Genomic DNA, 56040 nt, shown 5'->3' on the forward strand with positions numbered 1-56040 from the left:
AATACTACAGATTAACTGTCTACATTATTTAGATCCCTTTAGGTGAGGTATGTGTGATATACATGCCAACTAAGCGCAGACAACTTTTGTCATAGGATGGGTGATATAAATGTGAGTATATTCCACTTAGGTTGTTGTCAAGGACATCATACGTATTGTTTCTGAGTATGCAAATATCAGCTTCATTTCTTCTTCCTTCTCAAGACACATTAAATTAAAGAATCCTCCAATCTGAACATACTCTTTATTTAAATAAATTTGTATTCCAGAAAGAACATAAAACAATTTACAAAAATGCCCAAAATAAGATAAAAATTAAGTTAATGGGGGAAAGTAAGAAATAAATACAAATGAGGGTAGATAAAATAAGATTATACCAGGGAGAAAGTGAGGACACAAAACTCATTCCCGGTGTCTGCTTAGGAAGATTACATGATTCACAACAGACAGGAAAATTCATCCTGTGGGTACTCCAGGATGATATCCTGTAAGCTAGAAAACTAGTCTTTAACAAAAATCTTTACAGCAAACAGTACTCAACTTCATGAGGTTTTTTCTTTTAATGCCAATGAGAAAAACTACTCCACAGCTGGAAAATGATAAAATGGGGATTACTTGTCACAGGTTGTTTGTTGTTTTTTTTAAAATTAATAGCACATATTTGGTAGAAGTGACAATTTACAGCCCTGCAGGTGAGAAGTTACATTGTGGAAACTGATAAAGGATTAGGATTTTATAGCCCAGTAGAAATGATGTTACAATTTAGCCTGAAGAAAGTTAACCAGGAATATTATATTGAGGGGGTTCAGAACAAGCCACCTCAGAATGTCCTGCTTTGGTATGTGGATTATTTTGAGCTGAAGATAACCAAGGCCTACAGTCTCAGGAAAAGCTTTTTACCACCTTCTTTTTAAAAAAAATTTTTTTTTAAATTTATTTTTAGTGTTCTAGAATTCATTGTTTATGCACCACACCCAGTGCTCCATGCAATACATGTCCTCCTTAATACCCACCACCAGGCTCACCCAACGTCCCACCCCTCCAAACCCCTCAGATTGTTTCTGAGAATCCAGTCTCTCATGGTTTGTCTCCCCCTCCAATTTCCCCCAGTGCACTTCTCCTCTCCATCTCCCCATGTCCTCCGTGTTATTCCTTATGCTCCACAAATAAGCGGAACCATATGATACCTGACTCTCTCTGCTTGAGTTATTTCACTCAGCATAATCTCTTCCAGTCCTGTTCATGTTGATCCAAAAGTTGGGTTCTTAACTACCTAAAAAAATTAGAAAAAGGACTTAACTACCTAAAAAAATTAGAAAAAATTAGAAAAAGGACCAGGAAGAAAGCTATTACCAGAGAAAGCTTTTTCATCTGAGAGACCTACCTGCATGGCACGGCAAACAATTGCTTCCTCCCCTTCGAAGCCCCAGACCTCTATTCTTTTCCTTAGCTCAGGATGGTATGTAAGTCTCAATTGCCTGGTGGGCTTTAAGTCTCGTATCTTTGTGGGGCTCCCTTATATACGCAATTAAAAATTGTTTGTTTTTCTTGTTAATCTGTCTTTTATTACTGGGGTGAGAGTGTTCTCCGCCAAGAACCTAGAAGGAGGGAGGAAAATTGTTTTTCCTCCCCTACAGTATTAGCTATTTTACTTAAGAATCCCATGGGCGCCTGGGTGGCTCAGTGGGTTAAGCCACTGCCTTCAGCTCAGGTCATGATCTCAGGGTCCTGGGATCGAGTCCCGCATCGGGCTCTCTGCTCAGCAGGGAGCCTGCTTCCCTCTCTCTCTTTGCCTGCCTCTCAGTCTATTGTGATCTCTCTGTAAAATGAATAAATAAAATCTTTAAAAAAAAAAAAAAAAAAAGAATCCCCTCCTCTCCAAGTATTTAAATGACTCTTCACATACATGCCAAACTAGGTCTCAATACCACTGGAGTTTCTCTACTATATGCCAAAGGAAGGGGTGAATTAATTGAGTCGTATCAGTCAGTCGATCATATTGCCTGTGGCTGCTCTCATGATGTATGATGGAGATCCCAAAGCCTGAAATATTTACTCTCTGACCTTTAAAAAAGTATGTCAACCCCAAGCCAAATAAAACTTTGATCCTTGTACTTATGTCTTAACCTGTATGTAAATTTTGCTTTTTAACATCAGCTAATGTTGGTAGATAAGGTGATACCAAAAAGTACTTGGCAGAAGCAATTCTACAGAGGGCCCAAATACTACTGCTAAACACCAGAGACTCAGAATCTCTAGCGGCTGGCCCTTAGAATAGGGGTTTTAACGTCATAGTCTCTGGGTGACATTTACGCATCTCCAAGTCTGAGACACCCTGGAGCCCTCTGGTCCTGGCCAGAGGTTTTGTCCGGCTTCTGGTTCCACAGGCCTGAAGTGGGGCTCATGATTCTGCATTTCTAACGAGCTCCTCAGTGACACTGATGTTGGTGGTCCAAGGGCCTTAGTTTCCTCGCCTGTAAAATGGAGAGGACAAAAGTCTGTATCACAGAACTGGGAGTATTAAGTGAAGTAGTGTATGCTTATATCCTGCTCCCACATCTTTCAAGCTATATACTGTTTGGGCAAGTTCCTCCATGTCTTGTTCCTCTAAGTAGTGATAATAATAATGATACCCACTTCACAAGGCTGCTGGAAGGTATAAACAATATGTGCAAAGTACCTAGAACTTAGTAAATATAGTAAATAGTAAGATGTTGTTGTTACTGTTACCATTTAAGGCGTCTGATACACAGCCGATACTCCATCAGCTCCCTCTCCATCCCCTCCCGTTTGGTCCCTCTAGTGTCTTCTGTTGATTCCTAACATGTCTGATTATAGAACCTCTTCAGGGATGTTGATGGAGAAATACTCAAACCAGTCCAGAGAGCACCACACAAATGGGGACCCAAGAGTGGCGTGGATATGGCCCAAGGTGGCCAGGCCCACCTGCCCAGCCTCTGCTGGGCGGCCTTGTGGCAGAGTTGCCTCCAGACAGAACGGGCAGTGGGCTCACCAGTCTTTCCCACCTCACAGGAGTCCCTGCAGGAGTCCCTGCAGGAGTTCCCAGGGTTCCTGCATTCTTACTTTGTAGCACATTCATCTCATCATGTGGCACCAAGTTTACTTTCTTGAGGACATCATTTGGGACAACATATGGTAAGCCTGAGAAGTCATTTCTCTTTGGCAGCACTGCCCTCTGTAACAAAGAGAGTGTTCTGAAGGGCGCCTGGATTTTGTTTCTGGCTTCTCTTTGCTTCCTTGGGGTTTAAGTGTTGTCAGGAACTGCCTTCTGAGAATTGCTTAGGAAACCTTAATTTCGGGATTCAGGGTGGCGTTAATGGTCACATCTTTGCTTGAAATGACCAAATTAGGGCCCATCCTGTTCACAAGGGTGCACTGGCCACCAGCAGTCCATAGCAGTCCTGTGGCCACCTTATCTCCAGGCCTGCGGAAGACAGTCACTGGTCATGATGTGCCTTCCATGTCCGAGAGCAAGACTGAGTGTGAGGTACACTTCCCTCTACAAGTCGGGTATGCGGTCTCTGCCAACACCAACAGTATCAATAAATCCAGTATAGATACCATGTCTTAAGATCAGCTCCATGGAACCCCAGCTTGTTTGCTGTGAGAAGATTCTGTCCAAATAAACACGCTGCTAGGACTAATATTCCCAACATAGGACCTAGGATAAAAGAAGTTTCAGTTTTCTAGAGAGAATAAGCAAATGAAAGACAAAGAAGGGAAGGACAATAACTAATGATATTGAGCAACTATTCTTTGCCAAGCACTGTGCTACTTGGGATCATTTAGTCTTCAAGAAAAAAAAAATTTTTTTTTTAATTTTCTTTATTTGTCAGAGAAAGAGACACCGGGGTGGGGCGGGGGGCGGGGTGGCGCACATGCAGGGGGTGTGGGAGAGGTAAAAGCAGGCTTCCCGCTGAGCAGGGAGCCCAATGTGGGACCATCCTGAGCCACCCAGAAACCAACTGAGCCACCCAGTCACTCCTAGTCTTCAGGAAAACTTGTGATAAACCTATTACCACTGTAGTTCCCTCCCTCCCTCTTTCCCTTCCTGTCTTCTTTTCTCTCTCTCTGAATAATTCAGTCAAAAAGCCATCTTACAGCCTCCCCCTTCTTCCCTTCCCTTGTTCTGGAGGCCAAAGGGGCTATGGAGGCAGCAGCAACAGGGGTGGGCAGACAAGGAGGCAATGAGTGTGCTAAAGAAATAAGATTAGAGGAATTGGAGGCAGGGTAGAAGGAAAGGTAAAGAGAAAAAACTATCTTGAGAATAATGGGAGCCAAGTTTCTTGCTGTTGGAGAAGAGATTAACAAATACAACAAAGGGAGAGGCTAGAAATAACTGATATGCTGGACTTTGGAATTGAAAGTGTTGATGTGAACTCTTAGAGAGACATAGAGCTACTGAAAAAGATACAGGAGTATGTCTAGTCATAATGACATAGCATACTTACTGCCGAGATCTTCATTTTTAAGCACTTCTTTACAAGAAGAACCAGGGCTCCTTGGGGAAAGGTCGGCTCTATGTCTGGTTCAGGGAATGTAGAAAATGAATTCTGGAGCATCTTGTTGCACTAGAATGTAAGGAAGTGCTCAAAGACTTATAGGGATGTGTCGAAAGGATAAAAGAGACAACTTGAGGATTTCATCAAATATGGGACAATTTGAGCACTAAAATAAATAACAGATTACAGCTCATTGAGTAAAATAGAGAAAACAAGTCCATACAGGTATGAATGAATGAATGAATGAATGAATGAATGAATGAAGAGGGAAAAACTCTTCCTTATTATAGAATGACAACTATATGTAGGAGAAATGATGGAAATAAGAAATCACAGCTAGACAGCCATCACAATGGTGGTTAATTCACATGGGAATCACCAACAGATGCTAAAGTTGGTATGTGGAGGTTTAATGGCTATAGGACATTGGTGTAACTTGGGGGATTTCTCTCCACAAAATACTGACCCATTACAGAGGAAAAGATAATGACTTTGTTAGTGACTTTAGAAATTTGACCAGTGCTAACTTGCCAGGTGAACAAGGCTGGTGTCACCATGGCTGGGATATGTGAACACTGAGTTGCCCCTGATGTGATCCATGGAAAAAAAGAGCAGACTATCACTTCTGTGGCATTCCTATCAAGAATGGATGGCCTGAGTCTGGTTGTGAGGAAACATCAGAATGATCCTGGTGGAGAGGACTCTTAACAGTATGAAAAGCCTAGAGCCTTTAAAACTGTTAACGTTGTGAGACAGGAGGAAGGACCAAGGAAATGTTCCAGGCGAGAGGAAAATAGCAAGGGTCAAAAAGTGAATTGGGATGGGATACTGAACCAGAATGGAAATGACTCATGTTGAAACACTTCAAAATTTGAATGTGGATTGCCCTGTAGTGACCAATCAACGCTGATTTCTTGTTTTAGACTGTTGGATTAGCCTGTGTTAGAGTGTCTTTGTTCTGGAGGAATATATACTGGAGTTTTTTAGCTGGGGGGGGGGGGGATTGGGCATAGTCTCTGTAGCCTGCTCTTTTTTTTTTTTTTAAGATTTTATTTGATACAGAGAGAGAGAGCACAAGTGGGCAGAGAGGCAGGCAGAGAGAGGGGGTGGGAAGCAGGCTCCCTGCTGACCAGAGAGCCTGATGCGGGGCTAGATCTTGAGATTATGACCCGAGCTGAAGGCAGAGGCTTAACCCACTGAGCCACCCAGGCGCCCCTGTAACCTGCTCTTAAATGACTCAGAAAAAGAATGGCGTGGGGAGGTGTGTAAATGTAACAGAAAGAGTAACAAAAAAATGGTACAAATGTGGTAAAATGTTAGAAACTACAGATTCTGGAAAGGGGGATGTGAAGTTCTTTGCTCTGACAAGACATGAAGTAGCAGGCAAAGTATCCATGATTAGTAAAGCCAATTTACTAATATCGCATTGTTGTTGAGATACCTGCTGAACCTGCCTTTCCAGCATGTCTCTGAAACAGGATTATGCATCCCATCTCATGACATGAGATTTGCTCTAAGGGTCATGTAGTTCTGCTATCTTTTTTTGCCTGCCAGGAGAAAAGAATATCCAAAGGCTGCTCCGTTAGCTTGGATCCCAGAGCCAATTCACAGAAAGAGTGCAGTAGCATGGAATTTGAGCCAGAAGGAAACCTTTGCTGTGGCAAGCCACTGAGATTTGGTGTGTATTTGTTACCCACAGCTAACAGAGTCTCAGCTAACTCATAGCTAACTAGTAAACAGCTTGGGTGGTCAGAGATGTCAGTTTCTCTATCTGACTGCAAAGTCCATGTTCTTTCCATCGATTGTTTATTGATTTTTAAAACCATTTTATTGATTAAGCTAGCCTTTGTTGTGCTCACTTGACTGAGCTTGTCCATGTCTAAGCACTTAGGTAGCATTTGTCTTATACTCCTTTTTAGTTTTTATTCTTCTTTGCAGCAGAACTATTATTTCCAGTAATACTGTAGACAGGATAGCCCAAACAAATTTGTTACAAAGCACCCAAAAATGCCAGATAAAATATGGCTGAACTAGCAAGAAAATAAAGGAAACAGAATATTTAAACAACTCTGAAATACTAAAGGACTGAAAATGGAATGAAAACAGCAATCTAAAAAGAAGGAAGTGAGCAACAAAACTAATAGTTTTTCTAGGGGTAGATTTTACTCATAGAGATTAAAGATAATTAATATATTGTATATATTAAATAATCACATATATACATATATATAAGATACAAATATCTTTTTTAAAAATTTCTCTATGAAATACCTGTTAACCATTTCTCTTTGTTTCTTAATCATTTGTAAGCATTCTTTAAATATTCTGGATATTCATTCTCACTTGGGAGTGTGTATGATAAATATCTTCTTCTGTTTGCCACTTGCCTTTTCACTTACTTCATTATGTCTTTCAGTGCACAGTTTTTCATTTTAAAGTACCAAACATACCAATAATTCTCTTTAATGGGTGGGTTTTATATCTTAGTATCTTTATAAATGTCTTTCCTACTCAAGGTTATAAAATATTTTTTAATATTTCCTCTAAATATCGTAAGTTTTTCCTTTGACATTTACATTCACATGCATGTAGAATTCATTTTTGTGCATTTAGTGAGGAAGGGACCCAATTTTATTTTCCATTTGGATAGTCAGTTAACAGCAGCACTATATCCTCATTGATATATAAGGTCACCTGTGTCATATCAAATTTCTATACACATATGAGTCTGTTTGGGGGCTTTGTATTGCCTATCACTTGTTTATTTACCTCCCTTCCCCCCCAAAAGATCTTATTTTCTTCAAGAATATCTTGGCTATTCTTGGCCCTTTAATCTTCTATGTAAACTTAGACTCATATTGTCACATTCCTCAAATATCCCACTGTAATATAATTAAGGAACTATAAGCCATACCTATTATCACCAAAGTACTACCTCAGTCCTTTACAAAATGATGCATTTTTGTAACTTTCAGCTTTTGGTTTCGAAAAGCTGTTTTTATGTCTTGATATTTGTCAGTATTTCAAGTTGTGTATTGGGTTGGTGAGGGAAACTGGGCTCTGAGTCACTAGCGAGGAGTTTCATTTTGAGTCATGCCTGGGACACTTAACAAAATAATCAAATGCACTGGGCACAACCCTACAATGTCAATATGGCACTCCCCATATTTTCCAGGTGCCACTTGCTACTTCTTCCCACCCCCACCTTTCTCATAATCACAGTTGAACTTTTTTTTTTTTTTTTTAAGACTTCATTTATTTGAGAAAGAATCTGAAACAGACCACGCTGAGAGCAGAGTCCGACAAGGGGCTCGATCCCAGGACCACGAGATAATGACCTGGACTAAAACCGAGAGTCCGACTGCGCCATCCAGGTGCCCCTACAGTTGGACTTCTTGAGGTGGTACGTTTGATGAGCAGCAGAACGTCCCTATGGTAGTCCCTGGCACTGAGTTCCTAAGGACTGGCCAATATCTGACGGTAACAACCACCTGCACCGCCCAGCTCCCACCTCCCCGACCCCGCCTTCCCCTTCTCTAAGATCGCGGCTGTGACAGATGGGGCGGCGCTTCCATTTCAGTTCCCCTTCACTCTTCTCACCAGAAATCTCAAGTCTGCGCAGGCCTCCTCACTCTGTCAGAGGCCGCACAGCCTGCGACTTCCAGGCCAAAAACATCGACAGCTGAAGTCAGGCCTGAAAGTATTTAGTGCGCCGGGCTGTTCACCCATGCAGCCGCCGCCAGAGGGGCAGCCCTGCGCCACGGCCTCCACACCTCGCTGATAGGACACACAGGGCGCCCGGAAGTGGCGGTCGGGCTCTTACGTCACTGGCTGCGCCGAGTTGGCGGTTGCCGTACAGTTGCTGGGAGGAGGCGGGAGGTGGAGCCGCTAGGGCCAAGATCATGCCAGATAGCCAGAGGTATTCTGGGCAGCAGAGGCCGCTAGGCTTGGGATGAAAGAAGCAGGGCAGATGCAAAATCTGGAGAGCGCGGGGGCCGGGCGGTCAGTCAGCACCCAGACTGGCAGCATGACTGGTGAGTGCCTCGGACCCTGCCGCTGCCACCCCAGCCTTTCGGCTCTGCCCTGAGCCTCTGCCTCCACGTAACTCCGCTTTCCCTGCCTGCCCCTCTTCGCCCGCGCTTCTGCCCTGGGATATCGCATTCCCGCCCTAGACGCGTTCTCAGCTCGGTTTCCAGGAACCCCTGGCCTGGCAGGACCTGCTGTTGAAGTCGCGCTCATTCCCCTTTTCCCCCACCCCCCGCCCTTTACTTTTCCTCCCAGGACCTAGAGCTGGGATCTGGGGTATTGAGCCTGAAAAATCCGCGCTTTTGACTTGATTTCCGAATTAACCACACACGACGCTTCCCTGTATTTCAGCTGCCTTACCCGCGAAGGTCACCGCACTGCCCTTCTTGCAACACCACAATTTAAAGCTTGCTCCACCATGACCTCAGACGCAAGGACTTTTCATAACTTAGTTTGGATTTTTTCCCATAGTTACATGTATCAGATGTACCATTTTGTTTTCCTTGCCATGTGAGGGCTGGAGAAAGGGCCCGACTTTGAAAAGTGCCGGAGGAGGTCGCTGAAAGTGAGGTTGTAGCCAGACTCCTGCCCTTTGGTTATCTTGTCCTCTTATCGTTTTTTCTCTGCTTCCTACGAAAGCAGCCAAGTTAAGGCTGCAGCACCCAAATGGCATTGAGGGTGAGTTCCTGTTTTCATCTTTAGTAAAAATTTTTAAAGTGTCTGCCCTCTCTTTTGTAGGTCAAATACCAAGGCTTTCTAAAGTCAACCTTTTCACTCTGCTCAGTCTCTGGATGGAGCTCTTCCCAGCAGTGAAAGCCCAAAGACAAAAATCTCAGGTATATTTGGTTTCCTTAGTCTTTCCCACTTAGAAGTGGTTTAAATTACGCTTTTCCAGTTTCTGCCACACTTAAAAGCAAACTCAAAAACCTTAAAATTCGCAAAATATTTCTGTGGTTTAGTGTGATATTTGTAACTTATAGCTGTAATAGCTCATCTTTCTAATCTAAAAATAGAATTGTTACTCTCTCAGATTGTGCCATGTTTATCAGGTGTTAATGGTACTTATATGTTGGTTTGGACAATTGGATGGCATAATCTATGACCCAGTTGTGTACTATTGATGTTTCATGTGAGTAGTTATCCCCTTCTACAGAACTATAAATTACATGAAAATGGAGATCATGCTTTATTTTACCTTATTTTTATTACTGTGTCTTATTTTATCTTATTTTACTGTGTATTTTTTTAATCCCCCTTTAGCATCTATTCTTATAGTAGGTAATCTGTGAATGCTAATTGGTTTCTTGTTCCATGTAAATAGTCTCTTTTTTGGATCTAAAAGAGGTGATCAAAACAGGTTAGGAATATATAGAAAGAATAATCATAAAAGCCTGCATCTTCACTTTCTCCAACCCTTGGGCACCAAGGTGCTTCTCATCTTTTTCCTCCATGCTTGGAGTGGCATGGTCTTAGGTTCTTACCATTTGGTTTGATAGATTAGGAAGTTTAGAGTGTTTTTAGGGGGCCAAGGCCATATAGGGAAAATAGTATTAGGTTGTTTAAGCATTGAAGACATTTTTTGAAAAAAGGAGAGGGGGGGAAATTACCCATGGCTTCCCACCATTCTAACAACATCACTTTTAACATTTTGGTACTTTCCTTCAGTCTTTTTTTAAGCGCAGGATTTTTGCTTGTTTTTCTCTTACAAAATCGTGCTTGCATCCTGCCTATGCTTATGCAAGTTTCCAACTTGCCAATAATTGTGCTGTAAGATTGCCTCACATTTTCCACAAGATGACTTTTTGTAAATCCTTAAACACAACCATTCTCTTTCTCTTTTTTCTTTTTGGTGTCTTCGTTTCAGTGGATAAGGTTGTGTGCTTGGCTTTGGAGATACAAAAGAAAGATTTGGTTCTTATTTTCTAATGGAGACAAAAATTAGGTATTTAAACAAGATGCAGGAAGCAGAGATGCTACCGAGACTGAAGACTGCAGGCCAGGCTCTGCGTGGGGAAGTGAGAGAAGGATGCACAGGGGAGGCTCCATTTGCACAGAGACGTGAAGAATGAGTAGGTATTTACCAAGCCAAGGGACTCCATATGGAAAAGCTTGAAGGAGTGAGAGAACTTGTGGTCCTCATGGGGGAGGGTGAAGTTGGGTGAAGGGAAGAGACTGAGATGATCTTGGAAAGGTATACAGGAATCAGAAAATAAAAAACATTGTATGCCTTGCAAGGGAGTTTAGATTTTCTAAGTAGGGACTACACTGAAGAATTTTTTAACAGGGAATTAAGGAATTAACTTTTTAATGATTAGGACTTTATCTTTTTAAAGCACTTATAGGTTCAGAGCTAAATTTCCAGGAAAGTACACAGATTTCCTGTATACTCTCTGCTCCTCCCTACATGAATAGCCTCCATCACTAACCACATCCTCTCCAGAGTGGTACGTTTGCTACAGTTGATGAACCTTCATTGACACATCATGATCACCCAAGGTCTATAGTTTACACTACAGTTTAGTCTTGGTGCTGTATATCCTGTGTACATCAAATGTATAATAGCATGTATCCATCATTATGGTATCATACAGAATATTTTCATTGCCCTAAAAATTCTCTGTGATTCACCTATTTATCTTTTCCCCCACCCCTCCCAACGTTGGCAACCACTGATTTTTTTTTTAACTGTCTCCATAATTTTGCCTTTTCCCAGAACATTGTATAGTTGGAATCATACAGTAGTATGTAGCCTTTTAAGGTTGGTTTCTCTCACTTAGCAGTATGCATTTAAGGTTCTTCCATGTCCTTTCATGGCTTGATCACTTACTTCTTCTTACTGCTTAATAAGATCCATTGCCTGGATATACCACATGTAATTTATCCATTCACCTGCTGAAGGATATCTTGGTTGCTTCCAAGTTATTGCAGTTATGAATGAAGCTGCTATAAATATCTGTATGCAGATTTTTGTGTGGATGTGAGTTTTCAGCTCCTTTGGGTAAATACCAAGGAGCATGATTGCTGGATTGTATGATAAAGAGTGTATTTAGTTTTGTCAGAAACTACCAAACTGTCTTCCAGAGTGGCTGTCCCATCTTGCATCCCCACCAGCGATGAATGAGAGTTACTGTTGCTTCACATTCTCTCCAGTATTTAGTTTGTCAGCGTTCTGGATTTGGGGCATTCTTATGGGCATGTAGTGGTAACTTGTTTTAATTTGCATTTCTCTCAAGACATGTAATGTGCAGATTTTTTCGTATGCTTATTTGTCATCTGTATATCTTCTTTGGTGAGGTGTCTGTTAAGGTCTTTGGCCCATATTTTAGTCAGGTTATTTTCTTATTGTTAAGTTTTAAGAGTTCTTTGTATATTTTGGATAACAGTCTTATATCAGGTATGTCTCTTGCAAATATTTTCTCCCAGTCTGTTGCTTGTTTTCTCATTCTCTTGGCAGTGTCTTACACAGAGGAGAAGGTTTCAATTTTTATCAAGCCCAGTTTATCACTGATTTCTTTCATGGATCGTTCCTTTGTGTATCTAAAACACCATCACCATACCCAGTGTTATCTCGGTTTTCTCCTATGTTATTTTTTATGGAGTTTTTTAGTTTTATGTTTAACATTTGGGTCTGTGATCATTTTGAGTTGATTTTTGTGAAGGGTATAATGTCTGTGTGCATATAGGGAATTCACTTTTCCTGATAAAATGATATCTCTTGGAGTAGTTTTCTTCTCCGATTACTATGTGAAGTGTTTAATAAGTAGTAAAACATTATTTAAAATGTTTTGCATGTTTACTTCCTATTAATCACTCCCTCAGCCCCACCCTGGCTTCATGTATTATTAATGGCTTTGAGAAAGTCTTCACTTCCTTCATGATTTTAAGTTTTTTATTCTTTCTGTCTCTTAGTAGCTTAATATTGTTTTATGAAAGTGGAAGATTTTCAAACCCATTGGGTTTTTGGGTTTGTTTTTGTTTCTTTGCAGATAAAATTGTCTTGAAGACACAGAAGCAAATGCTTAAGAGATTTAAGACTTTTTACTTTTTTTATTTTAAAGATTTTATTTATTTATTTGAGAGAGAGTGCACCTGCACATGAGCAGTGGTAAGGAACAGAGGGAGAGGGATAGAGAATCTCAAGCAGACTCCCCACTGAGCATAGAGCCTGTCACATGGCTCTGCCCCAGGATATATGTGAGGTTTGATCCCACCTGAGATCATGACCTGAGCTGAAATCAAGTCAGTTGCTTAACTGACTGAGCCACCCAGGTGCCCCGAGATTTAAGACTTTTTAAAAGCACATTTGAAAAGCTGGGCTTATTAGAGATTGTGTACTAATTTTGAAGACTTTTTCTTAATATGAAGATTTTATCTCATTTTAATTCATATATATATAGATATATATATATATGCACATATATATTTCTGTATATATATAATATGTATCTCAAGAATAAATCCTCTGCTGAAATTAAGTTCTTTCTCAACAGAGTTGTGTATTAAATTAAAATAAATTCAGTATTAATCGCACAATATGTTCATAGGGTTGATACGATCTTTTTCCTTTCAAGAGAAGAAAAATGTTCTTTAAGCTAAAATAATGTTTGTTTCACTTAAATTTTTTATTCTGCTTTTTCTATAAAAAGTAAGTCATAGAAGTCCTAAGATGCAATTTGACATGTAATTAGATTGGAAATACTGCCTTTGACACTTAGCCAATCTTTTATCTTCTAAAATATTTTTATTTTACCCAAGTAATGTATGCTTATTATTTATAAAATGGACTAAAGAAAAATTTTTTTTTCATAATTTCATTGTCTAGTGATTACTGACATTATTGTGTTGTTTCTCAGTCTTTTCCTTCTCTCTCTTTTCTCTCTCTCTCTCGTGATGTTTTTTGAGATCATTCACTTCCGGATTCAGCCTTTTTCACTTAACATAGGAAAATGATTATGCTGTAATACTGTTATTCCCCCTGGAGCAGGAAGTTAGTCTAATGGTTTAAAAGGAGCAGTGGTTTTGTAGTTAGCCTACCTGGGTTCAAATCTGGACTCTACCTCTGAGTAGTTGTGTAATATTGAGTAAGTTATTTTCCCTCTCTCAACTTCCTTATCCATGAAATGGAATGTTACTGGTACATACTACAGGGGGCTTTTATGAAAAGTGAACGAGTTTACAAGCTCATGGATAGTGCCTGGCACAAACTATGGACTATATGTGTTTGTTACTATGTTTTAATATTGGCATAACAGTCCATTGTATTGATGTACCATGTATATTCCCTTAGAACTGGACATTTAGATTGTCATTAATTTTTACCAGCTTCAATATATTTTAACTTAAAACCACTTCTATTTTTTTTTTTTTTAAGATTTTACTTATTTATTTGACAGAGACCACAGTAGGCAGAGAGGCAGGAAGAAAGAGGAGGAAGCAGGCTCCATGCTGAGCAGAGAGCCCAATGCGGGGCTCGATCCCAGGACCCTGGGATCATGACCTGAGCTGAAGGCAGAGGCTTTAACCCACTGAGCCATCCAGGCGCCCCTTCTAAATATGACTGATATCTGAGATTTTCTGTGTTGTAAAATATTTATACTGTATGGATGCTCTTTGAGGATTGTTCAGCAGAGTTTACATTAAGTATAAAATCCAATAATTTTTAAGAATCCAGCCCAAAATTAGATAAGTGAGTTGGGAAAGAAACTAATTATTTTTGAGACTTCTTGGGAAAAGCACAGCTAACTCAAAGTTTTAGAACAGAAGTCAGGACTACTGAAAATGGCCATTGTTTTGAAATAATAATCTCTCCTATTGGTTCATAGCTTTTCATTTTAGTTAAGTTAAACATACCTAAATTGCCTGAATGTGACTGTAAAATAAGAACTAGAATAAGTGTATCGTTGCCTCATTTTTTTTCTTTTTGTTTTTTTTCTTTTTGTTTTTTTTAAAGATTTTATTTATTTATTTGACAGAGAAAGAGATCACAAATAGGCAGAGAGACAGACAGAGAGAGAGATGAGGAGAAGCAGGCTCCCTGCTGAGCAGAGAGCCCTATGCGGGACTCGATCCCAGGCCCCTGGGATCATGACCTGAGCCAAAGGCAGAGGCTTAACCCACTGAGCCACCCAGGCGGCCCCTCATTTTTTTTCTTTTTAAGATTTTATTATTTATTTGACAGAGAGAGGGAGATCATAAATAGGCAGAGAGGCAGACAGGCGGTGGAGGGGGAAGCAGGCTCCCTACTGAGCAGAGAGCCCAACACAGGGCTCAATCCCAGGACTCTGAGATCATGACCTGGGCCAAAGGCAGAGGCTTAACCCACTGAGCCACCTAGGCACTCCACCTCATTTTTTACATATCAGATACTGTCCCTCTCACCCAGTTCTTCCCGTTGTGTACTCATTGTACTTTTCCAGAACAGTAGCAGGATAACATAATGGTTAAGACAATGGACTTGGGGCTCAGGTCCTGGTTTTCCCAATGACTAGCTACAGAGTTATTTAATCACTCTCAGCCACAATTTCTTCATTTCTAAAATGGAAACAATAGGGGCTACTTTGTAAAGTTATGAGGATTAAATGAGATAGTTTAGAGCCTGGTGCTTGGGAAACACTGTTAGGTACTTTATTATTATCACTTACGTAATAATCATCATCACCACTACTACCATCTCCCTCCTACCATTCCACTACCAAGATCATCACTTTCCCACTTCCTGTTCTGCTGGGATAAAATGTGATTCCCAGGACATGGCTTTTCTTGTAAACTTTTTAGTGGTTTTTTTTTTTTTTTTTTTTTTTTCTAGCATCCAACATTTGTTTCAGAAGACAGAGTTACAACATTCACCAAGTTTACCATTCCCACTTTCAAACTTTCTCCAGTTTATTACATATCCCATCTACCTTCGGGCTCTCAGAATCCTGCTGTATCATTCTGTGTCAGTAATCTGCTCACTTCCTAGTTACTTTTCTGTGTCTATAAGGGCTGCATCCTCAGCAAGTAGGTTTGTGGCTGGCACATAGCAAGGATTCAGTAAATATTGTTGAATTAATAAATGAAGGAGTTTAGCCCCTGACTCAAAACTTTCTACTTCAAGTTTTACTTTTAGAAAGACTTGTGTACTTCGTATGTTAGTGTCCTATTGCTTCTGTAACAAATTACCACAAAGTTGGTAGCTTAAAACACACATTTTATATAGTTATTATCCTATAGTTCTGGAAATCAGAACCCCAAAATGGGTCTTACTGGACTGAAATCAAAGTGTCAGCAGAGCTGTTTTCCTCTTGGAGGCTTGGAGGAGTTTCCATTTCCTTGTCTTTCCCAGTTTCTAGAAGCTCCCCAGTTGCCTTGGCCCATGAACTTCTTCCTCCATCTGTAAAGCCAGAAGTGGCAGACTGAGTCTCATGCTGTATCACGCTGGTACTGATGTGCCTCTCTTTCACTTTTAAGGACCCTTGTGATTACAGTGGGTCCACCCAGATAATCCTCCCCATCTCAAGGTCAGATGATGAGCAGCCTTAATTCCATCTACAGTCTTGCCATAGTAACATAAACAGAACCATAGTCTCCAGGGACTGGGACAGGCAAGTCTTTGGGGGACCATCATTCTGCCTACCATATCTAATGCCTTAGCTGCATAGTTTCCTTATCTTCCCAATTGCAGTTAATATACCCTTACTCCCATTTAGCCCTTTTAAGTTATGGCCACATTCTAGACTGTTCCTTAAAACTTCCCAACTCCAAATCTTTAACTACAGAATTTTATTTTCTGACCACAAGTTTCAGTACTTCTGGATTTTGGAAAAGTATGGAGGGGACTTTATATGTAAAGGCATTATATACTAGGTTAAGTAGTCTAAACTTGAACCTGAAAAAAGGGTGAAGTCAATGCACTTTCATCAGGAAGAAAAAAAAAATGATTTAAAACCAAGAAAACCAGCCTTCAAATAGGAAATACTGAATTAATTCTATGTTTTGTGCACTAATTTTCCCCCCTTAATCTGCTTTGAATTAGGAAAAGGAAGAGGGAAAGCATGGACCCTTAGGAGATAATGAAGAGATGGCCAGGATATCTACTGACAAAAAACAGGTGAATTTTAAAAAAATTTTAAAAAGACATTTGTAATCACAAAGCAAAAACAATGGTATAAAGTAGAATAAAAGTCCTTCTTATACTCAAGTTTCCCATTTCTACTTCCAAGGCATGTTCTTACATACCTTTCATATCCTTCTAAAAGTTTCAATGCATTTACAAGAATATACATGTCTCCTTTAAAAAGGAAAACAAATCCAAATTGTTGTATGATATGCTCCTACGTCTTTTTTTTTAATTTTTAAATTCAGTTCTTGATACATTTCCATACTAGTTTGCATAAATGTGTTGAGAAACACACTGTTCTCTCATACTCCCAACACATCTTGCTGGTTTAAAGTATGCAAGGCCCTAACTGCTCTTTATCTAGGCCATTTCTTGGAGTTGTGTTTGTAGCAAGCAACCTTGAAGGTTGAGCTGAAGGTTGAGCTGATGTCTTCCTCTGGGACAGAGAGGAGGTTTGCTTACTGTCTGTAATAAAACAGCAGTGCCCAGGCTTAGTGTTCCTTTCCTATAACACCACCCACTTCCTGTCTCGGAATCCCTCTGGGCCATCTGCATGACCCCCATGGGACTTGTAGGCAAGGGAAACATCACACACATGGTGCTGATTCTGCTTGCTGCACTGTGAATGATCAGGTTGTCTCTGACCCTGGAGCTTCATGTGTTCTGCCAGTATCTGTGAAACAGTAGCGGGCTAATTTACTAGAAGGGTAAACTCAGACCCAGACTTGATAAGATGAACTTTGTTCTTTTTAATATTGCATAGTATTTCCTTGTTATTTTAATCTTCTGAGTTTTCCGGAGAGATTCTAATTTATTGGGTGTCTAGTGGAGACAAAACAAGTATATTATGAAAAAAGTTACCTTCATGATTCTGATGTGCATTCCTGGAGATCTCCTGATAAGTTCTGAGAGTGAGTCTCTAAAATCCCCAACAAGAATATAGAAATAATTTGTCTCTGAATATTTAGATGTTTTTAATTTTAAGAAAGGCAAAGACAAAAAAAATAGTGACTCACCACTTAATATACTAGTTTGTTGCTTAAATTGTAATGTAAAACCCTGTGACTAAGATAACACAGGACTTGCCAAGATGTTAGGGAAGTGACGCATTCGGCATCCAGAATGGTGATTCACTGAAAAGATATAGTCTCCTGGGAGTTGCAGTGAGTGGAAGTGCAAAATGAAATGCAACTTAGGCTTTTATTTGCTTTGTTTTGTTTTAAGTTTGGGATTTAAAAATCTTTATCTCAAATTTGACATTTTGACCTTGGTTAAAATTGAAAGATAAAAGATATTTTTTGAGGTGAAGAGGACTCTAGACAAAAAAGTGACAAATTCAACTTAGCCTAAAAGTTTGTTTGTTCTTTGTTGTTGTTTGTTTTGTCTCTGTGCCTATGCTGAGGGGCGGAGGAGGGATAAAAGATTGTTCTAATAATAGATTGATGAGTATACTTCCCGCTTATGAGGAATAGTGTTGGGTTTTGGGGTCTTTTTTAGGAATTGTTTTTTAATATTATTTATTTATTTAGAAAGAGAGAGGACACAAGCAGGGGGAACTGCAGAGGGAGAGGGAGAAGCAGACTACCTCCTGAGCAGGGAGCCCAGTGCAGGACTCGACCCCAGGAACCCTGGAATCATGACCTCAGCCAAAGGCAGAGGCTAAACTGACTGAGCCACCCAGGCACCCTAGGGATAGTTTTGGTTTTTTTTTTAATATTTTATTTATTTATTTGACAGAGAGAGATCACAAGTAGGCAGAGAGGCAGGCAGAGAGAGAGGGGGGAAGCAGGCTCCTTACTGAGCAGAGAGCCCCCTGTGGGGCTTGATCCCAGGACCCTGAGATCATGACCTGAGGCGAAGGCAGAGGCTTAACCCACTGAGCCACCCAGGTGCCCCAGGGATAGTTTTTTTAAAAGTCTTTTGTGGCCAAGGTTTCTGGCTTTATTTCTGTTTGCTTAGCTACTGAGAAAATCTAAAGCTAAAATCTTTAATTGCAGCCATTTTCATTTGTCACAATTGGTTCATTTTATTTTATTATTATTATTTTTTAATTTTTTAATTTCTTTTCAGCGTAACAGTATTCATTGTTTTTGCACCACACCCAGTGCTCCATGCAATCTGTGCCCTCCCTAATACCCACCACCTGGTTCCCCCAACCTCCCACCCCCACCCCCACCCCTTCAAAACCCTCAGGTTGTTTTTCAGAGTCCATAGTTATTTTATTTTATTTTTTAAACTTTTTTTTTTTTTTTTTTTTTTTAAGTAATATCTACACCCAGCGTGGGGCTTAAACCCACAACCCCAAGATCAAGAGTTGCATGCTTCACCAAACAAGCCAGCCAGGTGCCTCACAATTAGTTCATTTTAATAAAATGAACTCTAGCATGCTGAGATCTCTTGATATGGCTTTATTAGTTCTTTTCCAAAGTTGTAATTTAAAAAGAAAAACTCACTGGAATTATTCAGGAGTAGATACTAACATACACTTTGTATTTGGGGAACATAAAACTCAAGAAATTTTGGGATGGGAAGGGGAAAGTTCACGGTAAATTTAAAGCTTGTTTTAAAGGCCAATATAGATCTTTCATGTTTTAAATTTATTTTTGGAAGTATATTTTGCAAAGGACAGATTTTTGTATTCCTTTTAAATGTCTTTATAGTTTAGGAAGTGGTTAGTTAACTCAGAGAAGGAATTCTATAAACTTTTCTCTATTCTTTCTTTTTAGACATTTTATAAAATATCATTCTCCATAGTTGCAAACATTTATACTCATAACTGAAACTGAAACTTGGCTGTTTTAGTTAATAAAGCTCTGGTCTGTACTTTAATTTCAAGATGTGTCCTCTTGGGGATAACTGTAGACTGAAGCCCTTTGAAAGGGAATAACGGGTACCCTTTTCTCAGCCTAAGTTCCCCAAGTACTGTAATAATCAGTCCCAGACCCAAAGATTGGATTTACATTCCTTACCTCAGAGCCCTTTCCTGTGAAAACGGTATAGACTATTTTGTCTACATAGAACTTATTTTTAAGTTCTATGTTTCACCTTACACAGAACTGATTTCTAACTTAGTCCATTTTATTTGATATTAATATTGTCACACCAACTTTTTTAGTTAATATCTGTGTAGGTAAGGACACGTTACATTTAAAGTAACACTTCTTTAGAATGCTAGCCTGTCCCCAGCCTCCAGGGCTTGGAAGCAGAGTCAGCCCAATCCCCTACGTGGGTGGGATACTGCTCAGGTAGCTCAGACTTACTGCTCTGGCTTTGAGTTCTCTTCATTTGTAACACCTGAGAAGGTGTCTTCCTTTCTTTTGAGCTTGACTATGCATTTAAAACTTTTTTGTAGGGGCATCTGGGTGGCTAAGTCCTTAAGTGTCTGCCTTTGGCTCAGGTCATGATCCCAGAGTCCTGGGATCAAGGTGCACATCTGGCTCCTTGCTCAGTGGGGAGCCTGCTTCTTTCTCTCCTACTCCCCCTGCTTGTGTTCCCTCTTCCTCTGTCAAATAAATAAACAAATAAAAGTCTTTAAAAAAAAAAAAACTTTTTGTAAATAATCTACGTATTTGTAGAAGGTGGGACCTACCCACATTAGTCTAGACTGCCATAGTGTGAAAAATTGGGAGAGTCAGTTTTTAGAAAGAAGTTGAGAACTATCTTTATTTAGTCAGTATTTGAAATAACCACAGGGTTTCCTACATTTTTTTGTTATTACCACATAGAAGCTTAACACTAAATAGTTATAGACTGGATGCTATAAGAAACAAGTCAAATCAACTTGGTTCTCACCCTTTCCTAGGTTAAAGTGTACTTATTTTTCAGTCAGAAAAATTAATGGATAATTAAATGGTTCATTGTTCAGTTAAGAATGCCTAGATTTAGAAAATTTCTGGTATAAAGCCAACATTAAACTTTCAGAAAAGTCTTTGGACCTAATGAGAAATGTGATTTTGTTCAAACTGGGTTCAGATCAAGAACTAAATAGAACTTTTATTTTATTAATAAATCAAGTATAATCTGTGATATAATCATTAGATATGTTAAAAAAAATAAAGTTCAACTGAGTAAACTTAAAGATCTAATTGCTTTATTCAATGATTCATGAATCAAGCAGCACCCCTCTAGTAAATAGAAAGGAGCTCTTCCTCATTGCAAAAAGGGGAGGCTTCTACAGGCAGACCAGGCAGGAAAAGGGAGTGTCTATAGTTTTAGGCAGGGTTACCTTCCTTTGGGGAACTGCAGGAGTTTATCAGGTGGATTTCCTCACTAGCTGACCAGGAAATTCAGTCTGACTGGTTAAGGTTATATTCCTGGGAGCGGCCAAAGCCTCAGTTAGGTGAGGCATTAATGGTCTCAGTCTGATGGTGTGGGCTTAGCATGAGTGACGCTATTTGGGGCCTGCTGTTGGTTGCTGAGACCCCTCCACCTGAGAGATGTGATCAAAACTTAAGGCATTAGTGCCATCCCTTGCTGTTGCTCTGAAATTCTTAGAGTTTTTGTTGATCCTCTATGGTGGTATTCATAGGACATGAGTTTTTTGTTTTCGCTGTTTTTTTTTTTTTTTTGAATCTTTGTGGTATTCACAGACCATGACTTCAAGTTCACATTTTTAAAGGAAGTCATTCTCTTCATTCCTTTTCCGATGTTCCAGTCTCAGGTAAATGATTTGTTTGGTGGTTAGTGGCTGTGAAGACACATTTAAAGCTGTATTTGAGAGAATACAGCAAACCAGAGAGACCACTATGATTATTACAAGCAGGGTAGTCCCCAATATCTAGAGTGTGTTTCGAGCTGCAGTCCCCAACACCCAAACCAGGCAAAATTAAATAAGTTAAAGGAAGACCCTACTGAAGGAGTCACTTTCTTAAGCCAGGTGGCTCGTTCCGTGGTTTCACAGCTGAGTTTCAGCTTTCCCACGGCATTAATCCATGTGCAGCAAGTGGTGTTGGTCACAGTACAGACAGCTCCTTGTTCAGCCAAAAAATAATCAAGGGCCATCCCATTTCCAAGAACAGCTTTGGTCAGAGGGCCCAAGGATTTTGTTGGGCAGCTGTTTTTTAAACAGCAGATTCTGTAATACTTTAAAGAGTTAAGGAAAATTTCCCAATCATAGCCTCATTCATACTCACTCCTAACCAGGGAAGGGAGCTAATTTTTAATCATGTATGCCTCCTGTAATTCCTTTTTGAATCTTGGCTCAGAACTGGAAAGGTAACAGCCAGGGAACCAGTACAATTTAAGGGGCTTAGACTGTACAGGCAGTTTTTACTCTGGTTGCTCTTGCCTTGTGTCCCTTCCTTTGTACAGAGCTTGGATGAACGTTTCCCCGGGTTTGGGGTTGTTAACAAGAGACAGGGTTTGTTCTGGAGAAACAGGTGTTGGAAATCAGGGAGAAGTTTGAAGTTCTGACAGGCAGAACTGCAGAATCACCAGCATCAGGGCAAGTTCAACAGTCATTTGGAAGTTGGATTAACAACGGCCCGAGATACAAGGCTAAAGCAAGGCAAAATATGGACAAAATCATAAGGACCTTCATGCTGTAAGAATTAGGAAAAAGGATGGTCAGAGAGGGAAAGAGGAATGGAAAGAAATGTTCTTGATCCCACATTTTGGGAGAGAAAGCAGTGGAGAAGACATTTAGCATTTATATTTGTCCATGACAAACAATTATATGAAAGCTGTGACCTAAATTCTGGGCAAGGGAGCTTCTGTAGCAGTTTGTATTTATAATAAACCTCCACCCTCTCCCCTTTTTTTCTTTAGTCTTAGGAATTGGGGATGGTTTAGATTAGAGTTCCTGGGGAAGATCCGGTAAAACATGTGCATCTCAAAGGCACAGGGAAAGAATGTTAAGTTCCTCCAAAACAATTGATAAGCCTTTTGAGATAAATATGGGAGGTTTGGGGATTGGTAAAAAGAATAGGTGGATTTTGAATTGTTTCTAGAGCTGCATTTCTGGTTTTGTAAAGATCTGTAAGATAAGAACAGTTGCTTTTAATTTCTCAAGGAATTGGGTTGTAACTTAAATGACATCATAGGTTGGTCCCCCATCCAACCACATTATCTTCAATTTGCTTTTATATATCAGGGAAAATATTTCCAACTCAAGATGGAAATCAAAAGATTTCTGTATACAGATTTAGAGCTCTTTGTCATTGTAATTTTTTAGTAAATCCATAAAAGCGTGAGAAGGTTTTTACTTTTCCTCTGGGTTCATAGTTTTTTATTTTAGCTTAGGGGAGAATGTCTAAGAAAAACTCTGATCAGGCTTTGAATATCAGCTTTTAATCTGGCCAACTTCTGACCACAGGACAAGCTACTTAAAAAATCTCCTTTTAAGTATCCTATCAATTTTCAGCTGAGACAAACAGTAAATATTCCTGACAGTATTAAATAACCCCCTGGACTCAAAAGCGTCCACAGAGAGGGCTCAAAAGATTTTTTTTTTTTCCTCTCTTTCTCTCTCTCTCTCTCTCTCTCTCTCTACCAGTTACTGTAGACAGAGATCCAGGAGAGCTGACTCTGGTAAGAGTTCTCACCCTTAGCCAGCTTTGGCCAGTTTTTCCTAGGATCCCTCAGCAGACTCTAGTGAGGTGTAAAGTCGGTGTAGCTTTGGTGTCTATCAATTTTATCAAGATTTTCAAATCATTTTCATTTTATTTTCCCTTGGCTGTTTAAGGGAATAAGGTAGCAATTTACCTGACACTTCCTTGGAGCCCTGTCAACCCTCCTTCAAGGCTAGTTCTAGGGGTCTCTGTAAGGCTACCTACTTGGTGGACTTTTGTTTATGGTCTTGTAGTCTCCTGAAGATTGGAAAGAAGATTGAGGCAGAGGATTACTAGAATGAAGGTATACTCAATTAAAGGAGGATAGAGGGTGACAGTAGGAGTTACCTCAGTCTTAGAGTTCTGTTGTATATACCTCTTGTGTCTTTAATTTTTCACAAGTGATTTGCAACAAATCTTACAGTGAAGGTATTTTGGAATTTTGAAGCCTTTTGGAGCTTTCTGCATGCCAGTTAAAACAGGTATATACCACTGTGTTTGTTTGATTTGGAAACCCTTTCTTCTTGAATGATCTTATCTAACTGGACCATTCCTCACCGTGTCCATCTCATTCTAGGCTGTTAGTTATCTGAGGGCTTCTAGCAGTTTGGTAGGGCTCTAGCCAGAAATGGATTTTAACCCATATTTTCTGTCCAGCGGTAGCTAGTGGTAAAGGAGGTACAACCTACATTTCTGTCTGGCCGTATCTTGGGGTCCCCAACCTGATGGTTGTTACCAAGCCAACTTCTTAGGGTACAAAAAAGCTTAGGAGGATTTTGTCATTTTGTAGATACTTTTAGCTTCCAGGATTATAATTTTTAGACTTAGAATAAGTAAGGGTGCCAGAAGGTAGTATGCTTTGGAATTTAAGGATCTCTCTTTCTCTCTCTCTATTTTTTTTCCGATTTTATTTATTCTAGAGAGAAAGAAAGAGCGGGGGGAGGAGAGGGGGACAAGCAGACTCCACACTCAGCATGGGCCCTGATACAGGGCTCAATCTTAGGACCCTAAGATCATGACCTGAGCTGAAACCAAGAGTCGGATGATCAACTGACTGAGCCACCCAGGCACTCCTCTATCTATCTGTCTGTCTATCTATCTACTTACTTTTAAGCTAACTGGGTTTCTCAGAGCCAAACTAATAGCTAAGAGGAACATGCTGCTGTACCGGGGTTGGGAGTTGTGTGGTGTTTTACCCTATACCTAATTGCATCAAAATTTTCTTGAGGTTGGTGGGTGACCTAGCGTCATTCTAACCCACTCTATGACCAGCTTATCCTAACACAGGATTCTTAGAGTTTGGTGGCAATTGCTCTAACAGCTTTTAAGTGCTTAACCCATGTCCACCAATTTGGCAGCTTTTGGTCAGCCAAGAGTCCGATTAGCAGTAGCTTTTACCTACACAATGTAAGACAAACATGCTCACCTTAACACACCAGCAGTAATCAAGAGATTTTACCTTAGCCTGGCCAAAAGAAGGCCTTGTGCACACCACTACCAATTCTTAACATGCAATCTGGGACTGGGAAAAGGACTGAACCAGCACTCCTCAACAAATAGGGACTATAGCCTGAGATTCCACACAATGGGGAGTTGTAGACTGAACCACAAGGAGTTCCCAATATGGAATCTGGGGGCTAAGTCAAGGGGTGGGGGTTCCAATCAAATGGGGGATTTTGGACTGGAAAAGCAATCAGATTAAGAGCTCAGAGCAAAGACGTTTAAGCCCAGAACCAAGAGAAACTCACCTATGGCCCTTAGATATGGCAAGAAAGACAGAGGGTATCATGCTTGTGTTTCTTGTTGTCCCTGAAGCCATCAGGAATTTTCCTTTATATCCAGATGCTTCCACCAAATCTGTTAAAAACCAAGTTCAACTGAGTAAACTTAAAGATCTAATTGCTTTATTCAACGATTCATGAATCATACAGCATCTCTAGTAAATAGGGAGGGGCTCTTCATCACTGCAAAAAGGGGAGGCTTCTATAGGCCTCTACAGACTTCTACAGATGGGGCAGGAAAAGGAATTGTCTAGCAAAAAGTGGATTGTTTCAGGCAGAGTTACGCTCCTTCGGGGGGCTGCTGGAGTTTATCAAGTGGATTTCCTCACTAGCTGACCAGGAAATTTCAGTCTGACTGGTTAAGGTTATATTCCTGGGAGAGGCCAAAACTGCAACTAGGTATTAAATCTCAGTCCAATGATGTGGACTTAGCTTGAGTGACTCCATTTGGGGCTTTTTTTTAATAGATGTTAGCACTAATACAATATTATTTTGTATTTTAATGTAGGTGAAGAGAACTGGTCTTGTGGTGGTGAAAAACACGAAAATTGTTGGTCTCCACTGTTCTAGTGAAGATTTACATGCTGGAAAAATTGCTCTTATAAAACATGGGTCAAGGCTGAAAAACTGTGATCTTTATTTTTCCAGAAAACCCTGTTCTGCTTGTTTGAAAATGATTGTAAATGGTAAGTGTAGATAAGGCTTGGTTGGGGATTAATAGTATTTATCTAAGAATAACCAAGATAAATTGCCTAAACACCACTATCGTTTAGAAATATGAATACATATCAGAATATAGTTTGATACTAAGAAAAGTCAAACAACACGGATTCTGGTCTCAGCCCTGTCACTGTTTAGATGAGCCTTTGTGTATTAGTAGACTAGTGCTAGCTACTATAATAAACACTGAAATTTCAGTGGCTTAATATACTAGACCTTTATCACCCATGTAATAGTCCAACATAGGTGTTGCTGAACAGCAGGCGGTTTTTCTCCATGTGGCTGTTTCATAGGTGTAGGCATCTTCTGTGTTTTGCTACTGTTGTCTTCTAGAGCCTTGAGTCTTTTGCATCCAGAGGTAGACTGAGACAGAGAATAGAGAAGGCACACTGCTCCTAAAAACTAAAAATGCTGGCCTAGAAGTCACTTGCATCATTTCTGTTCCCATCCACTGTGGGCTCTGTAGCTCCTGTCTGAGCAGCTGTCTCCCAGGGACTGCTCTGTACTTTGGACAGAGAAGCACAAATTATTAATGTTTAACTATCCATCTCTGCTACACCAGGCTGCTCACTAAAGCTATGCTTATGTTTCTGTTTTGTATCCAGGTAAATATGCATACCATTCTCCCATTTTAAAAATATTACATCTTTTACATAGGCACTTTGATGTTGTGACTTAGAATATGAGTTATATATTTGGTCTTCATCCCATGCCTGGTACAAAGCAAATAAAACCCTTGGAACTTCCTGGGTGATGAGGGTGATAGAGGTGTCTTTTGTTATTCTTAACAAGCCCCCTTCAGCCACACTTGAGTTTGTTAGTGAAGGGACTTTTGGGAAGCTCCATAAATGGGGGCCCGCTTGTCAGCAGAACCAACTAGGTAATTAAAGGGTTGGCGCTTTCAGTCTCACTTCTCAGACCTCTGAGGTTTGAGTTCAGTTACCAATGGCCAATAATTTAATCGTTCATGCCTATGTAATGAGGACTCCTCCTCCAAAAAGAGCAGGTTTGGAGAGTTTCTGGAGAAGAAAAGGCTTATATAGTTCTTTGTTTGTTTAAAGATTTTATTTGTTTGACAGAGAGAGAGCATAAGCAGGGGGAACGGCAGACAGAGGGAAAGGGAGAAGCAAGCTCCCCGCTGAGCAAGGAGCAGATGTGGGGGTCAATCCCAGAACCCTGCGACCATGACCTGAGTTGAAGGCAGATGCTTAACCAACTGAGCCACCCAGGCATCCCAAACAAGGCTTAAACAGTTTTAATCCATTCCCTCAATTTGCTGCTTGGGTTATTTGTTGCAACTTAATGTAACACATCATCTAGTACCAAATGAGTGATAAAGGCTGTTAAGTGATATATGAATTGAGGGGTGTAATAGTGATCTATACAGGTTGTTGTGTAATGAAAGGCTGGGGCTTAAGCTGGATCTTGACGGGTCAGATGGAGAGGAAGAAGAACACATTCCATGGGAGCAGCACATGCGGGATCATTGGTTTGTGAGAAGCAAGGTTCTGGGGTCAGTGTTCATAATGGAGAAATACTCTTGGAAAGAGAAGTCATTTCAGGCCCCCAGCTATGTTCTTCTCTTTCTTTTTCTGGGGAGCCCGTAACTCTTTAGGCTTATGTTATAAACTGAATTATTCACTTTTTTTTTTTCACGGAACACTGTGAACAGACAAACTGTGTGGCAGATGTTCTCTCAGAAAGGAATAAGTGAACCTGTCACTCCTAAGAAAACTGACAGTATTTGTTGCCAATGATAAAGTTTGAGTCTTCAAGTGAAAATTAGAGTTTTGAAAAAGTTACATCCACCGTCATGAGCTTACAGCTTCCTAACACTTAAGACCAACACTAAGACTCTAATGATGTAATATTAATGATGGTCATGCTAACGAACAGTACTTTGTCTTAATATTGTAAAGTCGGTGAACCAGTATTTTCCAAAAGACCAACGTAGGATGCTACAAAATCATGCATGAGTGAGAGAGCCATTGTAAGTGCACAGTAAACCAATGGACTTTAACATAGTTGTATGGAAAGTTTATTGATATATTTCAGATTCCATACTGTAACTAACTTTTAAGAAATTACCCCTCAAATTTTTATGTAGTGTCAAAGAGGAATATTCAGTTATCTGAAATGTGTGTTAAAATCCTCCTTTTTCAACTATACATGTGTGTGGATCTGAATACTTTTCATATACTTCAGTGAAAACAACCTGTCACAGCAGATTGAAAGCAGGAGCAGATTTGAGAATCCAGCTGTCTTCTATTAAGCCAGATAATAATAAAGAATTTTGTAAACATTTAAAACAATGCCATTCTTCTCAACTAGTTTTTATGCTATTTTGGAAAATAGTTATTTTTTATTAAACTGTGTTATATTAAAGTATAGTAGGTTCTCTATTATTATTTTTAATGAATTAAAAAATATTTTTTTGAAATTGTTTTAAGTTTCTAATATAATAAATATCAGTAGGTATAACCTATATAAACAGAGCTCTTTAGGGTCCTCAATAATTTTTAAGAGTATAACGAGTTCTGAAACCAAAACATTTGGAAACCCCTGCTGTAGCATTTGCCAGTGGTACATGAACATTTGTTCAAAGACTAGTCATCCCCTCTTCTCCTTACATCAGGATTGCTAGAAGCAAACCAGATGCTTAGGTGAAAGATTGACTATCACCACTGAGTAGAAATGGATTGTGAGAACTCCAACAGATCGAAGGTGAAATGTAGCCAGAGGAAACGTTCTGATATCAGCTCTGAGCCTTCAAAGCTGATTTATAACCCAAGCTACAGTAAGAGTCAGGATGAGCAGGGTGTAGATAGAAATGTGTGTTTGTTCAACTAAGACTTCTTAATTCATCTGTTACTTGGAATGCAGGACATTCTGTGGGCCATCTGTCTTTTCCCTTCTGGGCACAATCATAAAAATCTGTCCTAGCTGAAATTCCATGAGATAACTAGTAAAGGGGTCTCTTTGTAAAATACTAATCAATTGATGAACATTTGAGTGCTTAACCCTGTGTAAGGGATCTAATTGTTCCCTCTCAAATATAAACTATTTTTTTCATCTGTTTGTTACCTAGTTTTATTTTCTCTTGTAAATTGTCTGATCATATTGTTTTGTCTGTCTTGAGGCCTTATTGTTCTCGTCAATTCTTATGTATTGTTAATGAATTACAGTTTTTTCTGTACATTAAAGATTACTAACCTTCTGTCACATTAATTGAAAAGAAATTGTTTTGTCTTTAATTTTGTGGGCTTAAAAAAATTGATATTGCTCCCCACCCCCCAACACATTCATATAAACTGCTGCCCTCACATTCTTTTGGCCATTTAGGTTTTTTCTGTATGTCTACATACAGAATACATACATATTTATTTACATATATATTTATTTACATACATATATATTTATATATTTTTATATATACATATATATTTATTTACATATATATTTATTTACATACATATTTATTTATTTACTTACTTGAGAGAGAAAGAGCGAGCAGGGGCCGGGGGCGGGAGTAGAAGCAGAGGGAGAGGGAGAAGGGTACTCTGTTTTGATCAGGGAGCCCAACACAGGAGCTAGATCCCAGGACCCCAGGATTATGACCTGAGCCAAAGGTGACACTTAACTGACTGAGCCACCCAGACACCCCTATGTTTTTACTGTTTTAAACAGTGCTGCACTAGATATACATGCATGATTTTGTTTGTTTCTATTTAGAATTTTTCTTTCTTTCTTTCTTTCTTTCTTTTTTTTTTTAGAATAGCTTCCCAAAGGAAGAATTCTGACCATAGATACATTTTTAATGTATGGATGAATTATTTATTTCAAATACGAAACTTTCAACAATATCAGTTGTCAGCTGTGATCTTTCTAAAAGCAGCCATTTGATTACTTATAGGACTACAGTATGTAGTTCTGGTGCTGGGCTTTGGGACCACACTGAGCAAAGCCTGTGATTCCACAAATATCTTCCAAGCACCCATCTTTTCCCATAAAGGGCTATATAACAAATCTCTTAGGCTTTGCAGGCTATATGTGTCTGTACAGGTACTCAACTCCACTACTTCATTGTAGTGCAAAAGCAGCCAGAGACTATGTCAATGAATGGGTGAGTCTGTGTTCCGGTAAAACTTCATAGACACTGAAATCTGAATTTCATAAAATGTTCATTTGTCACAAAATACTATTCTTTTGATTTTTCCAACTATTTAAAACTATAAAATCCATTCTTAACCTACAAGCTGGGAAAAAAAACAGGCAGCAGGACAGATTTGGCCTCTGGGCCGTAGTTTGCCAACCTTTGGGCTATATTATAGTTGACTTCATAATAGACATTTATTATATTGGGACCATTGGGTCTACCACAATGATAAGGTGGATTTATTAAGAAAGCCCTTAATTTCAACATGGATCTGATAACTGCCTTTCATATTTTGTTTTCAGCTGGAGTTAACCGAATTTCATACTGGCCTGCTGATCCAGAAATAAGTTTGCTTACTGAGGATTCTAGTTCTGAAGATGCCAAGTTAGATGCCAAAGCGGTGGAAAGATTGAAGTCCAACAGTCGGGCCCATGTGTGTGTCTTACTTCAGCCTTTGGTGTGTTATATGGTGCAGTTTGTAGAGGAGACCTCTTACAAATGTGACTTTATTCAAAAAATTGCAAAAACATTGCCGGATGCTAACGTTGACTTTTATTCTGAATGTAAACAAGAAAGAATAAAAGAATATGAAATGTTATTTTTGGTTTCAAATGAAGAAATGCATAAGCAAATACTGATGACTATAGGCTTGGAGAACCTATGTGAAAATCCATACTTTAGCAATCTAAGACAAAATATGAAAGACCTTATCCTACTCTTGGCCACAGTAGCTTCCAGTGTGCCCAACTTTAAGCACTACGGATTTTATTGTGGTAATACCGAACAGATTAATGAAATTCACAATCAAAGTTTGCCACAAGAAATTGCAAGGCACTGCATGGTTCAGGCCAGGTTATTGGCATATCGAACTGGTGAGTTATATGCTTAGTGCATAAATTGGGGCTGACTGATTGGGTTGTATTTGTCTCAGAAGTAAAATGGTATTCGTCTCATCTATTGTAGAGTTCATTTACTCTTAGACACTAAGGTCTTGCTGTTCATTATATGTGTGAAGTTAGTGAAACCCTTGGGTAGGCAACTCTTAGAGCAGTTTTAGGATTCCTGTGGCCTTATTTTCAGTGCTACATTTATAAATCAGGGACTGATTATCTAGACCCTTCCACTTCCTGCTTTTTTCATCTCATTAATCACTGAGCCCTCCACTAGAAATGGGACAAAAAGAGAAAGGAGAGAGAACTAAAATCATTCATTTTAGTTGAGTTGTCAATATTTTGTATGTATTCAGCATTTAATAAAAACTTTAAAAATTTTTATAACAAAAATATGAATTCAAAATAATGAATAGCTTTGTAGTAAAGGAATATTAAATTCTTCCAGTTGCTGGTATGTCTTTAATCAGCAAGTTGAAAAAACAGATGTTTTTACTTCATTAAGTTGTCCATGAGTGTATATGTGAAAAAGGAAAGTGTTACTTGGGAATTTTCGTTATTGTGATGAAAGATGGCATCTGTAGTTCCAATTATAGAACAATGTTTTCACATCTTACCAAGCATAAGATTTTTCAAAGTAAAATCATGATCACTTTTAAATGTAACTTTGAAAGCGGGGGGGAAAATATAGGCAGGAGCAGCAGTAGAGTAAGTTTTGATGAATGGAGGATATTTTTTAGCTTATCCCAAGAAAGAAGGAGAAGAAAGAAAATCACAAGAAAAGGTTCATACAAATGCCACTGGTCTGCAGTATATTCTAAACAAAGACCACAATCAAAGTACTTTTCACTAGAATGGAGATTCTCAACTGACAGTATATCAGAATCACCATTAAAAGTTTTATTAAAAGTACAAATGCTTGAGTTCCAACCCAGACCCAGTGAACCGAGTCCGTAAGGATGTGGCCTAGGCCTATGAATTTTTAAAGTTCTCCAAGGGATTCTGATCTTCAGCAGGGTTAATAATCACTCAATTTTTATTAAAGAATTTGGTTCTACTATAGGCACAAACTATGATTCCAAACAACTGTTGTGTAAAAGTCTGATTTAATGTCATTATGTTGTTTCGTGGGCCATATACTAGTGTCTTGGCCCAAAAACCAGCTTTCTAAAGAATTTTTCTCTTAACCATTCTGGAAGGACAGAAATAAATGGGAATAGCTGTTACAGCCATAATTCACTAATTCCCCTTTGCTAATAAGAATTCAGCTGATCCAGAGTGAGATGGGCATGCACTGTTCTTTTAATTGATCTCAATATCTCCTCAATATTCTCATGGGAGAATCATACCATGTATGAATCATGAATCATACCATGTATGAATATGAATGTGAATATGAATATGAATACATATGAATATGAATATGTATGAATATGAATACATATGAATATGAATACATATGAATGTGAATCATGAATATGAATCATACCATGTATGATTCCAGTGTTTGAAGATGTGGTAAAAAAAAAAAAGAGGTGGTAATGTATAGATACAAATTCGTCCCCATGTTCTTTATAAGATACTTATAAAGTATCTTATAAATTTGTAATAAATTATAAAGTTATCCACTATTTCTGTGGATAATTATAAAGTTATCCACTATTTCTGTGCAGAGTTTTGTACATAACATTGTGCTTTTGCACTTGATGGATAACTGAAAAGATTTTTCAAGGTCAAATTTTTGATTTTGCGTGACTGTTTGCATGGAACCCAATCCTGACTAGGATGCAAGTCTCGGGGATGCAGTCCGCTCTGCTGTCAGCTCTTCTGGGGAAGAGAGCCATGTGTTCATCACCGTTTCCTTAGCACTGAAGCACAGTGTGTTGAATGGATAAAGGAAATCTTTTTATATCCAAATGTAGATGGTCCACAATCCCTTCTCCAAAATACTTGGAGCAAGATGAAAAGGAGTCCAGAATTTTTCAGATTTTAGAAAGGTAATATGGTTACCTATAGAAAGGTAATATGGTATTGTATTGCATATGACACAGCTCTCCGGGAGGGGCCTGAAGCAGTACATTGTAATCAAACACATAACATATGGAGTAAAATGTATGAATATTTGCACTAAATATTTGGTCAGGTGTGGCCACAAAAGAAGTACATCAGGCTGTCCCAAAAAAACATTTGATATAAGGGATTGATAAGGAATTCTGGACTTGTATTCTTCACTGATGATAAATTATAACAGTAACAGTTTATTGAGCACCTGGAATTTGTAAGGCACCGAGCCAGGAAATTTATATATGTATCTCACTGAACACTGAGGACAATCCTGCAAGGTAGCTATCCCCATGATAGTGTGTGCTCTGAATAACCCAGAATTTTAATTTCACTCTGTTCAGTTTGTTTTGACTTTATTTCACAAAGTGAAGACACCATTTCTTTAATCCATTTCATTCAAAAATATGCATGAGTAAAATGAATTCCAAAACCTCTAACAACAGAATTCTAAAAGTAACTGAGAAGTAGATGCCTATTTGCTTTTTGGATGCTGAATAAATAGGATCCCCAGAGATCTTGTTAAAGGACATTTTGAATTAGCAAAAAAGTGACAGTGTTCATTTAGACTCTAGAGGGGGATAAAAGAGAGGAGGGCATTGCCTCTTACCCATTTGGTTCAAGTGTGATTTTTATCTTTTTTGAGTCCTCTTTTCCCTTAGACTAAGTTCTTTCCAAAGCTGAGGATTATGCTTTCCTCCTAAACCACAACTTTGGTGATGAATATAAATTGGAGTAGCCACAAAAGTGAACTGTTTCAAATCATAACTTGGTGATTCTCAGCTTGCAGTACGCCTGTGAATCAGAGGGGATGCTCATGGAAAGTATGGGTTCCTGAGCCCCGCCTGACTCCTTTGGAGAGGTTGCTTCAGATTTCCATGGGAGCTGGGAGGCCTCCCTTTTAACAAGCCTCCAGTGATTCTGATGAAGTGGGCTATGGACCGCACACGGACATACTCTGATGTGACCCCAGAATCAGGGGCTAAATAGCCACACCCGTGTTCCAGAGCCATGGGATAAAGAATTCTCTGACTTTCAGTGATCAGAGTCTCGGGAATTGGGCTCAGTGATTATAAGTTGACCTTTCCTTCAAAGGATGTACAGAGAAAACCTTGTGAATGATCAGATCATGGGGAGCAATTTCTGTAAAAATTACAGATACAAAAAGATTCTTGAGAAATGATCTCATCTGTCATCCAGCCTTGGAGCCGTGGGAAATCTCCATCTAGCATGGATGAAATTTATTCTGATCTTAAAAGGCACAGTAAAGGATGTTCTGTCAGTGTAACTAGATTTAGCTAGACAGTAGAGCTGCATACTGATGGAAAATCACATTTTCCCCCTCCTGACAATGTTTAGTCTGTCCCCCGACTGAAACAGAAAAAGTGGCTCCTGAGACTGGAAAAACATAACATGAAAAACACTTGTGCCAATGATAGGAAAAATAGGCCCTTAGCATGAAGAATTTCTATTTCAGTCTCTCATTTTTTTATTTCAGGTTTATACATATATTAAGGATAATTTTGCTTAAAAGATTTTGGTGTTTCAGGCAAATATAATCTTATGTTTTTAGCTTCTGCCACTTGCCTTAGTAATGAGCGTAAAGCTATAATTGTATTCTTTCCCCCTCATGTTATATTCTGAAGGTCTTGGAAGGAACAAAATTTTGTTTACACCACAATCTCTTTCATGAATCTCCACTCTAGAACAAGCCTTCCCAATACCCTCCACTCCTCATTTCCTACCTAGCACAGCATGGCAAACAGGTGCTTCTGTGTTTGCCCCTTCCTGTCTCCCTCCCATGTTGGGCTGTACATTTCACAAATACAGGGACCCTCACCACTGTCTACTTGGGCAATCAATAGAGAGAAACCTTTGTTAAGAAATTCTTAACATCAAAGGGAGGGGTAGGTTTCATCTGGAGGGCTACATTTTAGTCACTTGATTTCTCGGCCTGTTTTCTCATCTAGAAAAGGAAATAGCTGCTTTACCTGTAGGGTAAAAATGAGATGATACATAAAAAGTGCTTCAGATAAATTGCACAGATGCTTTGTGATATAATTTTGAAAACCCGAGCTTACTTGAACTGAAGATGGGGGATTTCATTATGTTATCATAACTTCTAAAACTTATTTATGAAGCAAACTCATTTTTAATGCCTGGGTAGGATAAAGTTATCATTGGGGGGGATTAACTTTTAGGAAATTATAGGGTAAAACCATAGTTTCATTTACTCCTTACCAATATGAGTAAGTTCAGATGATTGGTACCATCTCTGTGTAAGTGTACCTACTTAGCTACATCAGTCCCTTGTTAAGATTTTGATAAAAACTATGTTTTTGTTATTAGTGTATAATTGTCTTAGAAATTTGAAACTTACCCTAGTACTAGTAGAAAAAGTCAATCCTTGATATGCAGAATTTCTATTTTGGTTTTTTAAAGCTTTCTGTTTCAGATTAATGGTTTTAAAAAATACAGCTTTATTTGTTGCAGAAGTTTGGGTTCTACAAGGAAATTATAATCTCGTGTTTAAAACTTCTGGCACTAAGTTGCCATTCTTTTCCCCTTCAGGTAAACTCTGAAGGTCAAGAAAGGGTTTTATACACAAATACAAAACAAATAAAAATTTGTTTTTGTTTATATTAAAAGTTTGAACTCCTTCTTAGCAAGGACATTTCTGCAAAATGTATTTTCCATGGTTAGAGTGTTTAAAAAATGGTAGAAGACAGATTTGAGTGTTGTGAATTATTGTTACATTAAATCCATTAGTTCAGAAATTTCTTTTTAAATGAATTTCATCATCTGTTAGAAATAGTCTTTTAGAAACTGGCTTAGTGGAGAATCTATAAAATTACACTCTGTTCTGGCAGCTTTGAAGTAATTGGACTGTGGACACTGCCGTTTTAATGAGCTCTGCATATAGATCATGTGTGACTGGGTTGGCAGTGACCCTGCCTGGTTATTTAGTACCTAGTTCCATATTCCATTCTTAAAAGTATTTATTTTAGTGGTAAATTTTTACTAAATAAATTTAATAATAAAAATGTATTTCTATAATTAGTGAAGATATCAAGGATTGTTGCTACATTATGAATTATGTTTCAACAATATATATTATTTTTGGAAATGTGTTTCTGAAACTAACAAATTGATCTTTACTGAGTTAAATGTCATTTATCTTTCAGAGGATCATAAAACTGGAGTTGGAGCAGTCATCTGGGCAGAAGGAAAATCTGTAAGTATGAAAATAATTTCTTTAAGTTTTTATTTATTTAAGAAATCTCTGCATCCAATGTGGGGCTCAAACTCATGACCCAAAGATTAAGAGTTGTGTGCTCTTCTGACTGAGGCAGCCAGGCACCCCTAGAAATCATTCTTTAGACATTTAACCTTGATTTTGTTTAAACATAGTTCGATCTTAAGTGCATTACATTTTATTGACCCATTGGGGTTAATATTTTGTATGGGTGCTTTTACTAAATTGTATAAACAGTTGATCATTCCCAGGGTGCCTGAGTGGCTCATTGGGTTAAAGCCTCTGCCTTCGGCTCGGGTCATGATCTCAGGGTCCTGGGATTGAGCCCTGCATGGGACTCTCTGCTCAGTGGGGAGCCTGCTTCCTCCTCTCTCTCTCTGCCTGCCTCTCTCTGCCTACTTGTGATCTGTCTGTCAAATAAATAAATAAAATCTTAAAAAAAAAAAAAGCAGCTGATCATTCCCTCAACAATTGTCTAGATAGACTCGTTCATTTAGCAAACATTTATTAAACACCCCTACAGGGTAGGCACTGTGCCACAGTAAACAGGAGCTAAAGACCACATTTTCTGCCTTTCCTGGCCTTAAATAGTTTATTAATGGAGACAGGAGAACAAAAAAAGACTGGTATATAACTGTAATTATAACATGACACTGGGAGAGCATGGAGGAGCAATCTCTCTGCTGCTTGGAGAAATGAGTAAAATATTCTTGGAGGAGGTAGGGTGCTATTTATTAGTCTTGAAGAATGTGTAGGAAGACATGAGACAGAGTAAATTAGTATGACTGGGAGGATAACATGCAGAGGGAGAGGGTATGAGAGAGAATGTGGGAAAATTCAAGTGATTTGGCTTATAATATGCACTCTACATGCTATACTGTACTCTATAGTAGAGTAGCAAAACATTAGACTGGACCATGAAGAAATCTGTATGCCATGTAAAGAGTTTGGACTTTATCTTTTCAACAGTGGGATACTCTAGTGCTAACCAGTAGAAATAAAAGGCAAGTCACACACATAATTTTAAATTTTCTAGGAGCTGCATTAAAAAAAATATAAAAACATGGGACGCCTGCGTGGCTCAATCAGTTAATCATCTGTCTGCAGCTTAGGTCATGACCCCAGGATCCTGGGATCAAGTCTGCATTGGGCTCCTTGCTCAGCAGGGAGCCTGCTTCTCCCTCAACCTGCCCCTCCCCCTGCTTGTTCTCTCTCTCTCTCTCTCTCTCTCTGGCAAATAAATAAATAAAATCTTTAAAAAATAATAAAAAAATAAAAGAAACATGTATTTAATTTTAAGAATATATTTTATTTAATCAAATATCCAGAAATACTCTTTCAACATGTAATCAATATAAAAGTTATTAATAAAATATTCTGCATTTGGGGGGAGTAGTAACTCTCCATAATCCTATGTATAGTTTATACTTACAGTACGTCTCAATTCAGAGTAACCATATGTGGCTAGTGGCTACTCTGTTGGACAGTACAATCCAAGAATATTTGAGATGGGAAAATGATTTAATCAGATTTATACTAAAAGGGGGAATGAAGTGGGGCTACACGGCAAATAAGGAGCTAATAAAGAGGAGCTGATGAGGACTTGGAGGTGTGGACGTGGATTGGAAGGGCAGGGAGTCAAGAGACACTTAGTAACCACAAGTCTGACTGAAAGAGGAGTAGGAAGCTGAGGCTTTGCCTCGCTAGACTTAACAGCAAATAATTTGACTGTTTCCCTGGATATATCAAAAGCCCCTCAAGTTCAACTAACCAACAATCTAGTATCTTCCCTGCTAACCTATTTCTTCATCAGTGGTCACCATCCTGTTCCCTGTTACTACACACGTATAATCAACTACCAAGTGCTATGAATTCCACCCTCAAAAGATCTTTTGACTCTACTTATCTCTACCCCAGCTATGAGTACCTACTGGAATAGATTCCTCCACCAAAAACTCCTGTAGCATTCTGTGCAACTTTGTTACACTCATCACAGTTGAAATTATGTGCACAATTTCTTATCTCCAGATTATAAGGTTAATGAGGGCAAGGATTCTGTGTCTTGTTTATAGCTGTATTCCTGGCACCTAAAACAGTGCTTGGCCTATGGTTGGAACTCTCATTTGTTTATATGAAAGCCCAGCAGGCTTTGGCTTAACATCTGGTTCTCAAGTGCTTGTAAGAATTTAAGTTTCCAGTCAAGCTATCTATAGTAGGCAGCATGGTAAAGTGGCAAGACATGAGTATGGAGTCTAGCAGCTCAGGCTTGAATTCTGGCTGTGTTGCTAAGCACTGTGACCCTAGATAAGTTTCATCTCTCTGGGCTTCAGTTTCCTTATCCAAAAAATGGAAAAACTAATAGTATTACTGTCAAGGTTGTTGTGAGGATTGATTAAATTAAATAATACATATAAAACTCAGCATGATGTTTGACATATAGTAAATGCTCAAGAATAATTTATTATTATTACTAGGGAGATAACATTTTATTTGTAAGCTTTTGTTGGCTCATGATAACTAAGACTTTTATGAAGAGGTCATACTGGGGTCCCTGGGTAGCTCAGTGAGTTAAGCCTCTGCCTTTGGCTCAGGTCATGATCTTAGGGTCCTAGAATCGAGCCCCGCATCAGGCTCTCTGCTCAGTAGGGAAACTGCTTCCCCCTCTCTCTCTGCCTGCCTCTATGCCTACTTTGATCTCTCTCTCTGTCAAATAAATAAATAAAATCTTTTTTTTTAAAAGAAGAGGTCATAGTAATGAGTTTGTTGAAACTATCACATGAATAGTTAGAATGTATTGAAATTTACCAAGGTTTACAGCATATTCCAAATTATTATAAACACTTAGGATTTGTACAGCATTTACTCTAGTAACTGATATACCATTCGTATTATATATAATAGGCCATTGACTATGAGAGATAAAAAAGAGCTATTTAAATAAAAAAATCCATTATAAATATATATATATAATATGCCTATAATATGTATATATATATAAACATACAATAGAGGCTCAATAAATATGAATATTAAAGGAAAGTACATTTGCAGGGGGCATCTGGATGGCTCAGTCAGTTGGCTGTCAGCTCAGGTCATGGGGATCAAGCCCAGCATCTGGCTCCTTGCTCAACAGGCGCTCCTTCCTCTCCCACTGTCCCTCCCCCTGCATGTGCTCTCTCTTTCTCTCTCTCAAATAAGCAAAATCTTTTAAAAAGTTTTTAAAAAGGAAAGCACATTTTTTGTTTTTCAGCTGTATCACAATAGCACATTTTTAGTTCAATAATAGAAATTGTTCAAAATATTTTTAGAATTTCTGACTTTGTTAACTGGCAGAACAGCATATATGAAATTAACAATTATTTATTGAGGACCTGTTATATATGGGACACTCTAAAAGGTTTACTTCAAGGCACAGAAAAGAGGCATAAAACATGGTTTCCATTCTCCAGGATCTTGTAACCTATTTGGGGAGAGATGTCGGAATCAAATGAAATAATTTGAATTAAACAAGTGTTTGATTAAACTAGTGTTTAATTCAAGGACTGTTTAATCTCAAGGACTACCTTGAGATTTTATATCAGAAATGATCAGCCTTCTTGAAATTTAGCTTTGACAAGACAATACTGCAGTAGAAGGATGTAAGATTGATTTTTTTTGTCATAGAAAATGGAATTAGTTATATAAAGTGTGATACCAAGCTTTAAAATACACTTTCAGTTGCCTTTTTTTTTTTTTTTTTTGAATGTTGACAACTCACCTTTGTTGGTTTGCTCACTATCACAGAGGAGTTGTGATGGAACAGGCGCGATGTACTTCATAGGATGCGGTTATAATGCTTTTCCTGTTGGATCCGAGTATGCTGACTTCCCGCACATGGATGACAAACAGAAAGACAGAGAAATAAGGAAATTCAGATACATTGTACATGCGGAGCAGAATGCCTTGACATTTAGGTATGAAATTCGTTTGCATGTCTTTTTTTGAAAGCATAGGAAGGGCTTAAAAAAAAAAAAAAAAAAACATGGCAAGGGTTAGTTGAAATTAGTTTTCCTTTAGATTTATTTATTTATTTATTTGTTTATTTATTTATTTTAATTCTAAGAAATATTCTTTTCAGAAGTATAATTTTGGTTGTATCTGCTGTTTGCTGCCTGACCTGACGCCATTGTCAGAGATCCTCCAGGCCTTTAAATTTGTTGAACAAGCCTATTTTTTTCTTGTCTTCCTTGTCTCCAATATAAAACTGCTTGAAATTTGTCATTAGGGTCTTCCCTATTTCCAAATTGTAAGATATCCTTTATTTCCTAAATCTAGAGCACATGTATCTATGAATATATAGATTTTATTCTGAACCAAATTGCTTTAACATGGTTTTTGTTGGAGATGATAACTTGCATTATCTCCCTTCAGATGTTAATCTAGATCATTTCCACAAATATTTCTCCACATTTACCATTAAGGGAGTGATCTTAAGGGATTCAAAACTGAGTAAGGCATGGCTTTTGTCCTTGAGGAGGTCATAGTGCTCCTCAGTGTAAGACTTCGTTCAAGCTAAGATGATGGGTTTTCTGGGAAAGGCCAACACAAAGTCCTGTGGAAATTCAGGGACTGTGACAGATTGAGGGGAGTAAGAAGGGAAAGCTGCAAGGAGGAACTGACATTTGAGCTGAATTTTGAAAGTCTGGTAGTCACCACTGTGGCAATTGGAGATGCTTACTTAAAGGGAAGCTATTCTTGCTTCAGACAGCACCAGATGCTTCAAGACCATCTTGTAGGTATATTAATTAGACAAGATGCATAAAATTCTGTTACCCTGATCTAGACAAACAGAATGGGTCTGAACTAGGGAGATGGATCTGGAAGGCTGGCAGTGGTATAAGACAGCTGACTGAGAGCAGTGGAAACCACAGAACAAGCAAATGCAGATGAGAGCATTCCTTAGTGCTAAACTACCCCAGCAAACAATTAATTCTCTGGTCTTGTCCTTGGGCTCATCGTTACAGATTGACTTGCTTCATTTGTATGGAGGCATGAATCTGTCAAAGCCAAATGTTTGTTAAAGTAAAGCATCCTGTCTCAGGGAAGAGGTAAAGTAATTGTAACTCAAAGCAGATTTTATGTATTCATTTAGCAATTTAACAAGCATTTATTAAATATCCAGTAGGTACTAGGTAAGGGTCAGATCTTTTGGCACCCATGATGAGCTAATGTCTAATCTCCCATGGTGAACTTGTAAGGAGGATGTTAGTTCCAGCCCCTAACTGTGGCATTACAGAGTTCTTAAGGTAGATAGCACTGTTCTTGTTCTCCTTCTCCCCCTCTCTCTTCCAGTGTCTGCCCATTTTTATTTGTAATCTAATACCGAACATCTTACTGATTGCTTAGAATAAATAAATGAATTTTAATTATCATTACTGTCATGTTCAGGTTGTATATTAACATTTCGTGAGTTTATATGTTTTGTAATTCACTAATTTGGCTAGAATAAAGTTTACTGTTGTTTATAACATAAATATGTTCTAAAATCAGCTCAATTTTAGTATTTAAGGATTTCTTTAAATATAACTCTCCTTGTGGAAGCCAACTTTCTAATATTTATACATCTTTCGTAGGTGTCAAGAAATAAAACCGGAAGAAAGAAGTATGATTTTTGTCACAAAGTGCCCATGTGATGAGTGTGTGCCTTTAATTAAAGGAGCAGGCATAAACCAGATCTATGCCGGAGATGTAGATGTTGGGAAAAAGAAGGCAGACATCTCTTACATGAGATTTGGGGAACTTGAGGGTGTTAGCAAATTTACAGTAAGTAGATAACACATTTTTTTTTCAAGTATGCTTTCTATTATATTGTCAGGTACCCTGCTGAATATTTTAAATTAGTGATTGCCACACTTTTAAAGAGTTCCAACAAACTATTATTACTGAGTTTATTTTTTATGTGCAAGCACTCATCTTATTACAAATGTTCAGCTTAAACTTTCTAGAGAAATGCAGGTTTCTAGAGAATTGCAGTCTTGATCTTACGGATTTTAAATTAATAGTCCCTTTGGTGCCATCTGGTGGCTAACAAAAGAAAAACTCTGACCCACCTCTTCCTTGCCCTTCTGGTGTGGGTGGTAAATAGAGGTGAAAATAGTTTAGGATTACCCAAGAGAGGGACTTAGACACACACACACACACACACACACACACACACGCATGCACTCATGATACATGTTTCTCATGGGAAAGATCAGAAAAAGAAGGGATTTAATATTTCAAAAAAAAAAAAAGTACTGAAGTAGTTCATGGAAAACTTAGAACTTTTAACTGTTCCACTATGTAGGTTTCTTTTAAAACTTCTTTTCAGAAACAATCTCAAACATACAGAAAAGTTAAAGAATGTTACAAAGAACTTTTTTCCCCCCAGAAACCTTTGACAGTAGCTTGTTGACATGATAACCAGATCATTGTCAAATACCAGTAGATTTTCCTACAAAACCGTAATACAGCCACAAAACTCAGGAAATTATCATTGATACATTACTGCCATTTCATCCACAGGTGCCAATAGAAGTTCATTAGCCGTCCCAGTGTTCTATAGAGCAAAAGGATCCTGCTCATAATCATATGCTGCTTTTTAATAATAATTCTGACATTTAATGTAACACTTAAATGCAAGAATTTGCAGTGGGTATAAAAAGCATATAATTGTTTATAAATTTTGAGTTTACTGGGGCACCTGGATGGCTTAGTTGGTTAGGCAGCTGACTCTTGATTTCAGTTCAGGTCATGATCTCAGGGTCATGAGTTTGAGCCCCACATTGGGCTCCACCCTCAGTGGGGAATCCTCTTGAGATTCTTTCCTTCTGCCCCTCCCCCTGCCTCGACATTCTCTCTCTCTCTCTCTCTCTCTCAAATAAATAAGTAAATCTTTAAAAAAAAAATTCCAGTTTACATTCCTGTCTTGAATCCACAGTCCCTGGAACATATAAGGCACCAAAAAGATACTTTTTAAACTGTCTCTCTATATATGAATATATACACTTATACACTTATATATTTATATTTATAATTTATATTTAAAAGTTTAAAACTATAAAACATTGTCTAGTTTCTCTGTGTGTGCAGTATTATAAATATTTACCCTTTTTATTTTTGTCATTTATTTTTGTTTTTTTATTTCCAGTTTTATTTAAATTTATAATGATTTTTTTAAAGATTTTTATTTGTTTATTTGACAGACAGAGATCACAAGTAGGCAGAAAGGCAGGCAGAGAGAGGGGGGAAAGCAAGCTCCCTGCCGAGCAGAGAGCCCGATGTGGGGCTCGATCCCAGGACCCCGAGATCATGACCTGAGCCTAAGGAAGGCCCTGAAAGAAAGGAGAGATGAGAGAGGGGCCTCTTTTGTAAAAGTGAACAGAAACGTACATCCAGCTAGTCAAAGGGAAATCTCCAGTTCTGTTTTTGTTTTCTATGTCTTCATTCCTCCTGAAGAGTGGGAAGAAATAGGTTTTTCACATTCTCTCCACAAAGATTAAATGACCTAGCTCTTCAGGAGTTAGATTTACAGATTAAGTGAATTCTGAAATATGTTGCTTACTTGTGGATTTGAATAGCTTTGCCACTGTGAAGAGCATGAAGAGATCAGAAGAAGGGGAGATACAATGACAGGAACAAAGGCATTGAGTCCCCTGGGCAGAGATGGGCCAAGATCCACTAGGGGTACCCCGCTCAGCTGTGCCTGGTTCTTCTCTGCGCTCCTTCCAGTGACAGTTAGCTCTCTCCATCTTCTCATCCTTTCCCTCCTCTGGCCTGGTTGCAACATGATGTCAATTGTTTCAACTACCTGCTTCACTAAGTGCCTTCTTTTGTAAATACCAGTGACGAACATGATATAATTCATTCTAAATTTGAATATTACTAAGGATGATACTTATTTTTAGATTGTCAAGAGTAGTATAGGAGTATCCAAAAAATGATATTTTTTAAAATTAAAGGAAATTGAAATTAATTTTGTTTGAAAAAGTTTTGTCTTTCTCTTTGGTGTGTTGCCGTATACCTTGAGTAAATTGGTATATTCTGTGGAATTGTTGCAGACTAGGTTAGGGCTGAGAAACAGTATTTTCAAGAACAGATTTTACCAGTGTAGGCCCATGTCCATTTATTTAGAATCTTTTTTTTTTCTATTTAATACATGTGGCTTTTGCTTTATTAGGTCATATTATTTTTTTTAATTATGAAAGTGATATATGCTCATTGTAGAGGACTAGGAACATAAAAAAAGAACAGATATTCTCTGACAACTTATAACATATAATGACAACTTATAACTTACAATGACAACTCTGACAACAGATAACCACTGTTAACATGTTGTTTTATTTTCCCCGTCTTGATAATTCTTCAAAGATAATGTTTAATGATTCAATATATTCCAACTTGTAGATATAACTTGTTTTAACATTCCCCTGTTGTGAGGCACCTAAATGGCTTCTAAGTTTCTTACAGTTAGAAATACTCTTTTTATAATTATCCTTAAATATACATTCATGGTTATTAGTTTTTACTTTGCCCAAATTAATAGATTTTAATGATTTGACATGATTTGAAACATACTTTTTTTTTTTTTAAGTTCACATATAATTTCCCACCCCTTATAAATCCTCTTTTCTCCTGGTGCTCCCATTTCTCCAGGGGACCAACCAGTTCTAGATGTCCTTCCTTTCCAAAGACTTTTTTTGCACATGGCAAAAGATTCATCTGGTATCTTATTCCCTACCCCACCCCCGAGCATCATGATATTCGCTAGTTGATCTGTTGAATTCCCTGGTGCTTATGGAAGAGGACCCGGGCACTGTATACTGAATTGTGCTTCTCTAGAGATAGTGCCTAATGAGGCCTTTTTGGTCAAATCATTAGTGATTCTGACAATGGGGACTTCTAGCCAAGTGAGAAAGGAAGGGCTGTGCCATGAGGTGCTGATCATACTCAGTTTTTCTTCTCCACTGCTCCAGGCTTCTCTCTTTCCTTCTGAATGGCTAAGATGGAAAACTGAAATCAGAGGAGATATGACCTGTAGTGTGATGTGACTATATTAAAATACAAGATAATAGTGGTCATATTTTCATTCTTTAATATCTAGGCCTTCTGTAGCTATCGTAAGATGCTGTAGAACCTGGAGACAGAATGTGGTATGGCGGAAATTCTATAGTGTTGAGCAGGCCGACTCAGGTTTTAACTCTATTGCTGCCCTCAGTGTGCAGCCCTGGGCATGTAGCTAGCTATACTTCGCTGGTCTTCCACTTCCTTACCTCTAAAATGAAGGTAAAGGATTTTAAAGTTTCTTCCTTCTCTAAAAGTATTGATTCTGATCGCAGAAGTTGTATCATTCAGGGCCATTATTAGGGCTTGGTTGGTATGAACATGCCAACTCTTTTTTATGACATAAAAAAAAAAGTTTTGATATTCTGACAACAGAGTGCTGAAATGCTATTTATTAAATCCTTGTTAAACATACATGTAAAAAGTTTGTGCCCTTTTACAGTGGCAGCTGAATCCATCAGGAACTTGTGTTGGTGAACAGAATGAGCCTGAAAGCAAGGAGAGTAAGTATTTAAAGTTCTCATTAAGCTTAACTTTGTTGTTGAGAAGAAAGGTTACAAAGCGAGTTCTAATGATGGAGTGTTGGAAATTGTTGTGGTTGTAGACAGAGCATGCACTTTGGGCTGGCTAGATTTTTTCCCTTCAATTTGTTCACAAACATTTGTGTATCCACTGTATGCCAGGTTCGCCAGGGAGTGCTGGTGTATAATCGGTCCTGTAGAATCTGCAGCTTAATACAAATAATCATGTACACGTTGAATATATAAATTAAAGGTATAGGAAACACTAAAACCATGCTCTTCTATACCAAACTAAAGCTTGGCGGACAGTTAATAAAGGAAAATGTGTATAATTAATACAGATGGCTGTAGAGCCCAATTAGAGGGTGTATACATTTTTGCTTGAGTAAAGGCACATTTGTAGAGATTGGCCAGAGAATGGAATTCCTCTGGTTATTTGAATAATCTAACTAAAGTCATCACAGCGATCATAAATGCTTACTAGTCTTCACAGTTTTATTATTTGCATATTAACAGGTACTTTTAATGTAATGCCATCTTGGGGAGATCTTGCAATTCCTTAGTATATAACTTTGATCATTAGTTATGGCTACACGGTATTATCTTTAGAGACTTATTTATTTAGTGAGAGAGTGGGGGGGGGGTGTTTGGGAGAAGGGCACAGTGAGGGGAGGAAGGGAAGAGAAGGGCAGAGAGAGAGGGAGAGAGAGTCTCAAGCAGACTCCGTTCTGAGTGCAGAGCCCTGCATGGGACTCAGTCTCATGACCCTGAGATCACGACCTGATCAGAAACCTGTGGGTCAACCGTGCCACCCAGGCGCCCCCACAGTATTAGATTTAAACATAAGCCGAGTTATCAGCTGTTTGGATTCTAGGTAAATGGCAGTTTACTATAATAACTAAAAAGTTATTGATAATAACAAGGATTTTATTACTCTGAAAAATCAGGAAATGAAGAGGTCTTTATGAAAATAATTTCTATTCTGTAGTTTCTGTGTAAATACCTTGATTATTTCTGTTCTGAATTTAGCTTTATTTATTCAAGTAGTAGATTTTTTTTTGCAATCTGGAATAAAATAAATACCTACCCACTCCCATCTTTTGAAAAAATTAATCAGGGAAAAAGATTGAAAAAATAGAAAGAAAAATATAGATGATCTGATTAAAGAATATATTTTCAGTAACAATGTTTGAGGGGGTTATAAAATTAAGAACATCTGGTCAACAAAAGATAACATTGAAAGAGTACAAAGGCAAGCCATATACTAGGAGATCCCTGCCACCTACAATCAATAAAGGATGCGTATCCAGGGTTTGTTGTTCCTGCATCACTAAGGAAAGGAAGACATGCTGCTGCCCTTAGCAGTCCTGAGATTGGAAGGAGAAGTTGTGTTAGGGAGGGGGCAAGAGGAAGGCTTCTGCTTTGCTGGCGATATTTTCATTATTGACCTGGATGATGGTCAAATGTAGATTTGCTTTGTGACTGTTCACTGAACTGCAAGGTCATGTTTTGTATACATTTTTGAACAAATGTTTTATATCAACAAAAATATCGTCCTATCTCTTTTTCACTTTTTGTAACAGCTTTATTGCGGTAGAACTCATATATCATTAATTTGCCCTTTTAAAGGATAGATTTCAGAGTTGAGTGATCCACTTCTTAACAGTACAGACACCATACTGCCTGAGTGGGTTATCTAGATAGAATCTGTTCTTTAACAGTTGAGAATTTGAAGGTAAAATAAAATGAATGTCCCTTTTTAAAAAGATTTTATTTATTTATTTGACGGAGAGAGAAATCACAAGTAGGCAGAGAGGCAGGCAGAGAGAGAGGAAAGCAGGCTCCCTGCTGAACAGAGAGCCCGATGTGGGGCTCCACTTCAGGATGCTGAGATCATGACCTGAGCCAAAGGTAGAGGCTTAACCCACTGAGCCACCCAAGTGCCCCTGAATGTCCCTTTTGAACTTAAGCATTGTTTTGATCTTACAACTGCTATGACTTTAATACCATGTGTTTGAAGTGACGTTTTCCTGATACGAAGTTATTCTTGATCACCAGATGGTGTGTTGAGACCCTTACCTCTGGGTGAAGAACAGCACCAAAACAAAAAGCTGTGTCTTGGAAACCACTAAGAAATCCTGTCTAAACTGGAGTGAGGCCTCAAGAATTTGTATTTGCACTTTTAAAATTCAGCCTTGTTAACTCAGAAAATAAGGGTGGATTTTGTGAATAACTGAGAAAAATTGTAAGGAAGCTAATTTATTACTACCATATGGATGGATGATGTTAATGAGAATATTTTTATTTTAGATTGGTGTATTTTCCAGAATATGGTGGTGTGTTCTTTTATTACATTAAATGAGGTAGCGATGATTTAGTAAGACAAATTTAATCAGATGTAGAGGTTACTTTCTCCTTGTCTTAGGTTTATATTAGCCAGTTTTTTGAAAGGGACTGGTTCACTGGAGGTCACATCTCAGCAGAGAATTATACATCTTTTAAAAAATTTAATTCCTTCAGATTATGAAGGTGATAGTAAACTGCTTCAGGGCAATAAATGATGACCTGGCCATTTTTAAGTCAGTGTGTGGCTCACCAAAATCTCACATTTATACCTAAAGCTTTTTAATATTCAGAATTTAATTAGGATTAAATCATAAAATATGATGGTGGCATACCAGAACCCCATTTAAAAGTATATTCCTAACAATGTTATTAATTTTTTAAAAAATCTTTTGATATGTAGAAATAACATTGATTGTTGCACTACGGTGTTAGATCACTGATTTGGGGTAGCGGCAGAAAGAGACTATAATTCTGAATCAGTATTGCTATTTGCTAACACAAACAACACCAGATTTGTTTATGATGTTAACAGTGAAGAAATATTTTAGTCTAGAATATTGAAACAACTTTTTGTCAAATTCCATTCATAAATGCTGCCCATTTTTCCCTTCATGCAGTTAACAGAATGTCTCATGGCTTTCAATGGGAGATCTTTTAAAAATATTCGTAAACCTTAAGAATACTGAAAATCTCCAGTAAACACTATGATCAGTTCCTTTATATTCCAAATTGCTATTTGTGAGACCTCTCATTTTTACTTCCTGAGAAACTTTCAAAAAATTAGTCCAAAGCGGAAGATACGTGTTTTGCACTTTCCTAGAGTTAGGGAGGGAATGCAGAGCCCATGGCCCACAGTCCTGTGGGGGGGACACCCCACGGAGCACCTGCCTTGGCTGTATAGAGACCATGAGATTTGCCTCTGCTCTTGTCCCCAACCTTTCCACCGCACCACATGGCCACACAAGACCTCCTTCCCATTTCTCAGAACGGTACACAGGACAATCCAAATGCTGCCTGATGTCCCTGTTTGTACAGCAGCCAGCTTAGGTCCACTGGGAGTTCAAAGTCCACATACCAGGCAGTTGAGAACTGCCGTAAATATTGAGAGGGGAGGAAAAATATTCTTGGAGATAACTAAGACTCATTTGAAAATGAGTAGTTAAGTATTCTAGAATATTTGTCAATATGAAAATACTGAGATTTGTTCACATCCTCCCAGTTGCTTCAATATATAATTTATACAAGCTTAAATTCACATTAGGTTTATTGTTTTTTATTAATATGTCATCCACATCAAATGTTTTATAAACCAATCAGCAAATATTTCTTAAGACCAAAAAGCCTGGAATACTGTCAGGTTTATGATTTATGTGTTGGACATTGAAGGGATATCAGAAGGGGGAAACACAAAATGGGAAAATATAAAATGGGGAAAACTAGGATTAGGAACTGGGAAAATTGATATTTCCATACACTATGAAAATTTACATGAAAATGCCATATTTCCTTCTTAACAGCTGGTCAGTTTTCAACATTTATTGAGAAATTCCTGTGCAGTACCAGAGAAAAGCTTAATGAGGGCAGGAATGTACATATACACACACACACACACACACACACACACACACACACATATACAGGCACACATTCATATTTATATACATATGTTTTATATACATATGCATATACATATAAATTATATGTATATAAATTTTATATATATATAAAAATATATAAATTTTTTAAGGTGATAAATCCAGTGCCTATGATAGTTGCCTGGCACATAATAGGCATTCAATAAGTATTTGTTGATTGACTGAATAACTGCTGGACACTGGCTAGACCCTGGAGATGAGATGTGTAAGAAGAAGCTCACAGTCTAGTGGAAGACAGAAGCATGTAACCAGGTAATAGAGACTCAGTTTCAGAGTGGGGTCCCTAGACCAGCAACATTAGCATCACCTGGGGACTTGTTAGAGATGCAAATTAAGTCCACTAAGATCTGTTGAATCAGAAACTGGGCGTGGGGCCCAGCAATGTATGTTTTCACAGCTCTCCAGGTGCTTCTGATGACCTTGGAGGTTGAGAACCACCCTGTGAATGCAACTGTAGGAAGCTTCTAATATATGTAATTAAAACTACTAGAAATAATAAGAACAGCTCTCTATTGCAAGGAAATCAGGATGTGTTTTTAGTTAAGGAAAGGTATGAGGTATGGAGATATATTTTAGCTAAGGGAAAAGAAAGTAAATTTGGCCCTAAAGTAAAGCTGATTAGTTCAGAATGGTCATTACAGAATGGAAAAGAGAAAAATAAAAGACAAACTAAGGAAATAGAAGTTTGGGGAAAGAAAAAGAAGGAAGGAAGGAAGAGATAGCAGGAAGGAAGGGAGAAAGGGAGGGAGGAAAGAGGAAAGAAGAAAGGAAAAAAGGAAGAAAAGAAAGAAAATTTATGAAAAAGAAAGAAAAATTTACCTTCTTTAGTCAACGTTGGCTAAAAATTGAATTGTTATAAGGGTTTTTAAAAATAATAAACTTGGTTTTTTGTTTTAATAGCTTGCTAATGTAATTTTCTTTGATTTGCTAAAAGGACAAAATTTTCTTGAACTATTAGTCTCTCTTGATAAGATATTATGAATCGTTTTCTTTACCTTTTAAACAGTCTGCCTGGAAAGCAAAGATGTTATGTTTTACTTAAGTAATTTCCTGTGCTTCATGTTGTTTTTATCAGATCTTTGATTACTTAACTGAGTGTTAACATTAAGAGCTGAATTTTCCTTAAAATGATGTAACCTTTTGTATTTGCCTTTAAAATCTTTGTCACTTAGTTAAATAGTAATTGAGTATTATTTCAAATTATCTGTGGTCCTGTTTAGTCAAGTGTCCCAACTTTTTTATATTTTTAGCAAGCCTTTCAAAGTCAATTTCTAAATAAAATTTTTTGATGAGGAAATTAAATTGGAATTTTCCAGAGGATCCCTGGAATATCTCAAAAGATTTGTTTTCTTTCTTTATAAAAGAGAGATGCTAAATGAATTGGTTTATGTGATATGCTAAATTACATGGGAAGTGTTGTCAAATAAGAAATATCAAGCTTTCTTTATGTTGTGTTTGTACAGTTATCTGTTTTAAGTGTTCCAGATATTATATGAAATTCTGAGAAATCAGATGTCCAGGATGATGTTATCACTGTAATTCTAGTTATTATCTTAAAATGTTGTATGTCATAGATATAATCAGATTTTCTTATCAATTGCATTGTAATGAAATCTAGTAGATCTTTTTGGCCATTTTTAAGTCTTTTATCATTTACAGACAGTTACTGTTTCACTCGGATGGTTTTATAAAAGTTTTCCTGCAAAAGTGCTTCATCTTCAAGGAAATTCATGAATGGACTCTAACAAGTACTGTAGGATACAGGTTTCTGATAAGTTTCAGAGCATCCAGCTGATCTGGGTAAGAATTTCCAGAACTAAAAGAAAAACTGGATTCAAACAGAGTAAATATTAATTACATGGGACTGAAAGAACTTGGGACTGAATGAACTGAGGAAGATGACCGTAATTGTTTATGACTTTTTTGTTTGGTCGTTGTTGTTTTGTTTTGTTTTGTTTTGTTTTTAGCATTTGGTTTTTCCAGATTTCAGGAAAACTTCTCTTTTCTCTTAAATTACCTATGATTTATACCAATTTGTTTAATTATTCCTTTATAAGCAGAATTGAAACAATTACTTTTTCTCCCCACCTCATGCCTCCCTCATTTAAAAACTGTTAGTATTCTTATTTTTATGGAAATACAGTTATTTGCATAAGTTCATTAAGAATCTTTTTTTTTTTTTTAAGATTTCTTTATTTGACAGAGAGAGATCACAAGTAGGCAGAGACGCAGGCAGAGAGAGAGAGAGAGAGGGAGAGGAGGAAGCAGGCTCCCTGCTGAGTAGAGAGCCCAATGCAGGACTTGATCCCAGGACCCAGAGATCATGACCTGAGCCGAAGGCAGAGACTTATTAACCCACTGAGCCACCCAGGCACCCCAGAATCTATTCTTTTAATGAGGATATGTGGAAACATTGGTTACGTTACTAAGGCTTTGACTGAAAAGTCATATATGAGAGATACACATAGACTCAGATATGACCAGACAACTTTAAGAAACTCAGATTGACTTTATAAAGCTGATAAACAATAAAGCCCCTTGGAGAAAAAGGTCTAGTACGTTGCTTACAGCTAGCAGCTTATTAGGTGAGTGAAGAAGCACTTCCTGGCAGGCTTAGGAACCCCAAGATGATTTGGGGACCTTGAGAAAAGAGGAATTCACCCAGATTTATAGGTATGGCAGGTGATGTCTAATGGAAAGTCCTGGACTTGGCTTCCTAGTCTTGAGAGGCTTTTAATAGTTCCATCTGAAAAAAAAAAAAAAGTTCCTTCAGAGATTCCTTTTGAAAAATTCCACCAAAGCAGATTTAGAAGAGACTATCTCAATTGTTATTCTTGCTATACTTATGTAAATTGGCCAAATGTATTGAAATTAGATTTAATTTGCAAACGAATTAGTCTTACTGTGATTATCTTTGATAGAAAAATTATGTTTCAGTGATACACTATGTAAATATCAGATTCTAGTGCTGTTAATTAGTTTGAGGTTTTGTTTCCCACTTGTAAGATGGAAAGATCCACTGAATCCTGAATTCTGGTCTCCTCTGATATTCGGCTATAGCTGTCCAAACTAACCTTTCCAGTTTCCTCCCACTTTTGACTTGGAATGGTGAAGAACAGAAACTGCCCTTTTCCCCAAAGCCTGGCAAACTGCAGGTGAACAACTCGATATAAACTTCAGAGAAATGGCCACAATAACTCATGTTTAGACAGTCTTCATGCCTGCTGCTGTGTGTGCCACTCAGAAAGTTTACTTGAATACCTGGTGATGTTACCAGAGACATTCAAACTGCAGAAGATGCTTTGACCCTGACGTCTAGAAATTTTCTTGACTGGCTGCCCCTGGGCTCAGAAGCTGGTTTATAATTTGTTCTAATCATTAACCCGTGTTTTTCTTTTGTTTCCATAGAAATGCCTTATTAAAAATTTCTCGCATGTAGGCCTTATGTGGGGAGCCCAGTTACATCACCACCTCCTAAAACGAGAGACACAACTGTTTAACTGAACTGAACTATTTTCAAGACTTAGATTAATTCAATGAAATAGTAAAACAATCTACCAACTCAGCTTCTGGATTATGAAGCTCCTTGCAGTTTCAAAGGTGGGTCTGAAGAGGAGCAAAATATGCCACTCCAAATATGGATTACGTTGGCATATGGATTACGTTGAATTAAAATTATTTAAGAAATATCCATTACAAGAAGGACACCCCTTTGTCCCCCTGAAAGCAGGAAATAAATTCCCTGTGTGAAGGGGACCCTCCCTGCACCTGGAGGGTAAAAGCACCCTCATCTCCCAAGAGAGGGGGTTCAGGACTGAGAAGGCTGTATACACCACTTTGTCACTTCTTCAGTAATTTGCTACCCCAAGCCAGTTTGCTACCCAAACCCCTTTGCCAGTTCTTCACAAATCATTGTTTCTTTGTTTTTTGAAAGGTATAAAAGCTTCCTGCCTAGTCAGTTCTTTGAGTCTCATATTTCTATGCCCTCCTGTTTGTACGGAATTAAATTTGTTTTTCTCCTGTTCATTTGTCTTACGTCAATTTAATTCTTAGGCCAGCCAAAGAATCTAGAAGGGAAGAAGGGAAATTTTTTTTTTTCCTTACACATCCTTGCTACATTTGCTTTCAAGGGCACAACATGGGTTCCTGAAAGAACATTCATGCTTATTGCCCGACCAGCATCGTTTCAAAGGCCAAGCCTCTCAGGACCATTTCCCAGAGAGCTATGATTATGCCCGCTTCTAAGGGAGACTTAGAGCCAGTCTGTTTCATTTACTTTATTACCCTTTGCCAAATTTCTTCATTCTCCATAGCCTGTGATTCTTTTCCTATTGGGAAAAGGAAACTAGCTGCTCTAACCTGGGTGACCCAGTTCTGGCTAGCAGAGAAGGTTTATTGGGCCAGAGTCTATGTGTGTTTTCTAACTTCTCTGTGGTTGAGCAAACCGGTCTACCAGTGACACTGTGGCCATTGTGCTAACATAGCGGAGGAGTGTCCTAACTTGGATTATGGATGGCTGCCTCCTCCTCTACCCTAAGAAGGGATTCTTAGTTACAGCTCAGGCCACCTTGATAACTTACTGATTCTGGAACTTAGGCCCCTTATCTCGGACCACCATGTAGATGTATGCTACCATTTATTCATCTCCTGAGCATCTACATGCTAAACACTGGGCTAGGCTCTCCACCTCCAACGGAAACAGTGTAATTTGCTTTGGACAATTTTTAAAATAGAAGATAAGTTTTCACTGCCAAAAATCATAAATTGAATTTTGGGAAGTTTAAGGAATTCGTTCAGCAGCAGACTGAATGCATAATCTTTATTTTCCAGAGCTAACCATGTACTTTACCTCTAAGCACAAGTTTAAAGCTGTGTGTGTTATTCAAAATCCTACCTGAACAATGTACCAGAAAACCCTTTACTGATATTTTAGAACGGTTGTACTAGCTTTGCTAGATTTTTGTCTTTCGTTTTTTGAACACCAGAAAATTTGCGTAGATGAGGGTTTCCCAAACCTTAATTCTGTTGGCATTTTGAGCCAGATAATTCTTTGCTATGAGGGCTTGTCCCGGGCATTGTAGAACATTTAGCTGCAGCCCTGGTCTACCCCACTAGATGTCAGTAGCAACTCCCCATCCAGAAGCCAACCAAGTGTTCCTTAGAGGGTAAAGTCACGCGCGCGGGCACACACACACACACACACACACACACACACACCTGCCCCTGCTGCAAGCCACTGACAGAAGCCATCAAGTAAGTGAAGTGTGGGTTTTACTACACATGACTTGGAAGGACAGATGGAAGGACCATTTCATCTAGTATAACCTTGACACTCGAGGCCATTTTTACAGCCAGAATTTAAAGATGACAAATCCTACTGTATCATCTTCAAATCTTTTAAAGATTTAGCTGTAGGGTGAATAAATCAAAAGCAGTTTTCAATCTTCTCCAGTTTTAATTTAGGTGGGAAATTGTTATAACCTATAGCTTCTGCTTGGTTTCATTTGTTCATTTTTCAGATTACTGATCCATATGAATCAGCCAGACCATTTTTTTAAACACCCTCAACCTGCAATAACTTTCTCCACCTGTTTCTGAAAGGTAGTGGAATATCTACAGAGTAACACCTAGCTGGGCTAGTCATCAATCAATCAAAAGTTCACTTGTGGGTGGGATTTGGTCATAGCTTGGTGTCCCATAGAACCAACCCGACTTACTTCCCTCAGGAGCAGAGAATTGAGTCTATTAAAACTGTCTCTAGCATAGAAAAGTGACATACCTGCTACATGGCCTCAGTTGGCTTACATGCTGTGGTTCCTTTTGCAAGGATAGAGTGCACTGCTCAGCATGATCAAATTTTCTCTTATTGGCTGACCAGTAGGCCTCTCTTTTCTTGTATCAACATTTGTCATGTATCTTAAAGTCATTAAAAAAATTTTTTTAATTCCTTTTTTTTCCTTTTTTTTTTTAAGTAGGTTCCACACCTAGCATGGGGCCTGAACTTATGACCCTCACATCAAGAATTGCATGTTCCGGGCACCTGGGTGGCTCAGTGGTTTAAGCCTCTGCCGTCAGCTCAGGTCATGATCTCAGGGTCCTGGGATCGAGCCACGCATCGGGCTCTCTGCTCAGCGGGGAGCCTGCTTCCCCCTGTCTCTCTCTGCCTGCCTCTCTGACTACTTGTGATCTCTCTCTATCAAATAAATAAATAAATAAAATCTTTAAAAAAAAAAAAAAAGAATTGCATGTTCCACCCACTGAGCCATCCTGGTGCCCCTAGAGTCATTGATATTTTTCGTGCAATTACTATTGACCATTAAAAATCAGTGGATCTATTTAATACTGTGCAGAACTTTTTATCATTTAGGCTGATTT

The 56040-nt window shown here is 38.3% G+C and overlaps 1 protein-coding gene and 1 long non-coding RNA gene across 5 annotated transcripts; one reads left to right on the forward strand and one right to left on the reverse strand.

The window, feature by feature from the left end:
* Positions 1-2392: 2392 nt before the first annotated feature.
* On the reverse strand, positions 2393-8329 carry LOC116574123. The gene is made up of 2 exons (XR_004279117.1): positions 8124-8329; positions 2393-2474 (listed from the first exon to the last, which is right to left on the reverse strand). It is a non-coding gene; the product is annotated as an uncharacterized LOC116574123 (long non-coding RNA).
* Positions 8330-8365: 36 nt separating this feature from the next.
* Positions 8366-53419, forward strand: CDADC1 (cytidine and dCMP deaminase domain containing 1). 4 transcript variants are annotated; one of them, XR_004279116.1, is made up of 12 exons: positions 8366-8557; positions 9288-9385; positions 16564-16638; positions 25485-25662; positions 30155-30724; positions 35989-36038; positions 39843-40012; positions 41672-41861; positions 45586-45646; positions 47723-47909; positions 51325-51465; positions 53074-53419. XR_004279116.1 is itself a non-coding variant. In XM_032314632.1 (10 exons), the coding sequence occupies exons 1-10, from the start codon at positions 8476-8478 to the stop codon at positions 51354-51356; spliced, it is 1506 nt and encodes a 501-aa protein (XP_032170523.1). In that variant the 5' UTR covers positions 8366-8475; the 3' UTR covers positions 51357-51832. The 4 variants fall into 4 exon arrangements, 3 of the variants coding, with proteins under 3 accessions (XP_032170523.1, XP_032170522.1, XP_032170524.1); XM_032314632.1 differs by lacking the exons at positions 47723-47909; positions 53074-53419 and having other exon boundaries at positions 51325-51832; XM_032314631.1 differs by lacking the exons at positions 51325-51465; positions 53074-53419 and having other exon boundaries at positions 47723-49687.
* The last annotated feature ends 2621 nt before the right edge of the window (positions 53420-56040 follow it).

The sequence above is a fragment of the Mustela erminea genome, chromosome 15, assembly GCF_009829155.1.
Source record: "Mustela erminea isolate mMusErm1 chromosome 15, mMusErm1.Pri, whole genome shotgun sequence".
Taxonomy (NCBI): domain Eukaryota; kingdom Metazoa; phylum Chordata; class Mammalia; order Carnivora; family Mustelidae; genus Mustela; species Mustela erminea.

Excerpts from the sequence above, each read along its gene's own strand:
- CDADC1 (XM_032314631.1), top strand. The coding sequence starts at position 8,476 with ATGAAAGAAGCAGGGCAGATGCAAAATCTGGAGAGCGCGGGGGCCGGG. Across the intron at positions 9,386-16,563 it reads CCCAAAGACAAAAATCTCAG|GAAAAGGAAGAGGGAAAGCA; the intron begins GTATATTTGGTT and ends GCTTTGAATTAG. Across the intron at positions 41,862-45,585 it reads AGGGTGTTAGCAAATTTACA|TGGCAGCTGAATCCATCAGG; the intron begins GTAAGTAGATAA and ends GCCCTTTTACAG.